This window comes from Halichoerus grypus, chromosome 3 (assembly GCF_964656455.1).
Source record: "Halichoerus grypus chromosome 3, mHalGry1.hap1.1, whole genome shotgun sequence".
Taxonomy (NCBI): domain Eukaryota; kingdom Metazoa; phylum Chordata; class Mammalia; order Carnivora; family Phocidae; genus Halichoerus; species Halichoerus grypus.
In genome coordinates this window covers 104244993-104317081 of record NC_135714.1, presented here as the reverse complement: position 1 = coordinate 104317081, position 72089 = coordinate 104244993, and the positions used below count along the sequence as shown (strand labels likewise).

At 35.2% G+C, this 72089-nt stretch overlaps 1 protein-coding gene across 2 annotated transcripts; it reads right to left on the bottom strand.

Annotated features, from left to right (window-relative positions):
- Nucleotides 1-14359: 14359 nt before the first annotated feature.
- Nucleotides 14360-67976, bottom strand: ADAD1 (adenosine deaminase domain containing 1). 2 transcript variants are annotated; one of them, XM_036069406.2, is made up of 11 exons: nucleotides 67805-67976; nucleotides 66839-67027; nucleotides 64076-64243; nucleotides 57361-57429; nucleotides 52602-52727; nucleotides 48532-48655; nucleotides 46455-46625; nucleotides 44622-44851; nucleotides 33489-33726; nucleotides 27528-27660; nucleotides 14360-14473 (listed from the first exon to the last, which is right to left on the bottom strand). In XM_036069406.2, exons 1-11 carry the CDS (start codon nucleotides 67974-67976, stop codon nucleotides 14360-14362), a joined length of 1734 nt encoding a protein of 577 aa, XP_035925299.2. The 2 variants fall into 2 exon arrangements, with proteins under 2 accessions (XP_035925299.2, XP_077924329.1); XM_078068203.1 differs by having other exon boundaries at nucleotides 46455-46592.
- Between the last annotated feature and the right edge of the window lie 4113 nt (nucleotides 67977-72089).

Here is a 72089-nt window from a genome sequence, read left to right as displayed (position 1 = left end):
CTTGAAGAAAAACAATGATGGAAGGTTCACATTATCAAATAGCAAGACATTAAAATGCTACTTGGTAAATAAGAGAGTATGACATTGATTGACAGAGCAGTGGAGAAGAAAAAGACCAACATATATAAAGTTACATGAGATGTGCAACTATAATTCAGTGAGGAAAGAATAGTCTTTTCCAAAATACTGCCAGGTCAACTGAATAGACATATTTTTTTTAAAACATCCTTGAACACTATGTCGGAAAAAAAGAAAAAGAAAAATAACAACTGTTGACACAAATGTAGAAAAATTGATACCCTTGTGCATTGCTTGTGAGAAAGTGAAATGGTACAGCCACTGTAGGAAACAGTGGTAATTCCTAAAAAGTTAAACACAGAATTACCATATGATCAAGCAATTACACTTTTAGGTATATGCACAAAAGAACTGAAGGCAGGGATTCCAAAATATTTATACACTCATGTTCATAGCAGCATGATTTACAATAGCCCAAAGATGGAATTAAGCCAAATGCCCATCAACAGATGGATTAACAAAAAAGGCAGTATATCCATACAATGAAAGATTCAGCCTTAAAAATGAAATTCTGATACATGTTATAGCATAAGCAAACCTTCAAAACATTATGCTAAATGAAATAAGCCAAACACAAAAGAACAAATATATGATTCCACTTATATGAGGTACCTACAATTGGAAAACTCATAGAGACAGAAAATAGACTACTGCTCACCTGGGGTTTGGGGGAAGGAGGGAGTAGGAGTTATTGTTTAATGGGTATAAAACTTCTGTTTGGGATGATCTAAAAAGTTCCAGAAATGGGTAATGGTGATGGTTGCACAACACTGTGAATGTACTTAGTTCCATTAAATTGTACAGTACTAAATTATACTGGTTAAAAGAGTAAATTTTCTTTTGTATATTTTTCATAACAATAAAAAATGCATGGATGTTCATTACAGTTTTATTTATAACAGGCAAAATTGGAAACTACCCAAATGTTCTCAAATGGTGAAGGGATAAAACAAATTGTGGTAATATACCAAATGGAATACTATTCACCTATAAAAACGAACAAATTGCTGATATACTCATGAACTTGGATTGATCTCAAGGTCATCCTCATGAGTGAAAAAAGCCAATTTCCAAACATTATATGATTCCATTTATACACACTCAAAATGAAAACATTATATATAGAGATTGCCAGAGGTCGGGGGAGAAGACTGGACTATAAAGCCTGAGGGAGTTCCTTTGTGGTGATGGAACAAATTTATTTTGTGGTGATAATTTATCCACATATATATATATATATATATGAAAATATATCATAAAACTATACACATGAAAAAGGGGTATATATGAAAACTGATGAAATATAATTTCTGTGGTCTACTTAATAGTATTGTGCCTATGTCAATTTCCTGGTTTTGATAATGCTCTATAATTAAGTAAATGCACCATTAAAGGAAGGTGGGTAATGGGTACACAGGATCTCTCTGTACTATTTATGCAATGAACTTATGAGCCTATAATTATTTCAAAATGTGAGTTTTAAAATTCTGAGAGGAAAAATAATTATTTAAAAAAGAACACATTAAACTTGGTGTCATATACCATAATAATTCAAAAAGTTCTTGGCTTCTAACAATACAAGTTATGTTAATAAGTACACAGTTCTATAGAAGGTGTAGTCATTAACACTCTAAATGATTAAACAAGACAATTCATCTATAAGAACATATAGCTAAGGGAGCCAGAGATGCTCCAAATTTCTGTACTAGTAAATTTTACTGTTTCTAGATATGAAGGATAGCTATATCTTTCATTCTTGGGAAAAAATTTTTAAAAATTGATTGCAGTTTTATTTTTTATTATGTTAATCACCATACATCATTAGCTTTTGATGCAGTGTTCCATGATTCATTGTTTGCATATAACACCCAGTGCTCCATGCAGTATGTGCCCTCTTTAATACCCATCACCAGGCTAACCCATCCCCCCACCCGCCTCCCCTCTAGAACCCTCAGTTTGTTTCTCAGAGTCCATAGTCTCTCATGGTTCGTCTCCCCCTCTGATTTCCCCCCTTCATTCTTCCCCTCCTGCTATTTTCTAGTTTTCAATAAATAAATAGTAACTAATTATTATAGGAAAGTTGTTGTCCAAGAGGCAATAAGTAAAAAATGAATAAATTTTCAATTTGGTAATAAATATGTAAAAATAAATGTAATAAGATAGGAGTAGGATATAGGAGTTCAGAGATAGGAAAGACATTTAAAACTAAAAGGTTTCAGAAAAATTTCATGGAAAAGTTATATTTATATAACTTTATAAGCAGTAGCTAAAATGGGACGAATTTTGATAAAAATGGATTGGAGAGGTTCCAGTTCAAGATGGAACATAGATCCTTAACTGACTTCCTCCCACAGGCATATTGAACCTACAGATATATGCAGAATAATTTTCTCTGAAGAAAACCTGAAAATTGGCAGACCAACTCCCTCACATTGAGCAAGTGGGAGGGAAACAATATCAAAGCAAGGTAGGGAAAAGCTGAGACACAATCTCACCATAAATCCCATTCCAGCACAGTGATCCATAATTGGGAGGGAACTCAAAATGTACAGCTTCTCCCTGAGGAGCGAAGAGTCTGTACCCCACATCAGGCACCCCAACTTTTAAAAACCAGCATCTGAGGGACAAGCCCCCAAAACATCTGGCTTTGAATACCAATGGGACTCTTGCCCAGGACACCTGTGGGGGCAGTGGCCAATTGAGGAATAGTTCTTAAAGGGCTCATGCAAAGACCCAGCTGCTCCAAGGTCCAGCGCAGAAGCAACCTTTTGAAAAGACAACTTATTTCTTAATTTTAAAGCACTGGTCTGAGGATCAGGGGGCCTTCTGGGATTCTCTTTAGGGACAGAAGCTAGTGGGTGCCATATTCTTGCTCTGCCTTGCTAAAGCCAGTGAGTGTCATCATCTTTCTTTTTTCTCTTTTTTGCAGCAGGTGTCATCTTTGACCTCCCTTTCTGCCTCACTCCAGCCAGAACATCTTTGTGTTCTCCCTCTGCCACACTCCAGAGTGGCAGTATCTCCTGGAGGGGAGCTTCTACACATCTGGTATCCTGAGTTTTACATCTGGTGACACAGTTTTTGTGACTGCTACCTAGGGGATGCCACCCCACGCTCATCTGGCTCTGGTGGCTGGTTGTGGGGGTGAGGTCGGGGGAGCTTGTGTTCCTGGGTTCTCTGGGACTGTAACAATCAGAGAAACAGTTCTTGGGAGGTTACCACTCCCAGAACACTACATAGATAGCAGACTAAAACACACCCCCAGGCTTTCTGTGAAAGAAGCCTACTTGCTAGTCCTGGAGTTTTGACCTTAGTAGCAGGCTTCAGGTTTAGTATATGTCTAGAGGCTACAGAGGTCATCTCAGGGAGCACAGGTTGAGGGACACCATCTTTGTATTCCACCTCTATCTTGCTACAGCTCACCAGTATCTCCCAGAAAGGAGTTTATACACTTGTCTGGAGCCCCAATTTTTATGACTGCTGCCCAAAGGATACCCCCAGATTGTCTGGCTCTGGGGCCAGCAGGACTTATGCTTGTAGTCACACAGGTCTGTATATATTTATACATACATTAGAAGCTGCTGCCCGACAGGCTGGCTTCCAATGAGATCTGAGATCGTCCCGTTTGAGACACTGAGAGGTCTTGGCACACCCTCAACTACTAGGAGCTATTAAAAATAAAAGAGGATTTCAATACTGCACTGAAATACAGCATACTGTGTTTATATATATGTATATATATAAATAGAAAATACTGAATAGTTTCCAGTAGTTGAGGGTGTGCCACTAACTGGAATCTAAATAAAAACTTAAAAACAAACTAAAAAAAAAAAAAAACCTAAAAGAAATAGATTGCTTGGACAATCACAAAAGCTAGACAATAAAAGCTAAGATGAGTTTGAACAGTAAGGTTCATCCCCTACCTGAGGCCACTCCTACAACACTGTTTTAGCTAATGCACAGAAACCAACCAGAGTGTCAAGGAACAAAGGAGTATATTTCAAATGAAGAACAAAATAAAACCTCAAAAAGTCCTTAATGAAATGGAGATACACATTTACCTGATAAAGTACAAAACAATGGGCATAAAGATGCTCACTGAGCTCAAGAATGAATAAACAAAGTGAGAGTTTTAACAAAGAGGCAGAAATATATAAGACAGTACCAAAAAGAAGTCAGAGAGCTGAAGACTACAATAAGTGAACTAAAAAATACAACAGAGGGACTCATAGTAGACTAGATGAGGCAGAAGAAAGAAGAAACAATCAGTGAACCTGATCACAGGGCAGTGGAACTCACTCAATCAGAGCAGCATAAAGAAAAAGGAATGAAACAGATGAAGACAGCTTAAGACTTACGGGACAATATCAAGCAAATATTTGCATTGTAGAAGTTCCAGAAGGACAAAGAAAGGGTAAGAAAACTTATTTGAAGAATAATGGCTGCAAACTTCTCTAACCTGGGGAAAGAACATCCAGACCCAAAGAGCCCAAGGAGTTCCAGCTCAGATGAACCAAAAGAGACCCACACCAAGACACGTTATAATTAAAATGTCAAAACTTAAAGACAAGGAGAGAATCTTAAAAGCAGCAAGAGAAAAACAAATTGTTATATACAAGGAAATCCCCAAAAGATTATCAGATTTTTCAGCAGGCCAGAAAAGAGTGGCATGATAAAGTCAAAGTGCTGAAAGAAAAAAAAGAAAACTTGCCAACCAAAAATACTCTTCAAATTGTTCTTCAAAATTGAAGGAGAGATAGAGTTTTCCAGATAAGCAAAAGCTAAAGTATAAAGAAGTTCATCACCACGGAACACTCTTACAAGAAAGGTTAAAGGTATATTAAAGGTAGTGGATCAATTTTAAGGATAATATGAAGGTTAAAAGACAAAAGTAGGAAAAATAACTAACTACAATAATTAGTTAAGGAATAAACAAGATAAAAAGATGTAAGCTGTGACATCAAAAACAAAATGTGGGTTGGTGGAGTAAAAAGGTAGAGCTTCATTATGCATTCAAACTTAAGTTGTTATCAATTTAAAATAGACTGCTATAAATATAAGTTGTCATATGTAAGATGGACTGGAGATATTGGTCTCACAGAGTTGAGGGAAGAGCATAAGACAATACAGCAGGAAAGACAGACTATATTTAAAAAAAAACAGAATTATTCTAATTGGCTAAAAAACAGGGTATTATTAAAGAACTAGGAAGTAGTAAATAAACTGGAAGAATAATTGTGGTAGACTCCCAAAAAAAAAAAAAAAAAAATCAAGGATTTTCCCATGGTAAAGAACACTGAAAGCAATGCCACCATCATATTTTTTAATTCTCAGATAGTAAAGTTTGACAGTCTCAGAGCTATAATATTCAAAGTTTAATTTGAAAATGATATAAAACTGTACTTTAAATATTTTTCAATTAATGGAATAATTCAAAGAGAGTGGATAGAAAAAAATTACTAAAATTTTGGAAAAGCATCCACAGATGTAGCTTAATTATATTAAGTCATCTCTCCAAACAAGTTACATATTAGAATGCTTCTTCTCCAACAGCGAATTTCTTCTATAGTCAAAGTGCAAAGCAAAACTCTGACAAGTATACTAATACATGCGCTGTTTTGGTCATCACGATGCTCCCTTGGTACTATTAAAACAAACAATCAGATATTTTTGACATCTATTATAACATAAGAGGTGACAGAGTAAGTTGTATTTTAAATCAACTTAATTTATAGGATGGTATCAGGATCAAAGATTTCTGAAGAGGAAATTCTCATGTTTCCTGTTTACTTAACAATATTCTTTTTCCTTTTTCACATCAAAGAACAATTATCTTTATCTAGGAACCATCAATTTCAGTTCATTCTCAAAGAAAATAAACTTGCATTTGAAAATATCAGTGATTCTTTATTAACAGTTATGAAGCTTGACAACATTCATACCCAGTCCCCATCAATATTTTCAAAGTATTTGTACATATTTAATGCATATATTATACTCAAATTATTTTTCACAAGTTTCATCTAAGGCTTCCTTAAAGTAATGCTCAGTCATGTCACTTCACCTTATGTGCAAAATGAAATATAATTATCCAAAAGTACTACCCAACCACGAAATTTTTTTAAAGGTTTTATTTATTTATTTGACAGAGAGAAACACAAGTAGGCAGAGTGGTAGGCAGAAGGAGAGGAAGAAGCAGGCTCCCCACTCAGCAGAGAGCCCGATGTGGGCTCGATCCCAGGACCCTGGGATCATGACCTGAGCCAAAGGCAGACCCTTAACTGACTGAGCCACCCAGGTACCCCCCAAGAAACTGTTTCTTACACAGATATAAATAAATGTCTGAACTACTCCCACAGGTAGTGCCTTTTTTAAAAAAGAAGATTTTATTTATTTGAAAGAGAGAAAGCACAAGCAGGTGGAGCAGCAGGCAGAGGGAGAGAGAGAAGCAGGCTCCTCACTGAGCAGAGAGCCCGATGTGGGGCTGGATCCCAGGACCCTGGAATCGACCTGAGCTGAAGGCAGATGCTTAACGGACTGAGCCACCCAGGCGCCCCAGAACCTTAAGACATGATCACCACCACCACATTTTTTATTAAAAATTTTAGGAAGCAAAAAAAAAAAAAAAAATTTTAGGAAGCTGTAATCATCAAGACAATATGGTACTGGCACAAAAACAGACACATAGATCAATGGAACAGAATAGAGAACCCAGAAATGGACCCTCAACTCTATGGTCAACTAATCTTTGACAAAGCAGGAAAGAATATCCAAAGGAAAAAAGACAGTTTCTTCAACAAATGGTTTTGGGAAAACTGGACAGCAGCATGCAGAAGAATGAAACTGGACCACTTTGACCTCTTTGACCTCAGCCTCAGCAACTTTCTACTAGACAGCCTCCAGAGGTGAGGGAAACAAAAGCAAAAATGAACTATTAGGATTTCATCAAGATAAAAAGCTTCTGCACAGCAAAGGAAACAATCAACAAAACTAAAAGGCAACCTATGGAATGGGAGAAGGTATTTGCAAATGACGTATCAGATCAAGGGCTACTATCCAAAATCTATAAAGAACTTACCAAATTCAACACCCAAAAACCAAAAACTCCAGTCAAGAAATGGGCAGAAGACATGCACAGACATTTCTCCAAAGAAGACCTACAAAAGGCTAACAGACACATGAAAAAGTGCTCAACACCACTCATCATCAGGGAAATACAAATCAAAACCACAATGAGATATACCACCTCACCCTGGTCAGAATGGCTCAAACATAATACTCTGGAAACAACGGATGTTGGTGAGGCTAGGGAGAAAGTGGAACCCTCTTACACTGTTGGTAGGAATGCAAATTGGTGCAGCCACTCTGGAAAACAGGATGGAGGTTCCTCAAAAAATGAAAAATAGAGCTACCCTATGACCCAGCATTGTGCTACTAGGTATTTATCCAAAGGACACAAAAATAGTGATTTGAAGGGGCACCTGCACCCCAAAGTTTATAGCAGCAATGTCAACAATAGCCAAAATGTGGAAAGAGCCCAGATGTCTATCAACAGATGAATGGATAAAGATGTGTGTGTGTGTGTGTGTGTGTGTGTGTGTGTGTGTGTGTGTGTATGGGAAGATTACTCAGCTATCAAAAAGAATGAAATCTTGCCATTTGCAACAACGTGGATGGAACTAGAGTGTATTATGCTAAGCGAAATAAATCAGAGAAAGACGAATACCATATGATTTCACTCATGTGGAATTTAAGGAACAAAACAGAGAGCATAGAGGAAGAGAAGGAAAAATAAGATAAAAACAGGCAAACCGTAAGAGACTCTTAACTGTAGGAAACAAACTGAGGGTTGCTGGAAGGGAGGTGAATGGGTAGATGAGGTAACTGAGTGATGAGCATTAAGGAGGACACTTGATGTAATGAGCACTGGGTGTTATATGCAACTGATGAATCACTAAATTCTACCCTTGAAACTAATAATACCGTATATGTTAACTAAATTGAATTTTAAAAAAAAACTAAAAAAAAGTTTAGAATGCTGTTTTCTAAACTTTTTCATACCACAGCACAGACAAGAAAATGGCATTACTGAACACAGGGGTAAATGACAGGATGCCTAAGGCCAGGGTTGACTGTCCAGGACTCTAGCTATCCCTGGCACCACAAAGATCCCTCAAAGATTGAATGGAATGAACACTAAATCTCAATTTATAAGCATTTTTTATGCCTAGATTTCAACTATTATTTCTAATAACTGACTGAAGGTGAAGGAAACCTGACAAAATACAGGCTAGAGTTAAATATCTAAGATTTCAAACTTTGAAAATACCCTGAATACAATCTCCTGTTCTCTCAATATTTGCCCTCTCCGTGAAACTGCTTCACTTCCACTTAATTCTACGTACTCATAGTTTATTTCCCCCATTTTGGCTTGAGCCAGTTCAGTAATACATTCACATCACCCCAAATTCCCTAAGCAGAGCTGATCTGATTGCACCTAGGCCAATTATCTGACCTGACATCCACTATTCCCCAAAACAAGTCATCAATATCACATTAGGTGGCTCCACTATAAATTCATGCACATTGATGAAATCTCTACCTTATAAGCAAAAAAAATCCAAAAAACCCAAACACAGCCTCATTAGTCTCACCACCAAGCTGCTAGAAAGAATAGAATTCAATCACTGACTCCAAATCCTCATCTCTCATTTATTCCTTAATTGTGACCCATCTTTTTGCTACCACCAAAATTTTATTACTTTGCAGGGTGGTGTTTTTCAGTGTGGTCAATGTACTACCCACATCAAATCATCTGCAATAACTTGTTAAAATGTAGATTTGGGGGCTTTTCCCAGATCTGCTCAATCAGAGTACCCTGGAGTGATGCCTCTTCTGAGCACTCAGCTCGGGGAACTGCTATTTTAGTCATTTGTAGACTCTTGGTTGTCAATTCCAGTGATATTTTTGCAGTTCTTATTCTCCTTGACCTGTAGAACACTTGAGAATGCCTATTCTATTCTTTGAAATTCCTCTTTCTGCCAACCTCACTCTTTACCCACCTGTTGTTTCCTCTTATTTTTCCAAATGCAAAATATAAGAGTTTCTTGGGAATCTAGCCCTAATATTCTTTTTTTCATGCTCCCCAAGAAAAGGCAAACATCTTTTCTCACAATTTGAGAATTGCCTCTTTGCAAGTGATTCCTAATTTTTTATCCTTACTCTAAAACTTCCTCAAAGGTCTCTATACCTGTATTTCTAATTGCTCAATATCTCTACTTGATGATCTCATTACCACCTTAAAAATATATGTCAGAACTTCAAATATTTTCAGCCACATCATTCTTGACTCCTCTACTTATATTTAAAATACTTCCAATTTCTAGCTCAGCCACTGTATAGTACATACCCATGGTATCATTTTCATCTTGTCTTCTCCTTTGTTTCATATATTCTATTTTTAGGTCATATCTCCTCATCACTGCTTCAATTTATCTTTCCCTTAATAACTGGTCACAACCTTGGTTGGGGTCATCATTACTTATTAGGCTACTGTTATGGCCTCCTGACTTTCTAGCCTCTTCTGCTCTAAGCAACCTAAAAACACAAAACAAAACAGGCATCCATCAAAATCCTTGAGGAGAACACAGGCAGCAACCTCTTTGACCTCAGCTGCAGCAACTTCTTCCTAGAAACATTGCCAAAGTCAAGGGAAGCAAGGGCAATAATGAACTATTGGGACTTCATCAAGATAAAAAGCTTTTGCACAGCAAAGGAAACAGTCAACAGAATCAAAGACAACCGACAGAATGGGAGAAGATATTTACAAACGACATATCAGATAAAGGGCTCGTATCCAAAATCTATAAAGAACTTATCAAACTCAACACCCAAAGAACAAATGATCCAATCAAAAAATGGGCAGAAGACATGAACAGACATTTCTGCAAAGAAGACATCCAAATGGTCGACAGACACATGAAAAAGTGCTCAACATCACTCGGCATCAGGGAAATCCAAATCAAAACCTCAATGAGATAGCACCTCACACCAGTCAGAATGGCTAAAATTAACAAGTCAGGAAATGACAGATGATGGTGAGGATGCGGAGAAAGGGGAACCCTCCTATGCTGTTGGTGGGAATGCAAGCTGGTGCAGCCACTCTGGAAAACAGTATGGAGGTTCCTCAAAAAGTTGAAAATAGAGCTACCCTACGACCTAGCCATTGTACTACTGGGTATTTACCCCAAAGATTCAAATGTAGTGATATGAAGGGGCACGTGCACCCCAATGTTTAGAGCAGCAATGTCTACAATAGCCAAACTATGGAAAGAGCCTAGATGTCCATCAAGAGATGAACGGATAAAGACGTGGTATATATATACAATGGAATATTATGCAGCCATCAAAAAATGAAATCTTGCCATTTACAATGACGTGGATGCACCTAGAGGGTATTATGCTGAGTGAAATAAGTCAATCAGAGAAAGACAATTATCATATGATCTCACTGATATGAGGAATTTGAGAAAGAAGACAGAGGATCATAGGGGAAGGGAGGGAAAAATGAAACAAGATGAAACTGGAGAGGGAGACAAACCATAAGAGACTCTTAATCTCAGGAAACAAACTGAGGGTTGCTGGAGTGGAAGGGGGTGGAAGGGATGGGGGGCTGGGTGATGGACACTGGGGAGGGTAGGTACTATGGTGAGGACTGTGAATTGTGTAAGACTGATGAATCACAGACCTGTACCCCTGAAACAATAATACATTATATGTTAATAAAAAAATAAAAAAAAACCCTACCACTAGAGCACTGTAATAGCAAAAAAATATAAAACAACCCAAGTGACTATCCATATATTTATGTGTGTGTGTGTATGATTACATTAAAAATAAAGAAATGAAAAACCTAATAATTTTCTGTACATATGCATATACATATATTTATGTGTGTATATATAAAGCCAGAAAGAAAGTACACATGCACACATATTCTCAGAAGGGCCAGGGATAAAAGTTAGATGTTTCTGTATAATACCATGTATTACAGATATCTTATACATTTTTTATAGATTTATCTGTTTATTTTTAGAGGGTGGGGGAGCACACGTGCACCCATGCATGAGCAGGGGGAGGTGCAATGACTAGTTCCAAGAATGGAGCAACAAATGCACAAGATGAGGCAAGAACATCTGGTCATAAGAGAAAGAAAGGAAGTTGACAAAGACTACTGGGATCATGTAGAGAAGACAAAGGCACCAACATGACAAGGTTCTCACAGAAGACAAGGACACTGCTACACTACTTCTATTCACATTGTACTGGGAAGTTATAGCGAGTACAAAAAAAGGCAAGAAAAAGAAATGAGAAGACAAAGATTGGATCAGAAGAAATAAACCTGTCATTATTCACATATGACGTGACTGTGTATGAAGAAAATCCAAAAGCTCTCCAGATAAACTATTAGAATTAATTTAGCAGGGGCACTGGATATAAGGCCAACATAAAAAATCAGTTTATGTCTATATGTCAGCAACAAATAGAAAATAAAACATACAAAATTATATTACTTGAAAAAGCATTAGAAACATCAACTAGAAGAAAAACACTGAGAGGTTTAGAATAGGTTCCTACTGACACAAGAGAACAATATGAATATGAATTGTAATGAGAAACACAAATATGTTTAAATTCATAATGATATTAAAAAAATTCTCACTGGTGAAGTTTAAAAAATGATAGGGAACCAAATATTTCAAAAACATAAATACAGAGAAACAATCTAGCCTTTGTACCAACTACATCCCAGGTCATCAAATCATCTATAAGCAAACATTTAACAGAAGCATTCCATCTAATGAGAGAATTTATCACCTGCAATCCCCAATGAAATAGCAAAATTGGGCAATGATCAATGACTGCTAATATTACAAAAAGAGAGAACCCACACATTGTGTCTTGTGATGAATGTACACAAGACTACCTATGACGTATTTTTGCTAAAAAAATTGAACCTCTATTTGAAAGCCTCTAGATTTAACTACTGATTTCTGGAAATACAGATCACAGAGAAACACACTAAATGACATTATGGAAATGTAAGCAGCAAAACTGAGATTGTGGAAGACTCCACTAAGAACCTAGCTTTTTCCAGGAACTAATTAGAAGGAAAAAAAGTGAGAGAAAATCTATAGATTAACAGATATTTAACACACAAATTCCAACATATGGATGTTGATTTTGATCTTGATTCCAACAATCTATACAACACTTAACAGATATTGGGAGAATTACTATTAATTTTTAAGGTGTGCTAACTGGATTGTGGCTATACACATGTGTGTGTGTGTCTGTGTGTGTATTAAAGAGTTCTCATGTTTCGCGGATGTGTCTCAAAGTATTTTCAGATGAGAGAAACCGAGAAACAGACTAAACTAAAGAGAACAAACTGATGGTTACCAGAGGGAAGTGGGTGGGGGAATGGGTGAAACAGATGGGGATTAAGGAGTGCACTTGTTGTGATGAGCACCAGGTGATACAGGGAAGTGGTGAATCACTATAGTGTACACCTGAAACTAGTATTACATTGTATGTTAACTAACTGGAATTTAATAAAAAATAAAACTAAAAAAAAATAACTTGTCTGGCGTTTGTTCTAACATAATCCAGCATGGGGAGATATATACGAAATAAAGATTGCTATGTTTTAATAATTATTGAAGCTGAGTGATGGGTACATGAGGATTCATTTACTATTCTATTTTTGTATGTTTGGAAATTTCCATAATAAGTAAACAAAAAACATGCTGTGGAACGGTGTCTTAATATATGTCACTTTCCTACACAAAATCCTTCAAGGGTTCCCTTCTGATGACCCAAATGAGAACATCTGCTAGACTCAACCCTCAACTTTCCCATCCAGTGTTCTATACTCTAGTTTCAAACACTGTAACATTTCCCATCTAATCTTTGCTTTATTATTTCCAACTGGAATACATCCCCTCTCTCATTTCAGCCTTCTCAATTTTTATCTATCCTTTAATGTTTATCTCAGATAACAGAACCTGAGACTAAAAGAGGATTTAAATTTAGATGTAACTAATTTAATGGCTTTTGAACAATTTTATAAGTTGAAGTTTAGAAGTCTGAATTTTGAAGTTTGCTTTTCTTCAAGCAAAATATCTTCTACAACCGTAAAACATAAAAGAGGCAATAAGCATTGCTGTTTTTGATGTAGGGCAGTCTAGAGTCCTTTCTATCAAGTTTCTATCTCTGAACAAAGAATGACAACCACTAGTATCAATTTCAATCTTCCAAAGATACTTTTAGAATAGACAAAACAAAACAAAAAACTTATATTGACCTCATCAGAGATTATAATGACCCAAGCTAAGAGGAACAAAGTTTGAGACCAATAATGTTTAATTAATCTGTGATTGAAACTAAGGAATAGGTTTGAAGAGGCTGAAGTATGGAACAAACTCAACATTTCACTGAAGATATATAGCCTAATTCAAGTATAACTAAACTTTCTCTTTTGATCTAATCACTGTATAAACAAATGTAAGTGTAAAGCTAAATAATTTTTGTTGATTATCAGAAATCCCTACTTATCTAAATTATAAATATTAAATCACATTTGGATGGATCTTACACAACACTTGAAAATGGTCAATCTTATTTAAAGCATTTATGATGACCTTTAATCAGAAGATCATGGTTAACATTTTTCTGCATGTATACGTGCAGTTTGCATTCATAAACTTCTTGGACATGAGAAATGGTGTTCTAGTTGTTGCTTTTCACTATCACACAAGCATGGTTACTGGCAAATATTAGGCACTCAAATGTTTGTTGAATTAATCAACAAATGAGCAAAAACTATTATTTGTATTCCTGGATTCTAATTTTTAATTTAAAAAGAAACAACCTGAATGAGATACCCAGAAACAATGTTGAGTATATTTGCTAAATAGATAGCTTCAAAGTAAAAACTTAAAAGAAATTTTCTTTTAAACTACAAAAAGGGCAGCGGCTTTATAATGCCTGTAAAAATAAAGGCAAAATGGCTGCATAATGACTCAGGTAATAATTTTTCCAAAAGGCCACAAAAAATTCCCCAATGTTTTAATGTAAATTATTACTGTCAGCAATCTCTGGACACTGCTGTTGCAAGACTTTGGTTTTGAAAGCTGCAAACCACCAAAATTTTTAAAATATATTTACTAGTCAAAGACACCAAAAAATAAAAGATTTTTAATATGACAATGGATTGCCTAAATCACATACTAAATTGCTCTATACAGGGAGATTTCACAATCCAGGAGCCATAGCCATGTTGCTGCAAGTAGGATTTCAGCAAAGTTTTAGCTTCTTGATAGGATCCAGACATACACTACAGAAAGAAAAAAAATTGAATTATAGGATATAGGCAGAATTTGGCTTATGAAAAGTAAGTAACCCTAATCATGCTTCTTTAGTTTGACATTTTAAAATTTAATGAAAATAGTTTTGAATTCTTATTTTTCTCATTATTTTTGAAACTAAACATTTTTCTTGCCAAAACTCCTTAAAGACAATTTTTTGTTTTTTTGTTTTTACATTTTTTATTAAAATAATCATACTCATTACAGAAAACTTGAAAAGTAGAGAAAATATAAAGAAAATAAAATCTGCCTATAATCCCCAAACAGATAACCATCATTTTGGTTTATTTCATTTTTTTATAAATGAACATATAGATGAACTTCTTAAAAGGCTTTACTGAATGGTTAAGCGACTGCCTTCAGCTCAGGTCATGATCCTGAAATCCTGGGATCAAGTCCCACATCAGGCTCCCTGCTCAGCGGGGGGTCTACTTCTCCCTCTGACCCTCTTCCCTCTCGTGCTGTTTCTCATTCTCTCTCTCAAATAAATAAATAAAATCTTTAAAAACAAATGAAGCTTTACTGAAGTATAATTACATACCATAAATGCACTCATTGCAAGTATACAGTTTAATGATTTTTAGTAAATTTATAAAGGTATGCAACCATCCCACAGTCAAGTTGTAAAACAATTCCATCACCTGCAAAAAAGCTCCACTGTGTCCATCTGCAGTCCAATCTGTATTCCCAGCTCCAGCCAACCAGGAATCTATCTACTTTGTCTTTCGAGTTTTACTTTTTCTAGAAATTTCATAAAACTCGAGGAACACCATATGAACTCTTTTGTGTCAGGCTTCTTTTGGTTAGCATAATGCTTTCAGATTCATTCATGTTGTTTCATGTATTTGTAGTTTGATCTATTTTATTGCTGATTAGTATTCCATCATACGGATTTATGACATTGTTTAAGGATTCACCAACCGATGAACAACTGAATGTTTCCAGTTTTGGGCTATTAAGAATAATGCTGCTGTAAACATTTACGTACAAGTCTTGTGTGGATATAGGTTTTTGTTCCTCCTGGACAGATACCAGTGAAAGTGCTGGGTCACATGGTAACTATATGATTACCTTTGCAAGAGACTGCCAAACTGTTTTCCAAAGAGACTGTACTATTTTACATTCTCATCAGCAGTACAAGTCTCCAGTTTCTCTGCAACATCTAGTATAGTGTTTTGGATTTTAGTGTTTGTGCAGTAGTATGGTCAACACCTAATGCCTGATGAGGCTGAGCATCTTTTATATGTGTATTAGCCATTTGAATATATTCTTTGCTACTTTTAAAAACGGTTGTTTGCCCTCTCAATACTGAGTTGTAAGAGTTCATTATATATTATTACAGCTCCAAGACCTTTATCAGATGTATGATTAGTCAGTTTTTTCTTCCAGTCTATGACTTGGATTTTCATTTTCTTAATGATGACTTTTGAAAAGCAAGTTTTAAATTCTGGAGTCCAAATGATCAATTTTTTTCTTTTACAGATTGTGCTTCCGGCATCACATCTAAGAAACTGTTTCCTAACCTAAGAATACAAATACTTTGACATTTTCTTTGAAGTTTTATAGTTTTAGCTCTCTTGGATATATGATCTATTTTAAGTTTTTTTTGTATGACTCATATGAGTCTAATTTTTTTTTGTCCACAGATATCCAACAGTTCCAGCACCATTTATTAAAAAGACTATTCTTTCTCCCATTAAGTTACCTTGGCACCTTTATACAAAATGAATTGACCATAAGTGTGTGGGTTTAGTTCTGACTTCTGTTCCATTGATTTATAGGTCTATCATTACATCAATACATTGTCTTGACTACTGTGACTTTATGATAAATTTTGAAACTATGTAGGGTAAATCTACCTTTTAAAAAATTGTTTTAGTTCTTTTATGTCCTTTGGATTTACTTGTCAATTTTGATCAGAATCAGCTCGTCAGTTTCTACACAAAAGCTTGCTGGGATTCTAATGAGTTTGCTTTGAATCCATAGATTAATTTGGAAAGTGACAGCCTAACAATATTTAATTTTCCAACCCATGAAATGGTACATCTCTCCATTTATTTAGGTCTCCATTTATTTAGGTCTTCAATTACTCTCAGCAACGTTTCATCATTTTATTTATATATATATATATATATTTTATTTATATATTTATATATTTATATATATATATATACATACACACACACACACACACACACACAATTTATTTTTCTATATTGTCCTTGTAACGTGTACTAAATTCACATATGATATAGTTGTTTGTTTTTGGTAGAATCCACAGGATATTCTACATACAAGATTACATTATTTAGAAACAAGAATAGTTTCTCTGTTCTTTCCAGTGTCGATGCCTTTTCTTTTTCTTGACTTGAACTTGCTAGGACCTACAGAACAATGTTGAATAGAAATGATGAGAGCAGACATTCTTGTTTTCTTCCCTAATCTTGTGGGGGGCAGGGGCAAGAGTATTCTTTCACCATTAAGCATGATGTCAATGGTAGGTTTTTCATTTGAGGAAATTTACTTCTCTTTCTCATTCAGTATTTTTAATCATGAATAGCTGTTGGATTTTGTAAAATACATTTTGTACATCTTTTGAGGTAATTATGTGGGTTTTGAACTTGAATCTAGTCATATAATGGTAATACATTCAATAATTTTTCTGATGTTAAATCAACCTTGCATTCCTGAAACAAACCTCCTTTGTCATGGTGTATAATCCTTTTCATGGGTTGCTGGATTTATTTTGCCAGTATCTTAAGAATTTTGCATGTATACTCCTGAGAGATAACGGTTCGTAGTCTTCATTTTTTGTGATGTTTTAATCCTGTTTTGGTATCAGGGTTATAGTGACCTCATAAAAGTTGGCAGTAAACTTTTTAAAAACTTCCATTTTATGGAAGAGTTTTTTTGTAGGATTTGTATTTTTTTGCATATATGTTTGCTAGAATTCACCAGTAAAGCTATATCTGCACTCTGCTTTCCTTTAGGAAAAGAATTTTTTTTTTTTTAGTTTTGATTTTAATTCCCCTTAACATACAGTGTTATATTAGTTTCAGGTATACAATATAGCAATTCAACAATTCCATATATCACTTGGTGCTCATCAAAACAAGGGCAATCCTTATTCCTCATCATCTATTTAACCCATACCCTCCACCCCCTCTGGTAACCACCAGTTTGTTCTCTATAATTAAGAGTCTGTTTCTTGGTTTGTCTCTCCTTTAGGAAAAGAATTTTAATTAATAATTCAACTACTTTAGTTCAATTTGGATATTCTCTTTATTTTTTTTTTATGCTACCATGCAACAAAACTTTTATTAACATTTTGAACAGCTACTGAGAAAACCAGTGATTCAGCTATTACTGAAACTGGTAATTTCTAAACTTAAATTGGGGCAAATGGCTATAGTGCAGAGCAATGCCATCATTGGGCACTATGAATTCAAGACTGAAGAATTAACAGCCACCCCTCAGACGGAGAACCAGGTGGAGAGTTGACGCTTTCTGGATGTCATGTTTTATAATTTAGATCTTTCTAGGAATGTGTTCATTTAACTTGTCTAATTTTTTGACAAAAGCTTGTTCATATTGGGTGCCTGGGTGGCTCAGTCAGTTAGCATCTGCCATTGGCTCAGGTCATGATCCCAGGGTCCTGGGATGGAGCCCTGCATTGGGCTCCCTGCTCTGCAGGAAGCCTGCTTCTCCCTCTCCCACTACCCCTGCTTGTGTTCCCTCTCTGTCTCTCGCTCTCAAATAAATAAAATCTTTAAAAAAAAGTTGTTTATAATATTCCAATTATTTTAGCTCTTTGGGGTCTATAGTGATGACCCTTCTTTCATTCCAAATTTTGATCACTTGTATGTTATCTCTATTTTATGTTAGTCTAAAGGATTATCAATGATTTTTTTTCAACGAATCAACTTTTGATTTCATTGATTTTTCTCTTTTCTAGTTCACTGATTTCTATACTTTATATTACTCTCTCTCTCCTTTTGTTTTAATTTGCTCTTCTTCTAACATCTCAAGGTGGAAGCTCAAATAACTGATTTTACATTTCTCTTCCTAATGTAAGTGATTAAAGCTGTAAATTTCTAACCACTCCACCAATTTCAATATGTTGTATTTTCATTCTGTTGAAGATATTTTTTAATTTGCTTATAATTTCTTGACTCACAGGTTATTCAGAAGTTAAGTTGTTTAATTCTCAAATGGCTAACTTCGCAGATCTCATTCCACTGTGGATTTCTAATTTAATTCCATAGTGGTTAAGAACATGCTTTGTCTGATTTTAATCCTTTTAAACTTATTAAGACTTGTTTTATTGCCAGTAACGGAGAATGCTTCATATGTACTTGAAAATAATGTATATTCTATTATGTAGTGTTTTATATAGGCCAGTTTGGTTGGCACTGATATTTAAGCCTTCTATATTCTCACTTATTTTCTGTGTAGCTGTATTATCAACTGCTGAAACAAGACTATTAAAACCTCCTACTGTAGTTGTAGAATTATGCATTTCACCTTTCAATTCTGTCAGTTTTGGCTTGTGTATTTTGGGGTTCTGTTACTAACACATGAGACTATTATATAACTATTTGTTATATGTTTCAATGTATTAGCCTTTTTATCACTCTAAAACGTTGCTCTGTCTTGTAATATTTCTCATTTTAACGTATGTTTGATGTTAATACAAACACTTCAGCTCTCTTTATTGTTACTGTTTGCATGATATGTTTTTTCATCATTTTACTTTCAACTTGTGTTTTTTAATTTCATGTTTCCAGCAGACAGCATTTACAGCTGGATCTTGCCTTTTTTTTTTTTTACCCTATCTGATGAGCTCTGCCTTTTCTCTGGAGCATTTAGTCTAACAGAATCTAATGTGATTATTGATATAGTGGATTCACGTCTGCCATTTCACTGTTTTCCAAGTCCCATGTCTTTTATATCTCTGCTTCCTCTTTATTGCCTTCTAGGCTTTTTAAAAATGAATTTTAATACACCATTTTAATTCGTGTGTTGATATTTTGCATGCAGTTTTCCAGTTATTTTCTTCATGATTACTTTAGGAATTACAACATGCCTCTATATCTTACATTCTACTTCAGATTCATACTGACTTAATCTGGTAAAATACAGTACCTTTGTTCCAATACTGACTGATTTCTTTCTCTGTCCTTGTTACACTATTGCTGTTTACATTGCATCTACCTTTGTTACAAAATCAATAATATACTGTTAAGATTGTTTTAAAGAATTTCCATTTTTTAAAGAAAATAAGAGGAAATACACACACATACACACAGCCTTATATATTTACCCCCATGATTACCATTTTCAGTATTCTTTATTCCTTCCTGTAGATTTATATGTCAGCTGGTGTAATTTCTTCCAGGCTTCAAGGTTCCTTTGGAATTACTTTTAGAGAAGTTCTACTAACAAATTTTCTTTTTTTCTGCCTGCGGATTTTTTTATTTTGCTTTTAAGAATTACCTTGCTATAAAATTCCTGGTTGCCGGGTTTTTCTTTCAGCACTTTAAACATATTTTTCTCAAATTTTTATTTAAATTTTAGTTAATATATCATGTAATATCGGTTTCAGGAGAATTTATTGATTCATCACTTACTTATAACACCCAGTGCTCAACACAAGTGTCCTCCTTAATACCCCTCACCTCTCATCCAGCAATCCTCAGTTTGTTCTCTGCAGTTAAGAGTCTTTTATGGTTTGCTTCCCTCTTTTTTCCCTTCCCTTATGTTCATCTGTTCTGTTTCTTAAATTCCACACATGAGTGAAATTATATTTCTTTCTCTTATTTTGCTTAGCATAATACAATCTAGCTCCATTCCCGTTGTTGTAAATGGCAAGATTTTCATTTTTGATGGCTGAATAATATTCCATTATATATATTATATATATATAAATATGATATATCTACACACACCATATTCTTTATTCATTTATCAGTCAATGGGCATTTGGACTCTTTCCATAATTTGGCTATTGTTGATAATGCTGCTATAAATATCAGGGTGCATGTGCCCCTTTGAATCAGTATTTTTGATCCTTTGGGTAAATATCTGGTAGTGCAATTGCTGGGTCATAGGGTAGCTCTATTTTCAACTTTTTGAGGAACCTCCGTACTGTTTTCCGAGTGGCTACACCAGCTTACATTCCCACCAACAGTGTAAAGAGGGTTCCCCTTTCTCCACAGCCTCACCAGTATCTGCTATTTCCTGTGTTGTTACTTTTAGCCATTCTGACAGGTCTGAGGTGGTATCGCATTGTGGTTTTGATTTCCCTGATGATGAGAGATGTTGAACATCTTTTCATGTATGTCTTCTTTGGAAAAGTGTCTATTCCTGTCTTCTTGACTGGATTTTTTGGGGGGCGGGTGCCGAGTTTGATAAGTTCTTCATGTATTTTGGATACTAACCCTTTATCTGATATGTCATTTGCAAATATCTTCTCCCATTCTGTAAGCTGCCTTTTAATTGATTGTTTCCTTCACTGTGCAGCTTTTTATCTTGATGAAGTCCCGATAGTTCATTTTTGCTTTTGTTTCCCTTGCCTCTGGACATATGTCTAGCAGGAAGTTGGAATGGCCAACGTCAAAGAGGTCGCTGCCTGTGTTCTCCTCTAGGATTTTGATGGTTTCCTGTCTCAAATTTAATCTTTCATCCATTTTGAATTTATTTTTGTGTATGGTGTAAAAAGTGCTCCAGTATTCCCAACACCATTTGTTCAAGAGACTTTTTTCCTTTGGATACTCTTTCCCGTTTTGTTGAAGATTAGTTGACCATTTATTTCTGGGTTTTCTATTCTGTTCCATTGATCTATGTATCTGTTTTTGTGCCAGTGCCATACTGTCTTGATGACTACAGCTTTGTAATATAGCTTGAAGTCTGGAATTGTGATGCCTCCAGCTACTTCTTTTTCAAGATTGCTTTGGCTATCTGGGTTCTTTTGTGGTTCCACACAAACCTTAGGATTGTTCCAACTCTGTGAACTGGTGGTATTTTGATAGGGATTGCATTAAATGTGTAGATCACTTTGGATAATATAGACATTTTAACAATATTTGTTCTTCCCATCCATAAGCACATCATTTCACTGCATGCTTTTCTAACAGGTTTGTTAAGATATAATTCTTATATCATAAAATTCCTCCTTTTAAAGTGTACAATAAATGGCTTCTAGTATTTTCACAAAGTTGCACAACCATTACCAGTAATTCCAGAAATTTTTCATCACTGCAAAAATGATTCCTAGATCCGTAGCAGTCAATCCTCATTCTCTCCTTCCCCCAGCCCCTGGAAACCACTAATCTACTGTCTCTATGAATTTGCCTATTCTGGACATTTCATATAAATGAAATCATATTACCTGTTGCCTTTTGTGTCTGGCTTCTTTCACTTAACATAATGTTTTCAAGGTTGATCCATGTTGTAGAATGTATCATTACTTCATTCTCTTTTATGGATGACTAAAGAGATATGCCACATTTTGTTTATCCATTCATCAGCTGGTGAACATTTGGGTTGTTTCCACCTTTTGTGTATCATGAATATGGCTGCTACAAACATTTGTGTACAATTTTGGTGTGAATATATGTTTCCAATTTTCTTAATGCATATATCTAGGAGTGGAATTCCTGGGTTACATGCTAACTCCATATTTAACTTTTTTTAAAGTTTATTTTTTAGTAATCTCTACACCCCCAATGTGGGGTTCGAACTCACAACCCCAAGATCAAGAATCACATGTTCTTCCAACTGAGCCAGCCAGGCACCTCTCTATATTTAACTTGTTGAGGAACTGTTAAATTGTTTCCCAAAGAAGCTGCATCATTTTACATTCCTACCAGCAATGTGTGATGGTTCGGATTTCTTTACATCCTTGACAACACTTAATATCTTTTTTTACTATTGATATATCCTAGTATGTGTAAAGTAGTAAATCACTATGGTTTTTTATTTGTATTTCCCTAATGATTAACGATGTCGGACATCTTTTCATATTCTTCTTGGCCATTTGTTTATTTTCTTTATAGAAATATCTATTCAAATTCTTTGGTCATTTTAAAAACTGGGTCATGTATCTTTCTATTATTGAGTTGCAACAGTTTTTATATGTTCTGGATACAGGTCCCTTATCAGATGTGTGATTTGCAAATATTTCCTCCTTGTATGTAACTTGCCTTTTCATTTTCTTAATTTTTGAAATGCAAAAGTTGTTATTGTAATAAAGTCTAAAATACTAATTTTTTCTCTTATGGATTGTATTTTTGGTATCAGATCTAAGAAACGTTTCTCTAACTTAAGAATACACATATTTTCTTCTATGTTTTCTCCTGAGAGTTTTTAGTTTTAATTCTTATATAGGTCTATCATCCATTTTGAGTTAATTTTTGTACATGGCATGAGGTAAAGGTCCTAGTTCATTCTTTTCCATGTGGATATCAAGTTGTCCCAAGACTACTTGTTAAAAAACTTTTTTTTTTCCACTTAAGTATCTTGGTACTCTTGTTAAAAACCAATTGTCCATAAATGTTAGGATTTCTTTACTATCAATTATATCCTATTGAGCTAAATGTTTATCCTTATGCCAGTTTTACCGTGTCTTGATTACTCTGGTTCTGTGGTAAGCTTTGAAATCAGAAGTGTGAATTGTCCAACTATATTCTTCTTATTCAAGACTGTTCTGGCTATTTTAGGTTGGCCTCCATTGTTGCTAAAGAGAAATCAACCTTTAGATGTACTGCTCTATGATTAGTAACATTTCTTTCCTTCACTGTTTTCAAGATTTTCTCTTTGTCTTGGTCTTAAGCAGTTTCAATAGGACATATGTAGGTATGGATCTTTTTAAGTAATATATTTTTTTAAATTCCATTATGATTAATATACAGTGTTGTATTAGTTTTGGTATGCAATATAATGATTCAATAATCAATACATTACTCAGTGCTCATCACAGCAAATGTGCTCTTAATGCCCTTCACCTATTTCACCCATTCCCCCACCCACCTCTTCTCTGGCAACCACCAGTTTGTACTTTATATTTAAGTTTCTTAAATTCCACATATGAGTGAAATCATATGGTATTTTTCTTTCTCTGGCTAAATGGATGGATCTAGCAGGTATGGATCTTTTCAAAAATTTTTTTCTTGGGAATTTGTGGAGTTTCTTTAATCTGTTAATGTTTTTCATCCAGTTGGGGGATTTTTTCAGTATTACTTCTTATTTTTTTTTCCTGTTTTTCTCTCTCCTTTCCATCTGAGATTCCTAATACACATCTGTTGGTGTGCTTAATATTGTTCCACAAATCTTTGAGGCTCTGCTTATTTTTCTTCAATCTGTTTTCATTCTTTGTCTTTAAAAAATAATTTCTATTGATCTTCAAAGTTCATTGATTTTTATCTGCCATCTCAAATGTGCTGTTGTGCCCATCTAAAGAATTTTTCACTTATTATTGTTTCAATTCTAGAATTATTTTTTTGTAGTTTGTTTCTCTACTGAGATGGCTCTTTTTTTTCATTTTGTTTATTATTGGAGTATAATTAACATAGTGTTCTATTAGTTTCAGGTGTACAATATAATGATTCAACATTTCTATATTCAGTGCTCCTCACAGTAAGTGTGCTCTTAATTTCCTTTATCTATTTCAACCTCCCTCCCCCACCTACCTCCCCTCTGGCAATCACCAATTTGTTCTCTGTGTGTAAAAGTCTGTTTTTTTGTCAGTTTTTTCTCTTTGTTCATTTGCTTTGTTTCTTGAATTCCACAAAGGAGTGAAATCATATGGCATTTGTCTTTCTCTGATTTATTTCATTTAGCATTATACCCTGTAGTCCTATCCAAGTTGTTGCAGATGGCAAGATCTCATTCTCTTTTATGACTGACTAATATTCCATATTTCAATCTTCTTTATCCATTCAGCAATCAATGGACACTTGAATTGCTTCCATATCTTCACTACTGTAAATCATGCTGCAATAAACAGGTGCATAAATCTTTTTGAATTAGTGTTTTTGTTTTCTTCAGGTAAATGTCCAGTAGTGGGATTACTAGGTCATCTGGCAATTCTATTTTTAATTTTTTGAGGAACTTCCATACTGTTTAGTGCAGTGGCTGCACCCATGTGTATTCCCGCCAACTGTGTATGAGGGTTCCTTTTTCTCCACACCCCGATATTTTTTTATGTGATGTTAATCACCATACATTACATCATTAGTTTTTGATGTAGTGTTCCATGATTCATTGTTTGCGTATAACACCCAGTGCTCCATACAGTACATGCCCTCTTTAATACCCATCACCAGTCTAACCCATCCCCCCACCCCCCTCCCCTCTAGAACCCTCAGTTTGTTTCTCAGAGTCCATAGTCTCTCATGGTTCGTCTCCCCTTCCGATTTGCCCCCCTTCATTTTTCCCTTCCTACTATCTTCTTCTTCTTCTTCTTTTTTTTTTTTTAACATATAATGTATTATTTGTTTCAGAGGTACAGGTCTGTGTTGATACACTGTTATATTTTCCTTTAATTCTCTGAACATATTTATAATAGCTGCTTTGAAGTCTTAGCTATATTTAACATTTGGACCCACTTAGAACCAGTTTCTATTGACTATTACTTTTTCCTGAGTATATGTTTCACCTTCCTGTTTTTTACATCTCCCATCTTTTTTGGTTAAAAATTAAACTTTTTAGACAATATTATAGAAATTCTGGACATGGTTTTATTTTTTCTGAAGTTTTTTAGTTTTTAAATTTAGCTTGCTTAAATTGTGAAATCTGTTTTCTCCGTGGTATGCAGCTGCTATTGTCCCTTCCCAGGTTTTTTATTCTTATTTTTATTTTTTAGCCTGGTCTCCTAATGGTTACCCTATTATCTGCTTAGCTTAATGATAAATAAATGATTTCAGCAGACACTGTTCAAACACCTTAAACCATAAGGCATCTACCTTCTCATCAATTTGTGTGTGTGTGTGTGGGGGGGTTGTGTACATAGTCCCTCCACCCTATCCATGGTTTTGCTTTCCCTGGTTCCAATTACCCATTGTCAACCGCAGTCTGGAAGAAGATGATCCTCCTTCTGATATATCAGGAGGTCAACAGTAGCCTCACGCTACGTCACAATGCCTACATCATTCACCTCACTTCATCTCATCAAATAAGCATTTTATCATTTAATATCATCACAAGAAAAAGAAAGGTGAGTATAGTACAAGATATTCTGAGAAAGAGACCATATAACTTTTATTACAATACACTGTTGTAATTGTTCTATTTAAATTATTGTTGTTAATCTCTTGTGCCTAATTTATAAATAAAACTTTATCACAGATATGTATATATAAGAAAACAACAGTATATATAGGATTCAGTATTACCTGTGGTTTCAGGCGTCCGCTGGGGTTCTTGGTAGTATCCCCCATGGATAAGGAGGGACTATTGGATTTAATGTTGCAGCCAGTTCTCTTTTATAGTTTCACTCTTTACTGGGTTCTCTAGGGTCTTCCCTGCACAAGTGTAGGTTCTCATTCAGCCAAGGATATATGGAGAATTTATCTTAGCCCTTCCATGGCTCTTTCATTTTTAAAATCTATCTAAGTAAGTTACTAGTTGGTCCATCACTTGTCCCAACCAGGACTGCAATCTTGGGTCAGCAAAATTATTGATTTTCCCTGTTTGTTTCATACTAGGTTTGGCACTTTTAGGTGACAAAGCTTCAAATTTTTACCCTCCGCCCCAAATCAAGTCCACCCTCAAGCAGCAAATCTACTTCCAGTGACATCCTCATGCTAGTAAAAACTATAGTTCTTGCCACTTAAACTAGCAGAAAGGAGGGAGAAAGAATAGGAACAGTCTTGGGTGAAGGCACCACAAACTCCTGTTGTTCTTACCCAAAGCTCAAGAAGTTTTTCAATAATACATACTTCTGTCTTCAATTTCTAGAGTTGTGAAAGGTGGTTTTCTTGACAATTTGGTCCAGTTTTTATACTTGCTTTTTTATAAATATGATCTGCAACTTCATGCCACCAAAACCAGAAATTGCCTAGATAAGCTTTTATACTTAAAAATGTGTGTGCATACCCACAAATCTGTAGTTAATATAATTGTTTCACAGGTTGGGATTATACAGTCTGAGTATTAAGATACTGTTGAAATTAAGAGACTTTCATACAATACTAGATTACAGACTGAAACTGAATTTAGGTTATCAGAAACAATTTGTATTTAATAACTTGATGTCTTGGGTATGTGATACTATGATAACATGGTTTATGTCAGACTATACCAAATGAAAAAAAGCAGATTAAAAAATACATTCAGTATGATAATATTTTAAAATATATGCATACTCAAATATACATATATATGCAAGACACATGATGAGAAAATGAAATAACACGCTTACAGGTTTAAAAGTATCATAATTTGAATAGTAGGATTACAAGTACTATTTTTCCTCTGTATTTAAAAAAAATTGCCAAATTCTCTATATATGCATTATGTTTGTAATACTAAAAAAAATAAATATTTTTAAAGAGAGAAAAAGGCTATATATATATATATATATATATATATATACACACACCACCTACTTAATCAGGCCCAAGTCACATGCTGAAATTAAAGCAGTTTCACAACTTTAAAACAGGAAAATTTATATGGATATCTTAATGTATTATTTTAGAATACTTCTAAAGTTAACACGGTTAATATATACAGAATAAATTTTATTACCATTTTGTTTTTCTGGGTATGAAAGCAGGTTTTGATCAAATATCGTCAAAATAAGTGCCACCATACTAAGGTGGCTACTTTAAGTGGCAGCACTCATTTACATATTCAATTTCTGCCATTTTCATTTAAAAATTAATTCTACCAGTACATGGCAATACCTTATATTCAATAACTATTTCAAGCAACTTCTCCTATGTCTCATTATCATAAAATTACATTTTTGTTGTCTTAAATTTTATTTCTATGATCAATTTCATTCCTTTAAGGACTTACCTTTGCTGCATGGTATGTACTAGCTTCAAGTAAATCTTCTTTCTTAGCTTCTTTGGCAAGCAGGTTAAATCGACTTAACATTGCAGCTTTACAAAGCCGGCTTGCCATTGACACACCACTTTTAAATGGGGAACTAAAGTAGAAAAGAATGAAACATCCACTAATCATTATTCAAGGATTTATGTTGACAATTGTAGAGATTAAAGTCAACATAGCATCTATAAATACTTTTCTCAATCATATACAATGAAGATAGTGAAAGATTTTTACACAAAAATTGTTCTGAATATTTACTTTCTGAAGCTAATTAACTTACAGCTTAAATTATTACAGTGTTGCATTAAAAATTAAAGAAGATGGATACTGGAACATTTTATCGTTTGAAGCAAAATTAATCTATGTTGATACAAATTAAAACAGTGGTTGTACCAGAACTGACTGGAAAAAGGCACAGAAATACCTTCTGGAATGATGAAAATGTCCTGCATTTTAATGGGGTGATGGTTATACAGGTGTATACATATATCAAAAGGCATGAAACTATATAGTACATTTCACTGCATGTAAATTTTAACTCACTAAAAAAAATATATATACACCCCTCCTCATGACCTTCCTATAATCTATGTATATGTATGTGCATGCATATATTTTTGTTTCTAATAAAAGTGGGTCCATAGACCATGAAATTTTTTGCTGTAACTCTCTTCATTGTATCTTATTAGTTGTTCTTGTATTTACAAAAATTGCCCAAATCCTTCATTTCTCCCTGTCTCCATACTCTTTATAATGTGACTTTTCACATTCTCCTCTCAGTAACTGTGGTTGATTTCCCCTCCCCCTGAATTTGGGCTAGTTTTGTGACTTATTTTGGTGAATGAATAGAGGATGTGTCAGTTCTGAGCCTGGGCCTCATAGGTTTGTGTTCATTCTCTAGGGAATCATTCCTCTACCAAATGAGCCAGCTGGGACTAGTCTACAAGAGGGTGAGACAACACATGGACCAGAGCCTTGTCATCCCTCTAAGACCAGACAGGTTGAATTTCAGTTAACCTAGAGTTAACCCCAGATGAATGACGGAGCCCAACAAAATCCAGCTCAGTTGACCCTAAAAACTTGTGAGCAGTAATAAATGGTTATTTTAAGTCACTAAGTTTTGAGGTCGTTTTATATACAGAAATAGTTAACATATGCTCCTGTGTATGAAACCTATTGATATCTTTATTAATATTTTCACCATGATACCTTTTGTTGTCGTTTTCCCAATGATTCTCCTGGGCTTTTCAGGTATAATATGATACCATATGCAAAGAATAGTAATTTTACCTCCTCCAGTATTTTATAATCTCTCATTTCTTTCTCTTGTCCAAATGCTTTAAGTAAAATATTAACAGCAAGAGTAAACAACTGTGTCTTGTTCTGGATGTTATCATCAATCATGATGATACTTCTGACTAATAAACACACATTCTATCCTTAACAAAAATATCAAACTATTGCTTTTTTATTATCTTTATCTAGAATAGCTGAAGAGATGTATTATATGCCTTCTTAGGATTTAGAGAGATGAACATGTGGTATCCCTAGATCATTTAATGACTATTTTAATAAGAATTTCTAATCTGGTATTTCTATTATGTTATTACTATCCTCACTCCTACAAAAAATACCAATTGATATTGTTGTATAAAATATGTATTTTTTTAATGTACTGTTACATTCTGCTTAATACTTTATTTAGCTATTTTGTCTGGAAAAAAAGAAAGTTTCATCTGTAACTTCTGTGGAAGGAGGCAGCAATCTTCTATCAGATTTAATAGCAGTGATACACCTGCTCCATAAAAGGATTTTAATGTTTTCCATCTTCTTAGATAGCACTGGAAAGTTCTGCTATTTAAAGGTTTAAAAATTCCTCTGAACCACCTCAGAATGGTGCTTGCTTTGAGAATAGTTAGGGCACCTTCCTGATAACTTTCTTATGAAAATAACTGTTTAGGTTTTTCCCTCTTCTGTACCAGTTATAGAAATAATTTTTCCTAGAAATGTATGCATTTCACAAGGATTTAAAAAATATTTACATGGTTGAGCAAGTAAGTTACGATTCTTTTAATCTTCTATTTCTGTTAATTACTCCCTTTTTATTAAATATGAGATTAGCTAGTGACATTTTCCCACAGAATCAGATTTTTATTACTTCTTTTTGTTATTTAGCTCTTTAAATTACATTTCTAGTTTTTCTGATTTCTTCATTCTGCTTAATTTATTTCCATTATCTCTTGATATAAGCATCTGAACTACTGGCTTTTCCATTCAGCTTTGCTTTAGCTGTATATCCTACGAGTTCTGATATGTAATGCTTTCAATATCCTTGTTTTCTAAATATTCTGCAGTTTCATTTTATATTTCCTCTTTGAGCCAAAAGTTAGAGGACTTTTTTCCCCAATGAAAGAAATTCCTAGTATACTGATTTTGTTATTTAGAGATTTACTGTATCACAATCAGAAAATACTGTCTACATCACTTCTAACTTTAATTTAAATTCAAGTTAGTTAACATATACTGTATTATTAGTTTCAGGGTAGAGTTTAGTGATTCCTCAGTTGCATATAACACCCAGTGCTCATTACATCAAGTGCCTGCCTTAATGCCCATCACGCAGTTTCCCCATCCCCCACCCACCTCCCCTCCAGCCACCCTCAGTTTGTTTCCTACAGTTAAGAGTCTCTTACGGTTTGCCTGTTTTTATCTTATTTTTCCTTCTCTTCCTCTATGCTCTCTGTTTTGTTCCTTAAATTCCACATGAGTGAAATCATATGGTATTCGTCTTTCTCTGATTTATTTCGCTTAGCATAATACACTCTAGTTCCATCCACGTTGTTGCAAATGGCAAGATTTCATTCTTTTTGATAGCTGAGTAATCTTCCCATACACACACACACACACACACACACACACACACACACACACACACACACCTTTATCCATTCATCAGTTGATAGACATCTGGGCTCTTTCCACATTTTGGCTATTGTTGACATTGCTGCTATAAACTTTGGGGTGCAGGTGCCCCTTCAAATCACTATTTTTGTGTCCTTTGGATAAATACCTAGTAGCACAATGCTGGGTCATAGGGTAGCTCTATTTTTCATTTTTTGAGGAACCTCCATCCTGTTTTCCAGAGTGGCTGCACCAGTTTGCATTCCTACCAACAGTGTAAGAGGGTTCCACTTTCTCCCTATCCTCACCAACATCCGTTGTTTCCAGAGTATTATGTTTGAGCCATTCTGACCAGGGTGAGGTGGTATATCTCATTGTTACTATCCTCACTCCTCATTGTGGTTTTGATTTGTATTTCCCTGATGATGAGTGGTGTTGAGCACTTTTTCATGTGTCTGTTAGCCTTTTGTAGGTCTTCTTTGGAGAAATGTCTGTGCATGTCTTCTGCCCATTTCTTGACTGGAGTTTTTGGTTTTTGGGTGTTGAATTTGGTAAGTTCTTTATAGATTTTGGATAGTAGCCCTTGATCTGATATGTCATTTGCAAATACCTTCTCCCATTCCATAGGTTGCCTTTTAGTTTTGTTGATTGTCTCCTTTGCTGTGCAGAAGCTTTTTATCTTGATGAAATCCTAATAGTTCATTTTTGCTTTTTTTTCCCTCACCTCTGGAGGCTGTCTAGTAGAAAGTTGCTGAGGCTGAGGTCAAAGAGGTTGCTGCCGGTGTTCTCCTCCAGGATTTTGATGGATTCCTGTTTCACATTTAGGGCTTTCATCTATTTTGAATTTATTTTTGTGTATGGTGTAAGAAATGGTCCAGTTTCATTCTTCTGCATGTTTTCCCAACACCATTTGTGAAGAGACTGTCTTTTTTCCTTTGGATATTCTTTCCTGCTTTGTTAAAGATTAGCTAGCTGACTATAGGGTTGAGGGTCCACTTCTGGGTTCTCACATTGCTTCTAACTTTTAGAATTTGAGATTTTCTCTGTGGCCTAACATAGGATCAGTTTTTTTCAATATTCTATAGGTTCTTCAAAAGTAGATGTATTTTATATATTTACGCTGCAGAGTTTTGTGTAAGTTAATCAAATCTACCTTTTTTGTTATTTATTTATTTATTTATTTATTTATTTTTTAAAGATTTTATTTATTTATTTGAGAGAGAGAATGAGATAGAGAGAGAGCATGAGAGGGGGGAGGGTCAGAGGGAGAAGCAGACTCCCTGCTGAGCAGGGAGCCCGATGCAGGACTCGATCCTGGGACTCCAGGATCATGACCTGAGCCGAAGGCAGTCGCTTAACCAACTGAGCCACCCAGGCGCCCCCTTTTTGTTATTTAAAACCACTATATCCTTGCGTATTGTTTTGTCTACTTGATCATGAACTGAAAGGTCAATTACTGTCTCAACCAGTAGTGGATTTCTATTTTTCCTCCTCTTCTGTAACTTCTGCTTTATGAATGTTGATACTATATTATTTGTTGCATAGATATCCCTAACTGTTCTTTCTTCCTTGTGAATTATACATAATAATAATGAAGAGTCTTCTGCCTTATGTAATGCTATGGAGCTGAACTACACCTTGTCTAATATTTAGATCACATCTGCTCTCTTCATTTGTAATCACCTGGTAAGCATTTAGGTATAATAAATTAGTTAAGCTCATTTTATACTAATTTTAGCTTTGTTATGCTCGTATTTTATCTGCTTTCAGTAAAAGACTTTTTCATGTCTTATCAAAGACTTGTTTTGTTTGTATGTGTATAATTTGTCCATTATTAACAGCTGATTCAAGGCAAGAATAGTATAATTCACATTAGTTGAAGTAATCAATAGTATGCCTGAGGTCATACCAAGGAACATTTGTATGTGGTCTTAATTTAAACCCATCTTTCACAAAGAAAGCAGTTTTAGCATTTAAATTTTTAACATTATTCATTACCTCATTATAAATGTATAGTCACACTAAAAGAACAGTTTTAGTTTCACCTGATAATCAATGGCAGGGATATTATAAAGAAACGTCTAAAATGCATAGCATATTATGGTTACTGACAAGGACTTTGGAAATAAAATGTCCAGATAAGAATCCCAGCTGTGTTACTTACTATTTGGGTGACTTTAAGCAAGATATTAAACCTAGCTTGAATCAGTTCATCTGTAAAAGAGCAACAATACCACCTAATCTATAGGGTTATTATAAGAATGCAGTATAACATAGTACATATTTTAACACATGTCAAAAATACAGGTTCTTAGCTTTAGATCCAGAAATTCAGATTCAGTAAGAGAAAATGTATTTTTAAAACAAATACATTATATGATTCTAGTGTTAATTAAAATCACGAAATGATACTTAGAAAAATATAGGTTCTGGAGACTGATTTTGAATACTGGCTCCATTCAACTTAATTAACTCCAGTAAGTTATAGAACTTCTCCAGGTCTGTCTGCTCATCAGAAACAAAATGTGTGTTTTTTTAAAATTAGTACAATGCCTACAAAGTAGTCACACTCAGTGATAACTATAATTGTTCAGAATTCAAAAAACTGCACCTAAAAAAGAATAATTTTAAAAGTTCTATTAAAATGCATTTTTGCTTAGTATTTTTAAGGGTTTTGTTTTTATTATAGTATAGATGGAGCTAGATTTACTGTGAAGCTTAACCTTCTGGGCCCCTTACACTTGCACAGGACCCTTCTAAATACAGCTGACCCTTAAACAACACAGGTTTAAACTGCACAGGCCCATTTATATGCAGATTTTTTCCTAAACAGTATTGTAAATGTATTTTCTCTTCCTTAAGATTTTTTTTTTTAGTTTTTATTTAAATTCCAGTTAGTCAACACAGTGCAGTATTAGTTTTAGGTGTACAATTTAGTGATCCAACACTTATATACAACACCCATTGCTTACCACAAGTGCCCTGCTTAAATACGTGATTTTAAAAGAAATTAGTAATGCTAACCTTTCAGTGATCTTTCCACTTAGGCCATCCACAATCTCCAAAGAAATGTCCCCCTGTGCCCAATTCAGACTCAGAGATTTATATTCCAAGTTTGTTTGAAGTGGATATGCAGAAGGTACTAAACTAACATGAGGTCTGTTGACCAAGTAAAACATTGGAAGTTTTGAAGTGAGTGCATCATCAACACGTTGCTTTACAGCAATTTCTAAACCTCTAGTATCACTGCAATTCCCATCACCTAGAAAGTAAAAACAAAACACTCAGAAGTTCAATATCAAAAGACTAGACAAAAAAAAAAAAAAAAAGGAAACAGTCTAAAGTCTTTTTATCTTTTTCTTGCAACCTTTCCTTTCCTACTTCTCAGCAGCTACTTCTATATTTTTTTTTACCAGAACCAGGACAAGGTAACAATGGTCATAATTTCCATTTAAAAAGGAATCTACAGAAAATAACAAATTGACATTCCAGTGAATAAAAGTGAAGAGCCAGAACTGACCCAGAAAAAAATATAGTACTTTTTACAGGGTTCTGCCAGAGAGAATTAGCTTATCCTGTCTTGATTTTTCAGATTACAGCATGAAACCAGCAAATAATACAGGAGATAAATGTGGCTGAGAGATGGCTGGTGAGATTAAGTTATTTTTCCACATCTAAGGGCCAGAAATTATAACTATTCCAGTACCACAATGTTCCAGTTTCACAACACAAAATAATTTAAATAATGACCATTTCCGGTTACAATGTGGGCTAATACCAAAACCTTTGAGTTTTCAGTTAAAATAATTGTTGAAAGAATGCTCAAAAAGACGTAACATCATTAGTATAGTATAAAATAGTGGGCTCATCAAACTTAAAACAGAAGTGAGACAAGTCATTCCTATTTAAAAATTAGTAATTCAAAAGTAGATCTCTTTTCTCCTTAAAGGATCAGAAGTTCTCACAAAGAGAAATTTTACATACCACTAGACATTACATCACAAAGTTTTGTTTCCATACATTGGAACTGTTGAGATGGCTATTGGTCTTACACTCATTATGACTATTTGGAAACTAGAAAACGATGTAAAAAGAACACGAATTGCTGTTGACACCCTTTTTCTAAGCACTTCTTTGTGTGTGTGTGTTTTTTTTTAATCCCAGTATAATTAACATACAGTGTTAGTTTCAGGTATATAATATACAGATTCAACAATTCTATATATTACTTGGCACTCATCAAGGTGTGTACTCTTAATCCCCATCATGTATTTCACCCAGCCCCCCACCTACAACCCTTCCTCTGTCTGTTCTCTGTAGTTAAGAGTCTATTTTCCAGTTTATCTTTTTTTTTCCTTGCTTGTTTCTGAAATTCCTTATGAGTGAAATCATATGGTATTTGTCTTTCTCTGACTTATTTCACTTAGCATTATACCCTCTAAATCCATCCATGCTGTTGCAAATGGCAAGATTTCATTCATTTTCATGGCTGAGTAATAATCCATTGTATGTATATACCACATCTTTTTTATTCATCAATAGACAGTAAGTATTCCATTGAACATTCCAAATTAAGAAGTAATGACAAATGAAGACTAGTTAAAAATATGCTTGGGCACAAAAAAAAAAAAAAAAAAAAAGATATGCTGGGACACAAACATTTGGGAAGAAATAAGGTCTGTGGAATAGTCACTGTATCTATAATGAACAGAAGACATGGATTCAAAAGAAAATGTTAACATATTATTACTCACTGTGCTATAGACTAAATGCGTCCCCATAAAATATGTTAAAATCTAATTCCCAATATAATAGTAGGCCTTTGTGAGGCACCCTTGTAAAAGAGGCTCTCATCCCTGCTACAGTATCAGGACACAGTGAGAAAACAGGCATCTATGAATCAGGAAATGGGCCCTCACCAGACACTGAATCTGCCAACACCTTGATCCTGGAATTTCCAGACTCCAGAACTCTGAGAAACACGTTTGTTGTTTAAGACACCCAGTCTGTGGAATTTCTGTTGTAGTAGCCCAAACAGACTAAGACATACTGTAATGAGATAATGCCACTGTTTGTGCCTAAAATACCAAGACACATGTGGAAAAAAAAAACAACCCTGAAAGTCAAATTCCATTTAAGATTCCTTACATACCAAATTTTTTCACCTAAATGTTTTAAAAGGTCGTATAAAACATTATATCAAAAACTAATGATGTAATGTATGGTGATTAACATAACATAATAAAATAAAATTTAAAAAAAAGGTGGTATAAAAGCAATAATGTAATAGAAAAAAGTATATTAATATTAGAAATTTTACTTTTCCTCTATATATGTATGCTTTAACTATCAACTAAATCTGAAGTATGGTTTTGGTTATATCTTGAGGCTAAAAATTCTTCCTGGAAAAATATAGCTCTAAAATTACATCATATTATAGGGAAAGTTTGATTTATCTCAGGTCATCTAAAATAACATGAAACTCAAAGGTGAAGTCAAAAATTAAATCTATAATAACAAAAGCAGGGCGCCTGGGTGGCTCAGTCGTTAAGTGTCTGCCTTCGGCTCAGGTCATGATCCCAGGGTCCTGGGATCAAACCCGCATCAGGCTCCCTGCTTGGCAGGAAGCCTGCTTCTCCCTCTCCCATTCCCCCCTGCTTGTGTTCCCTCTCTCACTGTGTCTCTCTCTGTCAAATAAATAAACAAAACCTTTAAAAAAAAAAAAAATAACAAAAGCAAAAAAACACATCAACAACAATACAATAATAGTGGGGGACTTTAACACCCCCCTCACTGAAATGGACAGATCATCTAAGCAAAAGATCAACAAGGAAATAAAGACTTTAAATGACACACTGGACCAAATGGACTTCACAGATATATTCAGAACATTCCATCCCAAAGCAACAGAATACACATTCTTCTCTAATGCCCATGGAACATTCTCCAGAATAGATCACATCCTAGGTCACAAATCAGGTCTCAACCAGTACCAAAAGACTGGGATCATTCCCTGCCTATTTTCAGACCACAATGCTTTGAAACTAGAACTCAATCAGAAGAGGAAAGTCAGAAAGAACTCAAATACATGGAGGCTAAAGAGCATCCTCCTAAAGAATGAATGGGTCAGCCAGGAAATTAAAGATTAAAAAAATTCATGGAAACAAATGAAAATGAAAACACAACTGTTCAAAATCTTTGGGATGCAGCAAAGGCAGTCCTAAGAGGAAAGTATATAGCAATACAAGCCTTTCTCAAGAAACAAGAAAGGTCTCAAATACACAACCTAACCCTACACCTAAAGGAGCCAGAGAAAGAATAGCAAATAAAGCCTAAACCCAGCAAGAGAAGAGAAATAATAAAGATCAGAGCAGAAATCAATGAAATAGAAACCAAAAGAACAGTAGAACAGATCAACGAAACTAGGAGCTGGTTCTTTGAAAGAATTAACAAAATTGATAAATCCCTGGCCAGACTTATCACAAAGAAAAGAGAAATGACCCAAATCAACAAAATCATGAATGAAAGAGGAGAGATCACAACCAACACCAAAGAAATACAAACAATTATAAGAACATATTATGAGCAACCATATGCCAGGAAATTAGATAATCTGGAAGAAATGGATGCATTCCTAGAGATGTATCAACTACCAAAACTGAACCAGGAAGAAATAAAAAACCTGAACAGACCTATAACCACTAAGGAAATTGAAGCAGTCACCAAAAATCTCCCAATAAGCAAAAGCCCAGGGCCAGATGTCTTCCCAGGGGAATTCTACCAAACATTTAGAGAAGAATTAATACCTATTCTTCTGAAACTGTTCCAAAAAATAGAAATGGAAGGAAAACCTCCAAACTCGTTTTATGAGGCCACCATTACCTTGATCCCCAAACCAGACAAAGACCCCATCAAAAAGGAGAATTACAGACCAATATCCTTGATGAACATGGATGCAAAAATTCTCACCAAAATACTAGTCAATAGGATACAACAGTACATTAAAAGGATTATTCACCACGACCAAGTGGGATTTACCCCTGGGCTGCAAGGTTGGTTCAACATCCACCAATCAATCAACGTGATACAATACCTTAATAAAAGAAAGAACAAGAACCATATGATCCTCTCAATAGATGCAGAGAAAGCATTTGACAAAGTACAACATCCTTTCTTGATCAAAACTGTTCAGAGTATAGGGATAGAGGGTACATACCTCAATATCATAAAAGCCATCTATGACAAACCTACAGCGAATATCATTCTCAATGGGGAAAAACTGAGAGCTTTCCCCTAAGGTCAGGAACGTGGCAGGGATGTCCACTATCACCACTGCTATTCAGCATAGTATTAGAAGTCCTAGCCACAGCAATCAGACAACAAAAAGAAATCAAAGGCATCTGAATTGGCAAAGAAGAAGTCAAACTCTCACTCTTTGCAGGTGATATGATACTTTATGTGGAAAACCCAAAAGACTCCACCCCAAAACTGCTAGAACTCATACAGGAATTCAGTAAAGTGGCAGGATACAAAATCAATGCACAGAAATCAGTTGCATTCCTATACACCACCAACAAGACAGAAGAAGAGAAATGAAGGAGTCAATCCCTTTTACAACTGCACCCAAAACCATAAGATACCTAGGAATAAATCTAACCAAAGAGGCAAAGAATCTGTACTCCAAAAACTATAAAATACTCATGAAAGAAACTGAGGAAGACACAAAGAAATGGAAAAACGTTCCATGCTCATGGATTGGAAGAACAAATATTGTGAAGATGTCAGTGCTACCTAGAGCAATCTACACATCCAATGCAATCCCCATCAAAATACCATCAACTTTTTTCAAAGAAATGGAACAAATAATCCTAAAATTTGTATGGAATGAGAAAAGACCCCAAATAGCCAGAAGAATGTTGAAAAAGAAAAGCAAAGCTGGCAGCATCACAATTCCTGACCTCAAGCTCTATTACAAAGCTGTCATCATCAAGACAGTATGGTACTGGCACAAAAACAGACACATAGATCAATGGAACAGAATAGAGAGCCCAGAAATGGACCCTCAACTCTATGGTCAACTCATCTTCGACAAAGCAGGAAAGAATGTCCAATGGATAAAAGACAGTCTCTTCAACAAATGGTATTGGGAAAATTGGACAACCACATGCAGAAGAATGAAACTGGACCATTTCCTTACACCACACACAAAAATAAACTCAAATGGTTGAAAAACCTAAATGTGAGACAGGAATCCATCAAAATCCTAGAGAAGAACACAGGCAGCAACCTCTTCAACCTCAGCTGCAGCAACTTCTTCCTAGAAACATCACCAAAGGCAAGGGAAGCAAGGGCAAAAATGAACTATTGGGACTTCATCAAGATAAAAAGCTTTTGCACAGCAAAAGAAACAGTCAACAAAACCAAAGACAACCGACAGAATGGGAGAAGATATTTGCAAATGACATATCAGATAAAGGGCTAGTATCCAAAATCTATAAAGAACTTACCAAACTCAACACCCAAAGAACAAATATTCCAATCAAGAAATGGGCAGGAGACATGAACAGACATTTTTCCAAAGAAGACATCCAAATGGTCAACAGACACATGAAAAAGTGCTCAACATCACCCGGCATCAGGGAAATCCAAATCAAAACCTCAGTGACATACCACGTCACACCAGTCAGAATGGCTAAAATTAACAAGTCAGGAAACGACAGATGTTGGCGGGGATGCGGAGAAAGGGGAACCCTCCTACACTGTTGGTAGGAATGCAAGCTGGTGCAGCCATTCTGGAAAACAGTATGGAGGTTCCTCAAAAAGTTGAAAATAGAGCTACCATATAACCCAGCAATTGCATTACTGGGTATTTACCCCAAAGATACAAATGTAGGGATCTGAAGGGATACGTGCACCCCGATGTTTATAGCAGCAATGTCCACAACAGCCAAACTGTGGAAAGAGCCAAGATGTCCATTGACAGATGAATGGATAAAGATGATGTGGTATATATATATATATATATACAATGGAATATTATGCAGCCATCAAAAGGAATGAGATCTTGCCATTTGCAACGACGTGAATGGAACTGGAGGGTGTTATGCTGAGTGAAATAAGTCAATTAGAGAAAGACATGTATCATATGACCTCACTTATATGAGGAATTCTTAATCTCAGGAAACAAACTGAGGGTCGCTGGAGTGGTGGGGGGTTGGAGGGATGGGGTGGCTGGGTGATAGACACTGGGGAGGGTATGTGCTATGGTGAGCACTGTGAATTATGCCGGACTGTTGAATCGCAGATCTGTACCTCTGAAACAAATAATACAATATATATTAAGAAAAAAAAAAGAAGATAGCAGAAGGGGAAGAATGAAGGGGGGAAATCGGAGGGACAAACCATGAGAGACAATGGACTCTGAAAAACAAACTGAGGGTTCTAGAGGGGAGGGGGTGGGGGGATGGGTTAGCCTGGTGAAAGGTATTAAAGAGGGCACGTTCTGCATGGAGCACTGGGTATTATACGCAAACAATGAATCATGGAACACTACATCAAAAACTAATGATGTAATGTATGGTGATTAACATAACAATAAAAAATTATTAAAAAAATTAAATCTAATCAAGGACCATAGCTGACCTGACTGGACAGCTTTTTATACAGAAAAGATTCTCAGGAGCTTAATCTATCATAAGTGTAATGTAAGTCAGCAGAAATGGTTGCTGAAACAGCTATTTAAAACTGAGGCTGCATGAAGAATATAAAGTATATAAATCAAAAAATCAAACATTAAAGAACTATGCACTGGTCCTACCACATCTCGAACATCGTAATTAGTCTGAGGCATTACATTTTACCCACACCGCCCATATATCACAGAACATCCAGAGAAAACAAATCATGTTCTTGTGAAACACAAATGTGTGGCCAGGAGAATACATAAAGGCAAGAAGCATCTTGCCTTTGTATTCATAATGCTCACTCTGTATTTTATTACATGAATGGTATCCCTGAGAATAATGCAACAGTGTACAACACCTAACATATAGTAGGGGGCTCAATAATCACCTGATGAAAAAAGAATGTGAAAGATTAGATTATCAGAGAGCAGTAATTATCAATCCTGGATGCACATTAGAATCTTGAGGGTTTGGGATATTAATACCAATGCCATTCTCACATTATTTTTCAAAGCTTCCTGGGTGAGCATAAAATGCAACAAGCATAAAGAATAAAATTTTTCAAGTGTTCCAGGCAGTATTAGTTTTAAGTAGAAAAATAAAAGCACTTTCAAAAACAAACCATGCTGACTCAAATCATTTATTCATGAAATATTTACTGACCCCCTAGCACAAACTGGACCAAGATGAGTGTGGCAAAGCATCTGCTTTCAAGAGTGTCAAGTTTAACAGACACAGCAGTGAGATTCTAGTACTCACTATGCTCAGACAAAGCTATCAGAGCTCAATTTAATACAAAAAGCAGCAGCATGAGAAGTTATAAAACTGGTTTTGAGTCCAGGCTCTGCCAATAGGCAAACTGAATGATTTGGGGCAAGTATTTTATTAACATTGTGAACCTATTACTGATCTAAAAAAAAAAAGGGGGGGGGAATGAATAACAGAATCTCTAACGTTATCAAATGTTTCTTTCACTAGGAGGGAGTCAGCAATTGGCATTCTTTATAATCCAAATGTACAATTCAAATTAGTTTATTAACAGAACTAGACAGAAATACCTCTGGACAAACACTTAGAAATATTTAGACAGATGATCTTACCATAATAGAATACCAACCTTGTAAATATACCTTAAAAAGCTTGAAAATGTAAATCCAGCTGTTTTTAAGTACTTAAGCAAAGTGAATTTTCTTCCCAATATGGATTTTAAGATTTTATTTATTTGAGAGAGAGAAAGAGAGCACACGTGCATGAGCAGGGGGCAGGCCAGAGGGAGAGGGAGAGAATCTCAAGCAGATTCTGCACTGAGCACAGAGCCCCATACCGGGGCTCGATACTACAACCCTGAGATAATGACCTGAGCCAAAATCACGAGTCCGACACTTAAGTGACTGAGCCACCCAGGCACCCCTACTCTGGATTATTTTCTATTCAAATAATAGTAAATGTCTTTTTAATGCAAGCCTAAGACTTTTGTCCTACAAAAGAAGGAAGACTACTACCACAAAGTGATAAAATGAACATCTAAGAACACCCACAGCATAAAATTGGCTTCTGTAAACTTTCTGAAAAGTTAAGTAAGTCTTAAAATGTAATACTCTCCCCACTGGTAACTGATCTAGTAAATAAGGTTTTTAAGAATTAAAATAAAGAACTGTAAAAGATTTCATAAAACTTACATGAGAACAGGATGAGGTCATTATCCTCAAATAATTAGATTTAACTTATAGTGTCAGTACAGAATTAAAGGGAAGCAAATTTCAATTCTAAATAAGGAGGAATTGTTTTAAAAACTGGGGCTATTCAATTAATAGGATAGATTGGTTTTAAATCCTACACTCCACATTACTGGATGCTTTTAAACTAGGGTTAGATGATACTCTATCAGGAATGGCATAAAAAGAGTTTATGTACTAAGTGAGAAGCTGTACTAGACTACTAATAAAGTTCAGTGAATTCTGAAGATTCTTTTGGCTCTCTAAATTTCTCTCTTTTAGTGTACAGAAACTTTAAATGAGTATTTCTCAAAGAGCCATTCACATCATCTGTATCAGAATCACTTAGTGGTGCTTTTAAAATGTATATTCCTCTGTCTCAAAACTCCTACCCCTTCCCCCAGACACAGAATAGAGATCTTAAGAGGTCCAAAAATCTGCATTTTTACCAACAACTTGAACACATTAAAATCATTTAGGTTATACCAGACAGAACGCCAATTAGCTTTAGATATGTCCCACAAAGATGCCAAGAAGGAGAACAGAAACAATTTTACTAAGTCTTATATGGTGTTTTTTATTGTTACCTGGTATTCCCCATTGCTAGGTACAAGATGACACTCAAAATGACAAGAGATTTAATTTTTAAGCTCCTGTCCCAAACCACTAGCTAAATACTAAATGATTTTATAAGAACCTATACTCATCCTTTTAAGAAACTAAATATAGTATGGAGTTATGTCATATAAATGACAAATTTTATATTTTATTCACCAAAGTCAAAGAAAGCTGTGATTCTGGAGAACACATAGACAATTCTTAGATAGTTAATAGACATTCAAGGAAAAAAAGAGCCTTTCTTAAAGGAGATTGAGATAAGTTTAAGTGCCTGGAGAAAGTATCAGACCTGACTAAAAGAAAACAATCCAAAGAAATTTAGTAAGCAAATTAAATCTAAGAAATGTATCATCTACAAGAATATATATTTGGAGGGGCGCCTGGGTGGCTCAGTCATTAAGCGTCTGCCTTCAGCTCAGGTCATGATCCCAGCGTCCTGGGATCGGGCCCCGCATCGGGCTCCCTGCTCCGTGGGAAGCCTGCTTCTCCCTCTCTCACTCCCCCTGCTTGTGTTCCCTCTCTCACTGGCTCTCTCTCTGTCAAATAAATAAAAATTAAAAAAAAAAAAAAAAAGAATATATATTTGGAAAAAGTAGATTTAGAAGTAACTACTTTTGAGGGTAAGAATAACTGGCACTATCATATATTACCAATGGGAGTGTGATTTGGAGGGTAACTTAACAACATTTTTCAAAATTGCAAATGCATACATGCCCGTGATTCTACTTCCAGGAATTCATCTTAGAGACAGATATACTTTTACATGTGCAAATAACAAATATAAAAAGGTCATTCACTATAGCATTTTGCTAGCTGAAAAAAATTAGAAAACAATCTAAAATTCCCTCAACCTACAAGTGGTTAAATTATGATACCTTTATACAAAGAAATACCATACAGTAAGACACAAATAATAATGAGGAAATTCTTTACATACTCGACATGGAAATATTTCCAAGATACATTATTAAATGAAAAAAGCAAGATGCAGAAAAGTATGAGCTGTATTACCTATTCATACAAAATACAAAAAGAAAAAAAAAGAGAATATGCATTTACTTCTATAAATATAAACTATCTTTGGAAAGAAAAACAACAAACTAGTAACAACGAATGCCACTGAAGAAAAATGGGTGCCTGGGGACTAGGATGGGAGGGAAATTTTTCACTGAAAACCCTTCTGAATCCTTTGAATTGTGAATCAAGTAATATATTTTCTATACTAAGAAAATAAGCTTAATGTTAGAAAATAAATCTTTTCCTTTTTACAATTTATTAAAGCCAAACAAAAATAGCATCTTATATACACATGGAACTGAAAAATTACCTGTAAGAGAAATTCCTAAGAAATGGGTATAAAATATATAAATAACAAAAAATCAATTTAAAAAACAGAAAATATCACCACCTGAAAACAAAATTATTACCCATATGAGGATCTCAAGCTTACACATGCAATTGTTATAAAAAATTAATGGCAAGCAAAGAAGAACCAAGTAACAGTAGTATTTAAAGTATTTCACAGGGGTAAATTAAAGTTTTGCAACACTCAGGGCTTTATGAAAACTATACAAATGAGCCCCCAAATTGTTTATTGACATAATGTCTGAAAAACAATTCAAATATAATTACATAATTCTGTAATACATCCCACCAAAGAAGTAAATTACTAATTCATATTTATCTTGTGTTCTAGTTACTTCCTACTCATTTGACAAATTAAAAGGATCCAGATCATAACCAAAGGTATGAAAAAGGTAGCAAAAAAACCAAATGGGCATTTAAGATTTTTCTTATTTTAAGGATTAAATATAAGCTTTTAGACTTGAGAAGTTGAAGGAAACATCTTTTTCCAAAAGAAAGGGGAAAAATTTAAATATTGTGCAAACAAAAGTGTACATTCAAGGTATAATACATCTAACTGGCTAATTTAAAATATTAATTCTTCTCCTCATGATAAGATAGAAGTCATATTATGCCAAGTATGATCACAAGTTACCATGAAATGAAAAGCTCAATGAAACAATGAATGTGTTTTTTTACCTTAAATAAAGGATCATGTATGCAAAATCTGATTTTATACTGATATAAAATATATTTACTTAGGGAAAGACGCCAGGAGGTATGGAAATCCCACTTACCAACAAGTATACTGCTGATATAAACTGGTTGTATAAAGTGACTCAGCAATGCTCCCTGTACACCAAGCACTTCCCATCTTGTCATTTTGTCACTTGAGGACATACTGCTTACTCTATTAACAACATCTGCAGGACAGTAGACAGTCAGATAAATTTTGCCTTCAACAGCCACATGGAGACTCAGTTCTTCATGGGCTTCAAATGCAGATATAGAATGTGGATTAAGACGCCTAGAAAAAGGAAAGTTTTTTCCTTTAAAAAACAAAGTACACACAATGGAGTATTACTCAGCTATAAAAAAGAACAAAATCTTGCCATTTGCAATGACATGCATGGAGCTAGAGAGTATTCTGCTAAGTGAAAGTCAGTCAGAGAAAGACAAATACCATATGATTTCACTCATATGTAGAATTTAAGAAACAAATGAGCAAAGGAATAAAAGAGAGAGAAAGGCAAACCAAGAAACAGACTCTTAACTACAGAGAATGCACTGATGGTTACCAGAGGGGAGGTGGGCAGGTGGATGGGTGAACTAGGTAATGGGATTAAGGAGTGCGCTTGTTGTGATGAGCACCGGGTGTTGTATGGAAGTGTTAAATCACTATACTGTACACCTGAAACTAGTATTACCCTGTATGTTAACTGGAATTTAAATAAAAAATCTAAAAAATAAAAAACAAAGTTGACTAGATTCTAGAGGGGAGGGGGTGGGAGGATGGGTTAGCCTGGTGATGGGTATTAAAGAGGGCATGTATTGAATGGAACAATGGGTGTTATACGCAAACAATGAATCATGGAACACTACATCAAAAACTAATGATGTAATGTATGGTGATTAACATAATAATAAAAAAAGAAAAAACAAAGTTGACAAAATAAAATCTATATGTACTTAAGAATTGTTTTCAAACCTGTCTAACTTGCCAGTGTACATTTAATTCTAGTAACAGAAACAGATGCAAAACTAAAGCAAGGTAGGAATGGAGTGACTTGGTTCCACAAGATTAATACCAAAGAGAAATGAACCATATGTAGACCTTATGACAAAGATAAATTCTTTTTACTGCCTTTATGTCCCTTAAAATCAAATGGAAACCTAATTTTTGTTCCTACCACAGTTATTTTCTTTCTCTGTATGAAAATTTTTAAAAACTACAAAGATAATGAAGAAAAAAAAACCCTGACAATTTGTATTCAAGATTCTTCTCCAATAAAATGTTAAAAAATTAAATGTAAAATCATTTGTCCTGAATTTTTTCTCCAGGAACCCTCCTTGTCCTTGTTTTCAAAGGTGTAACTGGAAGAATTTGTAACAAAATATTAACCATGGTTATCTCTAGATAGTCAGACTTGCTTTCTCCTCTGTGCTTGTCTGTACTGTTTAAATTTCATGCTGATGCTACCCATTCATCAAGATAATGAAGTTTTGGCTACAAATTGACCAGAAAAACAAACTGCATTTTTCTTAGCTCCTGTATTAGTATGTGAGAGTGCATAAATCCATGCTTTCCTAACATTTATGAAGCCTTAAAACTCGAAAGAAAAAAATTTTCAACAGCATAGAAAGAAAGTGGTAGAGTACATGGAAATATTTAAGTAGTAGTAGTGTATCAGATTGAGTGGAGGGGAGAAGTGGAGAAGGAGAAATAGATCAGATTGAGTAGTAATAGATCAGATCTGATTGAGTGGCCCTCTAGCAGGCCACAAATAACACCTCAAGCCAGAGGGAGAATACGAACAGATATGAATTTACTTGTTCTATTGTTGTAGGGATTCAGAATATATGATACAGCCATCCTGATTGCTTTTAAAAACAACTTCCATGATACTTACAATTGTGACTTAATTTGAGCTGACCCTTTAGGCAACTGGTTCATATAGAGATAAATGTTGATAATCTGTTTGAGAGTGAGTAGATTAGAAGCTGGTTCTGTACAAAATATTGACTTTTCCATCATAGCAGGATTTTTGCTGTAGAAGAGTAGAAGTTGTCTATAAAAGTACCTAAAATAAAAGGGTTATAATTTTATCAAGTAATAAAATTTTAAAGTTATTTATCTTAAGTGTCATATTCATATGTGTTGTGAGCAATGTCCCTCCCCATGTGGAAAGTTTTGATATTGATAAGAACTCCAAAAATAACTTTAACCTTATTTAATGAAGCATTAAATCCTGTAAGAAGTCCTCAACTGGAGCCCAGTCTGACATGTGATCTGCCTAAAAGTGCCATTCCTGGACTACTCATTTCATCCATGCATTTCACATCTGAGTCCTCAATTGTCATATCCTGCAAAAGACCCATTTCTCTACTGATCCCTCTCTTTGTTCTCAGACAGTTCTGCTTTCAGTCTCCTACCTGAAGTGTCAAAATTCTGCCTTGCTTCTATTTTCAGACAAACAACAACTGTGGTTCCTGCTCCTTAGTGGTTTTAAAGACAAAAACATAGAAGTACAAGAACAATACAATGAAGACCATAAGTTATACTAAGATATGAAACAAATCTCCTGAAAAACTAATACTAATCACATCAGGGGACAAATACTATTTTGCTTATTAAATAAAAAACATGATTTTAGCCCTTTCATCAGAAACAGTAAGAAATAGTAAGAAAATTCAGCACAAGCATATAATAGGGCCAAGCATGGGAAGAAATAAACATAAAAGAGGTAATTTTAAAGAGGTCAAATAATTCAATAAGCACCAATGAGGATTAGAGGACAACGACTTGCATTACCTTCATGGATTTCTCAAAAACTTTCCTTTCCTTTTAAGATTATATGATTCTTTCCTTATAGAGACATGTACTAAAGTTTTTCAGGCAAAATAATGTCTAAATTTGTTTTAAAATACTCTACCAAAGAAAATACCATCAACAAAAAGTGAGGATGCATAGGTTAAATAAGAACAGCAGAATGCTGATAACTAGATACGCTGATAATTGGGTATGATCATTGGATACTGGTTATCAGAATGCTGATTAACTGAATGATAGAATTCATTATCCTATTCTAACTTGTGTTTGAAAATTTCCATAAAAAAGTTTTATAAAAAGTAAGCTCAATGGCTTAACAGAACCAAAATCTGGTGGATCCTAGAGAAGAAAAATTTCTCACTTTTCATATGAAGGGACTTCTAAGGAGTAACATTCCTGGCTTTTCTCTCCTACCTGCTATTTACTCCTTTTGTAAGGAGCAGAGTGACTACTGAAGAATTTGGGAAAAGAAACTAGGTATGCTCACCTCAGCCCTTTTCTCTCTCTTTGAGATCTGCCAGGCTGTACGAACTTATAGTTATAAAACAAACAAGTCAGGAGGATGAGAAGTATAACACAGGGAATAGAATCAGTAATACTGTGATAACAATCATATGGTGACAGATGGTGACTATATTTACCATGGCAGTGAGTGTAGTGAGTGTTGAACATTAACATGTATAACACTGTATATCAACTATACTTTAATTAAAAAAAAAAAAAGAATACCATATCTACATTCTGCTATATAGTAAACTTTGCATAGACCTCATAAATGGAAACTTACTGGTTTCTGGCAATGTCTTTGGATAAATATGACTAATTTGGGGGGGGGTGAATATTACCAAGCCTACTTGGTCCAGATATAAAGCCATATATTCCAATTACTTTGATCAGTAATAAAGATGGTATATTAAAAAAAAGTTGTAGAACTCTTAAAACTGAGTTCATAAGGTCTCGATAATAGAAGCCACTAAAATCCACAGATTATAGACACTGCAGTTACTGTAAGGTTTTCAAAAATGACATGGAAAGATTGTCATATCCATGGCTCAATGATCAGTAAAATTCCATTTGTGAATAAAGATACTGATAGGTGGTTACTTTGGGCTGAAAGCATTAATATTTGGTGGCATTAAATATACATGTTACCTTACCTAAGGAGAGACCTTCTTGCTGTAACAACAGCATGAGTGTCATGTAACACTCTTCCATTTGGCTTAATGCACTGGCTGTAATTGTATTCACCTGTGCCTATAGCTACAACTTCATGCTGTCCAGCTGAAAGGAAAAGGTTAACAGTAGCAGGTTATTTTGACCTCCTTCTTCCCTATGTTCAACCTCTACCTTGCCATTTTAAAATTACTTATATTGACCAAAAAGATGGAAAAATTCCACAGTTCCAAATAAGAGTTCTAGGAACCAATTTTTTTAATAGCTCAATAATATTTCAATAAAAAAGTTATTTTAAAATAGTTCACTTAAAATTTTGCCACAATCAATAAATCATCAGATATCCTTAGTTTTCAAACATGCATTTATTTCTTCTACATCTAGATGTTTGGCTAACTAGAGACTTCATTTGCCATTCTACTTCTGCCTTAAAGTTATCTGTAGTGGCTCTATTTTTTTCTTAATCCACTCAAATTCTCTACAAGTCAAAGTTTCTCTGTTCTACTGACACTGCTTTTTTAAAGATTTTTTATTTATTTGAGAGAGTGTGTGTGCAAGAGCAGGGGGGAGGAGCAGAGGGAGAAGCAGACTCCTCACTGAGCAGAGAGCCCCGTGTCGGGCTCCCTGCTTGGTGGGAAGTCTGCTTCTCCCTCTCCCACTCCTCCCCCTGCTTGTGTTCCCTCTCTCACTGTGTCTCTCTCTGTCAAAGAAATAAATTAATAAAGTCAGGCTTCCCACTGAACAGGGAGCCCAATGAGGGTCTCAATCCCAGGACCCCAAGATTATGACCTGAGTCGGAGGTAGATGCTTAACTGACTGAGCCCCCCAGGCACCCCTAAAACTGCTTTTTTAAAGAAAAAAAGCACCTTATTCTTTTTCTAATAGTTTTGCTCCATTTACTTTTTGCTGTACCCCATTTGAGATTTCCTTACACAATTCTTTTTTCCTTTCACATCCTATGAGGCCTTTCTATAGTGTAGTCACTAAGCTCATTGCTCTTTTTTCTCTAGAATATTCTCCTCTTGTTTTTTCTTTTACTTCCATGTTGATGATTTCAGAAAAATCTCTAATTTTAGACTTTCAAACAAAGTTCCAGGTGCTAAAGTAGATGCTAGGAATAAAATGTTGAGCAAGACATGCCCTCATGAAGCTTCCAACAGGAGACAGAAAAAGACTAAACAAACCACAAACTTTGATACGTGCTTTAAAGGAAAAAAAATATGGGGCCAATGTAAAGAATAATGGGGGGAAGGTTACCTCATGCAAACTAGCTGCAGAATCTCTCTTTATGAAATTGAAATTTAAGTTTCAGTATGAAGAGTGAGCAGCACGAGTGAGGTAAAGGGTATTGCAGTCAAAAGAGCGAGCTTGTGCAGACCCTGGGCAAAGAGAGACCAGTATAGCCACTCCAGGAAAGAGTGAAGGGAATGGCATAAGATGAGTTTAGAAAATTAAGCATCAAAAACCATGCTAAGGAGTCTGTGGATTTTACCCAAGAGCTATGATGAAGCTACTGAGGGTAAGGGAGTGAAAAACCATACTGGGTTACATTTTAAGATCACTCCTTTATGTGGAGAATGCTATAAGTCCAAGAAGCTGAAGACATAATGACTTAAGACTTGAGTAATGAAGGGTGGTTGGAAAAGAATAATCAGATCTGAGAGTTTGGAGACATAATAAACCTTAGAGATAAATTGTAGGGTATTAGGGAAAGGACTTAGCCTTTTCGTCTGTCTGAGCAACTGGGGAAATGCCATTTACTGAGATGGAGAAAGCTGGAGGAGGAATAAAATTAGATGGGAAAAACAAAAAGTTCCATTATCACAAATGTAGCTGCTCTAGTAAGGAGGGGATGGTGATGGTAAAAGTATATAGTGTCAGTGTAAGCTCTGGAATGGTGATGTAAAGTTCTGAGTTATAAATAGAAACTCAGTTTCTATTTCAACTCTGTAACTCGACCTGCCATGTTTCAGGGAGATGCTAGTTTGATAATGCAGGAAAAAGAGGGGATAACCAAAAGAAGGAATGCATCAAGATATGAGAGGGAATGGAACCAAAATTTAAGTGAAATGATGAGGAAAGATCCTTCTTCCACTCACAGTAGAGAAGATGAGCACAAATTACATAGATTTGGTGGCAGAGAACAGAAGAAAGTTTTGATTTGACAGCTTTTTACAGACACAATTAAAAATTATGAGGCATGGCCATTAGTTGAAAGCAAGGATGGAGAAGAGGATGTAGGATATTTGAGGACAAAGGAAAGTATGTAATGGACATTTCAGGGAATGTGATCAACCCTACTGTAGACACAGGCTGGCTGGGCAGTGAGGAATACCCATTTGAGGTTTCTAATACATTTTAAGTATGTATTGATTGTGTGAGTTACTCCAGGAATATGTACTTGATTTTACTCAGTCTTTCCCCACCCCACATTCACAACTGTATTTCTAAACCAGATTTATTACTCTCATCCATGCTATTCACACAACTTTACATCAGCTTCCACATTCCAGTGTATATGGAAACACCGTTCTCTATGTGAACCTGAAATGTTATGTTTTATTCATCTCATTTCATCTATCATTTGTTGTCACTTTCATCTTATCACATCAATTTCTAAAAAAAATTTTCTTTACCTATTCATTCATGTCTGTCTCAACTCTAACACAAGCAGCTCCATCACAGTCACCTAAGTTATGATTCCCTAATTCAGGCCCAATCCTCGTAGTATTTAAAAAAAAAAAAAAAAAGTTGGCAATTATTGCTTAAACATCAACTTACTTTAATCATTACAAATGTAATTTAAGCTTTTCCTAAATGCCAAGTACTGTGCCAAGTATTTTATTTATATTATCACATCTAATCCTAGTAACTCCATGAAGTAGAGATTATTTCTATTTTTAAGAAGTTAGAAGAAAACTGAAGCAGAGAGATGTTAAGTATATAACATGCCCAAAGTCATGTAAGTAGCAGAGCTAAGTCTCGTGCTGTTCCCAACAATTAGAGCACTGTATCAATCCCTGACCAAAAGTCTTTCACCACTTACTATCTATCTCATTAAATCCAACTTCTGACTGGATTTTAAATGACTCCATAATCTGGTAACATCTTATCAACCTAAGCATATTCTGTATTACCCCTGTATATATATACTTCTCTGCACTAGTAATAAATTTCTCATGGTTCCATAAAGTTTTCTCATTGCTGCTTTCTTCCTTTATGTCTTTCTCTCTCTAAAAATGTCCTTTCCTCTATTTATCCAAGTCTTATTAACACTTAAAGTTTAGTACCCAAAGATTTTCACTCTATCAGTTCTCTACTATCTATGAATTCTCATGCATTTTTGGATTACAGAAAATAATTTTATATATAGGTATCTGTATATAGATATATATATAAACAGATATAGTTTTACAAAGAAACATATCTATAGACATAAAGATTTTATATATAGATATCCATATCTACATATATCTTCTCTCCCCACCTAAATTATAAAAACTCCTTAAGAATAGGAACCAAATCTCAAATTTGTTTTATATCATCTCTAATATCTTACTCGGAAATGAATATAAAATCCAAATACTTTTAATTAATGATCAACCTAGAACACTAAAGGGTAAATAAAAGATAAAATGTAGTTGGAATCATATCATAAAACGCACAAGAAAAAAAGTTTCATGATTTTTCATATTGTAATCCTTTCTTACTTAAAAGAGAAAATATGTTCATTTTTATCTAGACCTTCTCAATGTTTGTTACAATGAAAATTAGATTTCAGGTTGGTAGTAGTTCCAACAGAGTTATTGTTTAAAATGTTAGGCATTTTACCATTCTGCAGTTCTCCATTAGTTTCTGGTTAGTATACTTTAACTTTGAGAGCCTTTGTATTTAATGATCCACACCCACTAGAAAAGGCCACTTCAAATCAATCAACGCAACACCATTGTAAAAAGGGTCAAAGATAGTTAAAATACTACTATATATAGCTCAAATGATTAGGATATTTAATAGTTGTTCTACAAACCAACACATCCCAAATATCTGGACTTACCTCTTTCAATTATAAAAGCAGCCAAGGAACTGCTACATTTCAGATATTCTGAATGATTGGAAATTAGTTGATTAAATGTTTCTTTAACAATCTGTGAAATCTTTGCGTACTGAATATGTCTTCCTTCTGGAAAAAAAAATGAAATGGAATATGAATTTGAAGAACATGGTGCTTTCTCCCAGAGGCCTCTATTATTCCTATTATATAACATTACAATTGAGTGAGTTTGTAATTTATAGATATGGGAGAGCAAATTATAATTTATGTCATGATTGATATTTTAAAGCATTCAATCTAAAAAAAGACTATATTATTGAGCTTTTTTTTTTAAAGATTTTATTTATTTATTTGACAGAGGGAGAGAGAGACACAGCCGGAGAGGGAACACAAGCAGGGGGAGTGGGAGAAGGAGAAGCAGGCTTCCCGCAGAGCAGGGAGCCCGATGCGGGGCTCGATCCCAGGACCCTGGGACCATGACCTGAACCGAAGGCAGACGCTTAATGACTGAGCCACCCAGGCGCCCCTGTATTATTGAGTTTTATGGAAAACTTGTAAAAAAAAATTCTTATTACTACGTATTAGAGAATTATTGATCTACATTTAATGAAATATTCAAAAGTCATACAAGACACAAGTCATTTCTTTGAATAGGATTATCCCATATTGCCAACCAACATCTCACTGAATGCCAGTAGTCTTCCCTCAACACTGTGACAATTAAAATAAACTCCTTACGGGCACCTGGGTGGCTCAGTCATTAAGCGTCTGCCTTCGGCTCAGGTCATGATCCCAGGGTCCTGGGATCGAGCCCCGCATCAGGCTCCCTGCTCAGCGGGAAGCCTGCTTCTCTCTCTCCCACTTACCCTGCTGTGTTCTCTCTCTGGCTGTCTCTCTCTGTCAAATAAATAAATAAAATCTTTAAAAAAATAAAATAAAATAAAATAAACTCCTTAGTATTTGCCCCACTGAGAACTACTGCAAAGCACTTAGACCCTTGATATATTCCATGTTCCCACTAAAAAAGTCCTAAACTTTGAAAGGAGATAAAGATAGTTTTAGGTAACTAGGATCACTAGAGAACAGTTTATACCCAAGAATATACATCAAAAGTTACCCATGGTTCTTCTCTTTTTTTAAAAAAACATGACAGAGCTTAAAATTAAGATTCTTGGGTAAGGCCCTGGCCATTTGTTGCTTTGTGTATCCCTAATGAAGAACCATTGTTCTAGAGAATGAGAGGTTGCAGAATCACCTAATATAGTGTTTCTCAAAGTTTAATTGTAAGCCACTGATAGTTCCTGATGTTTCATGATGGTTGCTAAGTAGTCTATCAAGTGGTTCGCAGTCCATTTCATATTTTTAGAGGAAAAAAACCAATGAAACAACTTTGCTGTCATCCATTATATATTAAATGAATAACTATAATTTTCACAGAAATCATTTTTACCTACCTAATAATCATTACATTAAAAAAAGCACACAAATGATGAAAGTATGATGTTAGCAATCTAAGCTAACATTCTGCTAATGGGACATAATGCATTTCAGTTAGGCCACTTACATGCTTTTGTTTATATTTGTTAAACTTTAATTTTTCTGTTAATATTGTAATGCTTTCTTCTTAGCAAAAACAAATTCACATGATCAAGAATAATGTGAACAATCACAAAATTAATCACAAAATGAAGCTCTGAGAGAAAAAAGAATGAATAGCTATATTCTTCTATCTTATCACAAAGCATATAATGTGGAGGTGCCAATTATTACTATAATTGCATACTAGCATATATTTCACTAAAGTTGGTACAACAAAACCATCAATGTGTGGTGTATAAATTAGTCTTTGTTCCTTACGTAGTAAAAATACGAGAAGTACTCAGCAACTTGGCTCTGCGTATCACCAAAAACTCATGATACAGAAGAAGCAGTATCCATTTAATGATATTTAACTTTTTTTTAAAGATTTTATTTGAGAGGGGGAGAGAGAGCACAAGAGAGCACAAGACGGGGGAGGGTCGGAGGGGGAAGCAGACCCCCTGCTGACTGGGAAGCCTGATGCAGGGATCTATCCTGGGATACGGGACCATGACCTGAGCTGGGATGGCAGAAGCTTAACTGAATGAGCCACCCAGGCACCCCAAATTTAACTTTTTTTTCACTGAAACAGCAATATAAAAATATACATTCAGAAGTTCCCTCACCAAATGCAGGCAATGTTACCAGTTTCTAATAGAAATTTTGAGAATCTATAAATATATATAACTTTAAAAAACAAAAACTGGTTCATGCTAAAATGCACCTTTTGCATTTACTTGGTCTTGGACATCACTCAAGGGTAGACATTAGTATTACCTCGTCCTTCTTAATGAGTCCATAGAATGAATGTACCATAATTTGTTTGATCATGTCATATATAATTAGCAAGTACTGTGTTATGATATAGAGTAGAAAAACACACTGAGATTAGTATAGAACAAGAATTGTGTATGGGGCAGGGCGCCTGGGTGGCTCAGTTGTTAAGCGTCTGCCTTCGGCTCAGGTCATGAGCCCCGCTTCGGGCTCCCCGCTCAGCTTCTCCCTCTCCCACTCCCCCTGCTTGTGCTCCCTCTCTCGCTGTGTCTCTGTCAAATAAATAAAATAAATAAAATAAATAAAATAAAATGAAGTAAAATAAAATAAAATGAAATGAAAAGAACTGTGTATGGGGCAAAAAAAATATTCTGCTACACATTTAAAGGTTGCACCTAAATATCATAAAGAACATCTGGGACTTAACAACATACCAGTATACCTCTTAATCTTAATTCAATGTTGAAGAAATAATATTGTGAGTATAACCAAGTCTCAGTTACTAAATGTATCTCTTATTACCAATGCATGTAAAAGAATAAAAAGCAAGTGCAATACCATTTTCCTTATACATACACCCTGGCTATTAAGGAAATAAAATGTTCTCCCAAATTACTGAAAATGAAGGATAAGATAAAAATATGACATACATAATGCCATTTAACACCATTTCTTTGATTTTGAGTAGCTAATTTCAAGTGATCTTCAGTATCATGGGTAACCTGAACCTATCTTCAGAGCCAAAATATCACTTTAAAAAAATTTTTATTTATTTGTTTAATTTTGGGGGGGGCAGGAAGTACAAAGGGAGAGAGAGAATCTTAAGCAGGCTCCATGCTCAGCATGCAGCCCAATGCGGGGCTCCATCTCACAACCTGGAGATCATGACCCGAGCCAAAATCAAGAGTCAAAACCTGAATGGACTAAGCCACCCAAGCACCCCAAAATAATTGCTATTTTTAATGAAATGTGGTCCACTTAGAAATAGAACAAAGCAGACAGGCTGTGAAATAGTGATACACTCTATAACTGGCCCAACAGGATATGTTTTGGAAATTATTATGGGTCTCAAATCTTTTTTCTTCAAAGGCAACAACATCCAACTCCTGTGTTTACCCATAAGCTTGAAGGATGAGGTTTGCTCTCCGTTTTCTGACAACTTGACTCCTGTCTGAGCCTACTAAACTTGACTCTAATCATGTATTTCTTTAAACATACTGTTAACCACATCTTCTTTCTTCCTCACAGACTGATCTGTTTTCTCAGGGTAATATTAATCCATATTGTTGGTCATTGACCAAGATTCTGTCCTACTATTCATTGAAATTGCCCACAGAGGCTGAAAAGACAGACTAGAGCCCTCTCCCATATTCAGGGATGATTACTGCTGGATTCATCCCTCACTTCCCTTCTTTTCATCAATTCTTATGACTGTTAGATCAAATTACTATATTAAACTTTGGTAAATTTTGCCATTTGAATAGGCCTATTTTCCCTGGTCTGGGCCTTTACTCCAAACAAGCTCACAAATGTGCACAGTTTTTCTCTGTTTTAGAAAGATAATGTAAATTTAAAAAAAAAAAAATGGACAAACCAAGTCTGAATAGGCATAAAGCTGGTTTTTAAACCCTAATCTCCAGACCTAGAAGAGAAAGAAAAGCTCATTTTCCTTTTATTTCTGTAAGTATTCTAAACTTTGGAAGTCTGAAGTGTTAACTACTATGTAAGCCACGTAGAAATAATTTCCTGACTTTCAGAGGCTTCATAATCCGATAGGAAAAGTATACAAATACCACCACACAATGTCGAATATGACAAAGTGTTATAATAAAAGGTTACTATTTAGGAAGCATCTACTGGCACTGATTTAAGTATTTTACATGTATGAATTCATTTAATCCTCATAATTATGCTATGAAATAATTATTGTTATGGCCATTTTATAGATGAAAATTTAAGGTACATGCAGAAGTAGCTGATGGTAGACCAGACAATTAGTAACTGCAATTGTAGCTGTAGTTTTCTTGAGCTTGAGTGACAAATAACTGCCATTAAAAGTAAATAGATTTAAAATAAATGTCCCAACCATTAAGCACCAGAAAGCCATCAGTTTTCATTAATGACAAGCCTACCAAAGCAAAGCATTCTCAAAAGAGCAGCTATATGAAACTGATGAACCACCTCCTTTATAGAAAAAAAGCCATTTCTTCAATCTTTCCTCTCCCTTCCTTATTTCTCTTTTTTAGCACAGTACAGAAGGAAATTCTCCTCCTTGTAAAAGTGTGACAGGTTTGAATGATAAAATACTAATGTAGATATTCATACCTAAGCATATTTTAATTATATGTTGAATTATAATTTTTTATTGGGTTACTCTTCTAAAAAAGAACATCATAAAGGATTTTCCTACCATAATGTACTTTTGAGACATATACTGGTTCAGGTGAAACAACAGGTTCTGCAGGGATAGGAGGAGGACCTGTAAAAAAAACAAAACAAAACAAAAGCAACATAAACAAACATGAAACTTCAATGTTCCAAAGAACAAGTATTTTACTATTCTATAATCAATAGCAATCTTAGAATGATTATTTTTTCTGTATAGTTCTGCCAACTCCAGGCCATCAAAAACCCATTAGCTCAGCCTTGATAAATGTCTTTCCTATACTGAAATTATAAATAGTTATGGACTTCCTGACCTTATGCTGCTATATAGTTTTTGTTGTCATAGATGCCACATTCCAAAAAGCATTTAGAATGAAACCTTGTTTTAAATGCTCATGAACAATTTTCTATTTACAGTAATAATATGCAAAATACTTAAAATTAATATCCTATCAAAATTTAGTAAGTAAAAGTTATCGTTTTTTCCTAGGAGGATACTACATTCAGTTTTCAAAGCTTTTAGTCTCATTCTTTGCAATGGCTTTCCAATTTAGATCCCAAGTTAGGGTATCCAGGAAAAACAAAAAAAGAACATGACGTTAAACCAAAAAAACAAAACAAAAAAGAAAAGTTTAAATGCAGAGTTTCCAAGAGCAAAGGTTCAACTAAATTAGTATCTTTCAAGAACCATTCATAAGAACAAAGGAAGCAAAAAATACTGCTATTCCGGACTTAATTCTGAGTAAGACAAAATACTGACTGAATAGAATACGTCAGAATTAGCAAGGAAAGACTGGCAATGTCATCTTGTGGCTCATGTTAGTTAAGCAAAGGCTAACTATACTTAGATATATACACTCTGGACTTTAAGCAGAACTTTAAAAACTCAGAGAAAGATGGATATTTTCCATTTACTCAAGAGAGTTGGGCTCAGGTAGAATGAAAACCAAAAATATTAAATCCTGTTCATCAAGCACAAATAGTTTCAATAAAGAAAATATGACTGCACATGTTGGCCTGCATTTTAAAGCACCATGCACAAACAGGCAAAATAATCTTGAAAAAGAACAAGGTTGAAGGACTCACACTTCCTATTTCAAAACTTAATACAAAGTGACAATAAATCAAAACAGTATGGTAATAGCATAAAGACAGATACCTAGACCAATGGGATAGAGAACCCAGAAATAAATTCTCACATATTTTCTCAAATGATTCTTGACAAGGGGGCCAGTATCATTCATTCAAAGGGCGAAACGGCAGTCTTTTCAATAAATGATGCTGGAAAAACTAGATATCCACATGCAAAAAATTGAAGATGGACCCCTACCTAACCCCATATACAAAAATTAACTCAATATGCATCAAACACCCAAACATAACGGTGAAAACCATGAAACACTTAGAAGAAAACAGGAGAAAAGCTTGATGATGACACCGGATTTGGCAATAATTGCCTGGATAGGACACTAAAAGTACAGGCAACAAAGAAAAAATTGCAACTTCATCAATATTAAATACTTTTGTGAATCAAAAACCACTACTGAATAAAAATGCAAATCACAAAAAGGGAGAAAATATTGGCACATCACGTATTTAATAAGAGATTGATATCCAGGATACACAGTAGCCTTCCCCTTATCTGAGGGGATTAGTTCCACCACAGATAATACCAAATCCTATATATGGTGTTTTTTCCTATACATATGTCCAACTGATAGTTTAATTTAGAAATTAGGCACAATAAGAGATTAACAATTATAGAACAACATATATAATGTAATAAAAATTATATGAACATAGTCTCTCTCTCTCTCTCAAAATATATTATTGTACTGTACTCACCCTTCTTGTAATGATGTGAGATTTTAAAGTGTGATGAGATGAAGTGAAGTGAATGGCATAGGCACTGTGACAGTATTAGGCTACTATTAACCTTCTGATATGTCAGAAGGAGGATCATCTGCTTCCAGACCACAGCTGACCACAGGTAACTGAAGCCGTGGAAAGTGAAGCCGTGAATAAGGAAGGAATTACTATAGAGAGGACTCCTAAAACTCAACAAAAAAAACCCCAATAACCCCTCTCAAAAATGGGGAAATGAATTATCACATTTCTCTGAAGATATACAAATGGGACATGAGAAAATGCTCACCATTATTAATCATTAGGAAAATGCAAGTCAAAGCCACAATGAGATGCCACATCATACCCAGCAGAATGGCTACTATCAAAAAAAAAAGGAAAAAATAACAAGTGTTGGTGAGGATGTGGAAAAACTGGAACCCTTGTGCACTATAAGTAAGAATGTAAAATGGTGTAGCCATTATGGAAAACAATATGGCAGTTCTTAAAAAAAAATTTAAATATAAAATTACCAAATGATCCAGCAATTCCACTTCTGGGTATGAAACCCAAAGAATTGAAACCAGAATGTCATAGCTATCTGTACACCCACATTAATAGCGGCATTATTCACAATAGCCAAAAGTTGAAGCAATCCAAGTATCCATCAATGGATGAATGGATAAAAAAAATGTGGTATATACATAAAATAGAGTATTATTCAATCTTAAAAGGAAGGAAATTCTGGCACATGCTGCAATGTAGATAAACTTTAAGGACATTATAAGTGAAAAAAGCCAGCCATAAAAAGACAAATACTGTATGATTCCACTTTGCAATACCTATAGTCAAATTCATACCGACAGAAAGTAGAATGGTAATTGCCAGGAACTTGGTGTGAGGGGGGAGAGGGGAAGATGAGGAATAATTGTTTAATGGGTATAGAATTTCAGTTTTGCAAGATGAAGAGAGTTCTGGATATTGGATACACGACATAGTGAATGTACTTCACACTAAACTGTACATTTAAAATGGTTAAGATATTAAAATTTGTTTTATATATATGCATTACAAAATTCTATTTGACTACACTAAAAACTTTTTAAATGATTTTTTAAAAAGGAATATTGAAATAAACTTAGAACCAGATTTTTTTTTTTAAGATTTTATTTATTTGACAGAGAGACACAGCAAGAGAGGGAACACAAGCAGGGGGAGTGGGAGAGGGAGAAGCAGGCTTTCCGCCGCCAAGCAGGGAGCCCGATGGGGGGCTTGATCCCAGGACCCTGAGATCATGACCTGAGCCGAAGGCAGACACTTAACAACTGAGCCACCCAGGTGCCCCTAGAACCAGATTCTTAAATCACTGTGTCAAAAAGTGTTAGATTTTCTGGGTGCCTGGCTGGCTCAGTCAGTAGAGCATGCAACTCAATCTCAGGGTCATTGAGTTCATGCCCCACGTTGGGCATGGAGCTTACTTCAAATAAAAATTAAAAAAAAAAAAAAAGATTTTTTTTTAAAGTGTTAAGATTTTCAAAACTTAACAAAGTATCATTAATAACACTATCCTTGAAAAAATTAGAGCCAGAAGCTTCGTATAATTAAAAAAATAAGATTATACTTTAAGAACATCATGTAAAAATATGAAAAGATACACATGGAAAATAATTTTGATGAGTTCAACATTTTGAAAAAATTAAAAATAAGTTTTTAAGTTTTATGTTATAAATCAATAGATCAGAGATATAAAGCTCACAGCAAAGAAAACGAATACTCAGCTCTTATCTTCCATATCCCTTCACAAGAAAAATAAATCTTTAAACTCAGCTGTTCAGGACATTTTAAAGAATGTAAAGAAAAAGGTGATCTAATTGAATTATTAAATTAAATTATTACTAGGCTCTGTGAGAAGAAAAAATACATTATTAAAAAAACCTTTAATCATAATTAAGGTACTATTGGCACTCTTTGAGAAAACAATGGTGAATATAAAAAGGGGCATCAGTGGAGATGGGGAAGTGCTACCTTAATTTTCACAGAGAAGGCAGAAGATAGATATTTAGAAACTAAAAACTGTAGCCCACCAGGCAAAACATTTGCTAGCCCTAGTTAAGCATTTTAAAGACACTTAGGGAAAAAGTATTTATCATTAGAAGCCAATCAGAAACATCCTTTTCTGACAATTAAATTAGATGCTTGAGAAATTCTGTAGACATGTTTTAATGTAATTTCAACAAAGCATTTTAGTTTCTTGAGGGTAGAGGACAGATCTTACTTGATTTTTGATTCCCAATACCTACCACAGTCCTTGGAACACAGCGCATCCTGAAAATATAGATACCCTGATTCTAGCATTCTACAGTTGGAAGGAACCTGGGAAAATATTGCTGGGGATATACCTAGGTGGGTTAACAGCTGATAAAATAATCACATATAAAGAATTTCCATTAATATACTGAAGGAATGCCTTAAGAATATTATTTGTCACCGGTTCTGCATTTCACATTAATTTGTTAAAGACTCTGGAAAGGCAAAGGCATATCTATAAAAGAAATAAATCACTCATCACACTAAACTCCAGGTGAGCAGGATTTGTTCACCCAGAGGATAAATCAGTGTGAGACTGAATAAATGAATGATGAACAAATATGAATACTGGTAAAGATAGCAAAATTATCAAGTGATAAAATCAAAACTCAAAATTATCAAAATTGAATTCGTATCAGAAAGACAAATTTCTAGGTTAAAATCAGTACAGACCCTCCAAATATTTAAAAGAAAAAACAAAGAAAACATTATCCACAGGACAAAAGGAAAAAAAAAACCATAACATGACACTTACCATTCATAATAAAGGCAAATGTTAAATTTTTTATTGAAGTATTCTTTATGTCAAAAAAATCTAATTTTTAAATGTTATTATGTTATGTTAGTCACCATACAATACATCATTAGTTTTTGATGTAGTGATCCACGATTCATTGTTTACATATAACCAATTTTATGCACAATAGAAAATTATTAAAAGCAAAACAGGATAAAGATATTAAACAAACTCAAAAGGTAACTAAAAGTAGCACTGTGAGAATTAAAAAAAATTTCAAGACCAAAAACATATATAACATATATAAAATATGCAAGATTAAAAAGAAATAACTTGGGGCGCCTGGGTGGCTCAGTCGTTAAGCGTCTGCCTTCGGCTCAGGTCATGATCCCAGGGTCCTGGGATCGAGCCCCGCATCGGGCTCCCTGCTCGGCGGGAAGCCTGCTTCTCCCTCTCCCACTCCCCCTGCTTGTGTTCCCTCTCTCGCTGTGTCTCTCTCTGTCAAATAAATAAATAAAATCTTTAAAAAATAAAAAAATAAAAAAAAAATAAAAAGAAATAACTTTATACTGATTTTAAAAATTTCTTATACTCTAACAAAATGAAATCACTGCATCATTGCTTTTTATAGGTCAAATAACATGTAAGAATCAACGTATTTCAATAAAATAAAGATAATGACATTTATATTGCCAGCATGTATAAGATAAAATCATACCTAGCCCTGAAAAATTAATCTGAAAAATAGTGAACAGAAAATAACATGAAAATTAACAAAATACTTTCCTAAGTACTTAATACAAAATATGACAAACTATTTGAAAACAATAAAAAAAAACTACACATCAAAACCCACATGTACCAAAATAAATCATTTTTAATTACTAAGTGGTTTTAATTAAACAACAAAAATAAAAGGCCATGAAATAAGAGTTAAACTTAAAGAACAAAATGAGCTTAAGTATTACAAAAGAAAAAATGAATAGACTAAAAACAAAAAAAGCAATAGTACAATAAAAGTGATGATTTGAGTTTAAAAAGAATGAATTTATCATCGCTGCTTAAATCAAATTTGTTTTCTTAAAGTTACCTTATTTACGGATAAACCTAAATGTAATCTACCATTAAGTGACCACTGACAAAAACTGCTTATTATGCTAACACATATATAAAATGGTAACATATTCCTCAAACTGATTAATATTTAATAAGAGTTACTAATCATTTTATTACTAATTATTCACCAAGCACTGGTTGAGAGCTATGCATGCATTATTTATTTAATCCTAAGAACAGCCACAGGAGGTAGTTACTATCAGAGTCACCATTTTTTTATTACTTATTATTTTTTTAATGTCCCCATGTTTTAAATGATGAAACAGGTTTAGAAAGCAAATAACTTGCCTATCCAGGGTCAATATTTCAACCTGAGCAATCTAATTCTGGAGTTTAATTAACCTAATTTGCTATGTTGCTTTAGGCCATTATTTTCTCAAGTAGCTTTATCATTACTGAATTTAATATAGATAGGCAAACTTAACAAAAATTGCATTTAAAAACTCTAAGCATTAAACGCACAGTATTAAGAGCATAGTAAGAATCCAATAAATTACAGAGAAAATCAAGTTTCTAGATGTGAAGCTATTGAGAATCTGACAAATTATGAGACAATTCAGTCAACATGTTTATAGCTTATGGTGCTGAAACTACAAGAGCATTTTTTTCTTTTATATAAAACTTTTTAATTTTTTTATTCTTTTCTTTGCTATTTTTATTTTAAATTCCAGTACAATTAATATACAGTATTATATTAACTTCAGGTGTACCATATAGTGTTCAACAATTCCATACATTACTCAGTACTCATCACCATAAGTGTACTTTTAATTCCCTATACGAGAGCATTTTAACTAATACTAACATGTCAGCAATCAGACAGCAATGGAAGGAAATAAATTCTGCTACTTCTATCTTGCAGTTGCCACGTTAACTCTTCATTAACAAATCGTTCAGGTGATTCCTTCTGGAAAAAGATACATTTTAAAAATACTTTATAATCAAGAGTATTTACCTGCTGTTTCTAAAATTCTTGGTTCAGGTTCATCCAATTGTAGAAGCTCATCGAGAGCTAATTTCGCTGCATTGGATCTAGACTCCTTTTTATTTTGTCCCAGTCCAGTCTTATATTGAATACCATCCACCACAGCACAAAAAGCAAAATATGGTCCCATAACATTACCTTGAAAAAGAAGTGAGAAGGAATGCTGCAATAATTCACAGTATGATCTTGCAAATGACATTTGATAGAGAAAAATATCCCAGTACAAAAATTGTGGAAAACCATCTTGGCCTATCAGTTTTGTGTTTTGTTTTTTAGAGCCAATGCAGGTTAAAAGTAACTCTGGGTGAGCCCCTGAACCAGTTCTGAGGAACCGGTCAAGCAGCCAGGTTAGCTCCAGATTCAGCATGAACAGTAGGGACAGCTTTAGAGTACAGATCATACATGGAGCAACAGTGTCTTGTATAATGAAGCCTGGCAATAGTAAGCATCCAAATACTTACTGAATGACCAATGAGAGGTAAAATGTGGAGCCTCTGGTAATAGCTCTCTCTTTTTGAAATTCAATACCAATAAAGTTGAATTTCTCCCACCTTCTGAGTGCTCTGATACTCTTATATAAGTTCCAGAATAAAAGGGATCCCTTTGCAGAAATCTTGTGAACCTATCAGGGAGTTATGGTTAGCAATTCACACCACCACAGCCTTAAGGGCAAGTGGAGGGGAGAGAATCCACAAGGAAAACTGAAACATAATAAAGAAGATATGCTAAAGAATTAAATTCAATGTCCAGCCACCCAAAATTCCTAGAAGGATTACCTTTACATAATTACTTTTACCTAGTTTTCATTTTTGCCTAATGAAAAATGAAATGGAATCATCTAAAACTTAAACTGTTTTACTTTTTGGTAATTTAGACTTTAGAAGGCCTTTAGTTAACTTAAGATTCTACCCTGGTTATGGATGTCTAGGTACAATGTCACTCCACATAAGCCTCATCATCATCATTTTCTCACATATTACACTAACTTCTGTGTTTTTAAAGATGTACATCGAGGTTGGGGCGCCTGGGTGGCTCAGTCGTTAAGCGTCTGCCTTCGGCTCAGGTCGTGATCCCAGGGTCCTGGGATCGAGCCCCGCATCGGGCTCCCTGCTCCGCGGGAAGCCTGCTTCTCCCTCTCCTACTCTCCCTGCTTGTGTTCCCTCTCTCGCTATGTCTCTCTGTGTCAAATAAATAAATAAAATCTTTAAAAAAAAAAAAAAAAAAAAAAAGATGTACATCGAGGTTTTACAAGCAATTCCTGACTGCATCTGAGTAAACTGCTTTCCTCTATCTATGACTGCAGTTTCCCAATTCCTTCCTTATGATCACCTAGGTTCCAATCCAAATTTACAAAACCTGAGAATATTTTGTATTTTTAACTAATGGCCCAGATGATTCTTATGTGTGAGATATCGTCCATCAAATTTATTAAGTACGCTGTATCAGAGTGCTGAGCTTTTAAAGCTTCATCCTATCATACTTCAGATTCTCGAACTTTAGTATGTATTTAAGTTACCTATAGAGTTGTTAAAATACTGATTAACTCTGGTCTCATCACTAAACCTACTGATTCAGATTATTCAACTAGTACTATGCACACAAAGTGAATACCATTACTAATCAATGGATTGTGTTTTTGAGTAGCTTTTGCTCAGATCAATAAAGATTTTCCCTTACACATTTTTTTTTTCTTACTGTGACCAATAGTTTACATTTTCCAAGAATAGTCTGAGAAGAATGGAGGGAAAACTATTGACACAAAAATTAAGTCCACAGTATTGATTATGAAGTAATCCAACCTATAGTGATTGGACCTAGAAAAACTCCACCTTATATATTAAGACTCTATTTTTATCATCTGTTTACTGTTATTTCCTCCAAAAGAAGAGACTGGAAATTTGACTTCACTATGACAATCTTAGCTAAAATCTCAAAAGCTTTAAATTCTTTTACAAGGATGCCTTGAGACCCATATTGGCAGAAGTTAGCAATGGTAAAACTTAAAAACCCAAACTACTTGATAATGTCTTTGTATACACACACACACATATATTTGTGCACATATATATTTAAGGACTGTGTTTCTTTGCCTCTCATACTTTTACCCTCTCCATGTCTATTAAAATCACTTATTATCTCATCCTTCCACTTTCCTAAAGTTCTTTCTAATCACTGGTCATGAGGTAAGGAGATTAGAGGCTGCTTTTTGCATTTTATTTGATCTGTACTATTGTAGCCTTCTACAGGTTGTGGGATGGTTTAAGAGAGAATGAAAAAATAGTCACAGACAATCCTGCAGACAGAGTATCAATCATGTAAGTGCTATTTTCACCTCTAAACCTTGAATTTCAGAAGCTAAATTAGACCATAATTTTGTTAGGTATCATCATCACATTAGATAATCGTAGTCCAAATATTCAACAACTCTTCAAAAGCATGTTTAGTCTACAAGCACTTACACCTGAAAATAATCCACGAGGCTGATGGGATTTCAACTAGCCATACACAAAAAATTAAAATTTGACTGTAAAAATTTTGTACATGTAAGTTATTTGCAGAAAAATATGAATCTAAAAATTTCTGAAGTATACTTGTCAAAACATACCAGTAGTTACCTAACCCCAAATTCTGTAAATATAGAAAATAATCAAATTTAGTACTATTTATATGCTCTGCTTTTAACAGGAAAACATCTTCTAGTACTGTAATAACCAAACACAACTTTGCACTTGCCTGTTGTTACGGTTTCCTTAAGGTCAAGGTGAACCCGCTGCATTTGTGCAAACTGGTGCAAAGCTGACACAGGATTTATCTCTCCACGTTTGTATTTCATTATGAACTCCTTAGGTATTTTTTTTGGAGGAAGGACAGGATTTGAAATAGATGAAAGACCTTTGGAAAGCAATGGTTCTGGAAAATTACCTAAAAATATATGGTTATAGTTGTCAGTTCTGTAAAATTAAAAAAAAAAAAAGCAAAAGTACTAAATCCTCCTCTAAAATGGAAGATTGTCCCTGATACATCTAGTTATATGTGTTCTTCATTACAAGTAATTTTCTACTAAAAAATTTTGGCACACATGACGAGTGTAACCTGTTGATGCATATACCTTTTTGGAGTACTAAAACCATTTCTGCAAAGAAATGCTATCATTGTCCTAACGTGAAGTGATATCAAGAATCACAGAATTTTAATGATGTCAAGGTCTTCAGAGGCTCTCAAAGCCTTTTTTTTTTTTTTTTTTTAACACATTACGTCACTAAGGCCTGGACTAAAGATGCGGACCTGGGACTAAGACCAGTTTCTGTTTTCTATTCACTATTTTATCTTACTTTTCACACTGAATTCAATTGAATTTAAGTGTTTGTCCCTGCTTTATACTTCTGCTAAGCGATATGTGGAGTAGAAACCAGTGTAAGTCCAGTCCCTTCCCTGAAAGGACCAACACAACCTCACCTCAAAAAGGCAAGACAGGCTTGAAGCGGTTGAACAGTTAGTAAAGAATGAGCGGCGAGGAAAAGGATTTCCACGGGCCTCTTACAGTGTTCAGAGTCAAATCGGAATTCCAAATGAGACACAGCCACTGGTAAATGTATATATATCTAGGCAACATTTAAACTGGAGGCTCAACAGTACTTATTGGCCATCCTTGAATCTTCAAGAACGAAGGCATTATTGCAAATGAAAAAGAAGTCATACCCGTCACTTGCGTCACCTTGGAAGCCATATTCGACAGGCTGTAACTTTCTGAAGAATATCTTGTGGGTGCAGTTACCGTCTGAGTTGATGGCTGAACTGGCAAGTTCTTTTTCAGCATTTGAGCAAAGCTAGGGACCCGGGAACTCTGAAACCAGGCATTGTTGCCAGACATTTTCTCACCTACAAATCGTAAGAAAATTGGCAGAAAACAAAAAAGTACTAGATAAAAATACTTACTCTGAAATTAAAATTTCCATAAATGGCTTAAACACACTCCCACGACATACAGCTAAATCTCTTTAACTGATGTCATGACTTTGTGACTAGAGTTTTAACAGGCTCGTCCCTCCTATATCCCTTCCAAAGTACTGCTACAGAAGGGTAAAGGGTCAAGGCGGTTCACGGGGAAAGCCCTTACAACTACTCGGGGGTCAAGGAAAAAGAGAAAAAGAAAACCTAAAAACACGAGACCCTCAGCGGCCCGGTTCCCAGCCCAACTCCCACCCACCAAAATTGTCCTTCCTGCCCCGTAGGCCGGAGACGGAGCCCCAGCCTCGGGGCTCCCCGGCCCCAGCCGCCGACGCCGTTGCTTCCTCCTCCCGGCCTCAACCTCTGGCTGCGGGGGGCTCTGCGCGAGAGCCACGCGCCCAGGGTTGCGTCTTTCAAAAGCCGCCTCGTGGCGTCCCTGCAGTCCCCGAACTAACACCCCCAGGCCAAGCCTCATCCAATCACCAACCGTCTCCGCAGCCGGGCTTTTGGGGCTGCGCTCGCGCCGGCGCCGCGCAGCGCCCCCGGGGCTATGTGGGCCAGGCGGGCTCCGCACACGCACGCGCGCTCTACGGCCTGCGTCAACAAGCGGAGAGACGTCGGACGCCACGCGCGCGCGTTCGAGGCCCCGTGACGCCGACCTTGTCCTCTGAGCGCGGATGCTCGGGCCTACAGCGGCCGTCACTGCTACAGAAGTCCGGTTAAAGTTGCGCAGTGTGGCCTGTTCACTGTCCTGCCAAGTGCCGTCCACATCCCCCTAACCGCCGTCCTCAACAAAGCACTGTGTTGGGACCTCCTTATCCAGGATGCTTGGAGGCTGTGCTCGGGGAGCCAGTGTGTGGGTGGTTTCAAGGAAACCTTTGGCTCAAACCCTGGTTAGACTCTGAGAAGGCCGCTGTGGACAAGGTTTGGCCTCAACCGTGTCTTTAATGTTTACAGAAAAAAACCACCTTGGACTCCTGCATAAGTTTCACTGGTGGAGCCAAACAGTGAACAATCATGAAAACAGGTAGGGACGTTGAGAGCTAATGATGACAAACCCATTGTGGGTGTTTTCGGTTCTTGGCCCTCGTGAAAGTCGGAGACCCTAATGGAGCTGTTAGCTGACAGACGGTTAAATGTATATATATTTCCCTATGAAGGCAATTGGTTTTCTTATTTATACACATTATGATGTTGTAGACAAGATTTCGAAATGTGCTAGGTCAGTCTTGGCCTTAGCCCAAATCCAAGGGAGCTGATTTTATTGAAGAAAATAACCTCAATCACTTGTTGATGTGTAATCACCTTGTAGAGACTCAAGCCCTCCCCTTCTCCTCAAGGAGAATATTAAAACAAGACCACACTACATCTATGACTAATTAATTATGTTCTGGCTAATACCTGGTTCATTTTCTCTTTAGTAAATTGCTGATCAAGTTTGGCTTGTAACCTGGAAGGAACTCAAGGAATTGAGTGATAGCATTATAACAATATATAAATGCCCCCCTACTTTTTTATGCAGGTAAGATTTCCCAAGGGTTAAATTGTTTTAAAGGAAAAAGGGAAAGGGAAAGAAAACAATAGAATTGATAGTATTCTACCTCATTACAGCAAGAAGTAATATCCACCCACAAACACATGGGCTAATTGGAAGAAAAAAATAGCTTCGTTCCTCTCATTAAGCAATGCATTTTCAATAAACGCTTTTCTTTAGTGATTATTGAAGCCTATTGACATGTTGCTTTGATCAAATGCCCATTAATAATTGTAATGAAACCCAAAGCAGAATTTTTTTTTTCCTTAACATCTGGAGACTTTTGCTTACAGGAAATTAAAAAATTCAAATGCTGTTGCCAAGAAGTATGATAGGGATGATGAATAAAACTTCTGAGTATGAAAATATACAATTACATTAGGATAAAATTTGAGGAGGGACCTGGAATGAAAATAGAAGCTCAAGAAGTAAAAGGAATAGGTAAAAATTACTCTTAAAGATAAAGTGGGTATATACACAATGTTTTATTTTGAAATAATTTTAGATTTACAGAATTGTAAAGATAACACAAAGAGTTCGCCTACCCTTCCATCCAGTTTTCCCTAATGTTAATATCATACATAACCACTGCCCAATTATCAAAACTAAGAACTTGGCATTAGTAGATTACTAACTATACTATACACTTCATTTGGATTTCACCAGTTTTTCATTTAATGTCCATTTTCTGTTCCATGATTCAGTCCAGGATATCACATTGCACTTAGTGGTCACATCTTAGTCATCTGTCTCATATAGTTTTTCAGTCTTTCCTTGTGTTCATGACCTTGCCACTTTTGAAGAGTAATGGTAGGGTATTTTGTAGCATGGTCCTCAATATTGGTTTGCCTGATGTTTTCTGGTGGTTATACAAGAGTTAAGGGTGTTGGGGAGACGACTGCATAGATGAAGTGCCCTTCTCATAGCATATCAGGGAGTATATGATGTCAGCAACTATTGGTAATATTAACCTTGATGACTTGGTTAAGGCTGTCAGGTTTCTCCACTGTAAAGTTACTGTTTTTTCCTTTTCTGGACTGTTTTTGGTAAAGGATTCCATCCTACACAGAAGGGGAAGGAAATAGAGAACCACCTACTGGAGAGAGGAGTATCACAGAATTTATGGACGTATATTAAAGCCACCATATTAATAAATATTTTGAGGAAGATAATTTGAGGTTATGCAAATATCCTGCTTCACCCTGGAGTTTCACTAATTTTCATTCATCTTTGGATCTTGCCTGAAGCAGTTATTACTGTGGGTTTTTTTTTTTTAAATATGCTTTGTGAGTTAAATTTCTTTTTAATTGAGATATGATTGACATAAATTAGTTTCAGGTATACAGTGTAATGATTTGTTAACTGTATATAATGTGAATTGATTGCCATAAGTCTAGTTACATCCATCCCATAATTTTTTAGCATCTGACTCTTTTTTTTTTTTTTTTTTTTAAGATTTTATTTATTTATTTGACAGAGAGAGACACAGCGAGAGAGGGAGCACAAGCAGGGGGAGTGGGAGAGGGATAAGCAGGCTTCCCGCGGAGCAGGGAGCCCGATGCGGGGCTCGATCCCAGGACCCTGGGATCATGACCTGAGCCAAAGGCAAACGCTTAACAACTGAGCCACCCAGGCGCCCCACATCCATCCCATAATTTTTTTCTTTTTTGTGATAAAAACTTTCAAGATCTACTTTCTTAGCAACTTTTAAAAACAAGCATATTTCAGAGATATAGCAGATCGAGTTCTAGACCACTACAATAAAGTGAATATCAATATAAAGCAAGTCAAATGAATTTTTTGGTTTCCAGTGCATATAAAAGTAATATTTACACTATACTATAGTTTATTAAGTGTGCAACAGCATTGTGTCTAAAAACACAATGTACATACGTTAATTTAAAAAATACTTTGTTGGGCGCCTGGGTGGCTCAGTTGGTTAAGCGACTGCCTTCAGCTCAGGTCATGATCCCGGAGTCCTGGGATTGAGTCCCGCATTGGGCTCCCTGCTCGCCAGGGAGTCTGCTTCTCCCTCTCACCCTACCCCTCTTGTGCTCTCTCTCTCTCTCTCTCTTTCAAATAAATAAAATAAAATCTTTAAAAAAAATAAAAATTAAAAAAAAAATACTTTGTTGCTAAAAAATGCTACCACCATCTGAGGAGTAATCTTTTGGCTGGTGGAGAGTTTTGCCTTAATGTTGATGACTGCTGACTGATCAGGATGGTGTTGCTGAAGGTTGGGTGGCTGTGGCATTTTCTTTAAGGCAACAATGAAGTTCCTTGCATCAGTATTTTTCCTTTCACTAATGATGTTTCTGGAGCACACAGTGCTTCTTGAAACCATTTTACTAACACAAATTCTTTCAAATTTGGAGTCAATCCTCCAAACCCTGTTGCTGCTTTATCAACTTAGTTTATGTAACATTTTAGGTCTTTTGTTGTCATTTCAACACTCTTTACAACATGTTCACCAGGTGTAGGCTCCTTCTCAAGAAAATACTT

Excerpts from the sequence above, each read along its gene's own strand:
- ADAD1 (XM_036069406.2), bottom strand. The coding sequence starts at position 67,976 with ATGTCTGGCAACAATGCCTGGTTTCAGAGTTCCCGGGTCCCTAGCTTT. Across the intron at positions 48,656-52,601 it reads TGCTTTTATAATTGAAAGAG|CTGGACAGCATGAAGTTGTA; the intron begins GTAAGTCCAGAT and ends TTTTCCTTTCAG. Across the intron at positions 33,727-44,621 it reads TATCAGCAGTATACTTGTTG|GTGATGGGAATTGCAGTGAT; the intron begins GTAAGTGGGATT and ends TTTACTTTCTAG.